The sequence below is a fragment of the Symsagittifera roscoffensis genome, chromosome 10 (assembly GCF_963678635.1).
Source record: "Symsagittifera roscoffensis chromosome 10, txSymRosc1.1, whole genome shotgun sequence".
Lineage (NCBI taxonomy): Eukaryota > Metazoa > Xenacoelomorpha > Acoela > Convolutidae > Symsagittifera > Symsagittifera roscoffensis.
Window position 1 is genome coordinate 40,545,867 of NC_087071.1, and position 67,580 is coordinate 40,613,446.

Genomic DNA, 67,580 nt, shown 5'->3' on the forward strand with positions numbered 1-67,580 from the left:
TTGCTTTTTCATCCAGCCCGGTGCCCATCAACAACGGTTCCCCGAACTTGACCACCGTGTTCCACAGTTCTTCCTTGAAGTTATCTAATGTGGTCTCACTCTTCGTCCCTTGATTAAATTCACTCAAGAACTCCCGCCAAGCCTTCTCAACCAGAATCTCTAGAAACGTGCTCTTGTTCCCTTCGAAAGTGTTCTTCTTACTCTCTTCTGTACTCAAGAGTATCTTTCCCATGTTGGAAGTTTCGCTGGTCTAGGGCAATTCCAGGTTTTTCCGAGGGGACGAGGTCAGAGGTGGCGTGGCAGTGTCCGCCCAATCATCTCCGCTCAGGTCCTGCAGTAGTTCCTGGGCGGTGAAATCCTCCTCAGCTGGTTTCGGCTCAGGCGTATTCCCCACTTCCATCTCTTCTCTTGTTTCACTGAAAGTTTCATCCATGCTTTCGCTTCTGACTCGGCTCGCCTTCTCTCAAGTATTTCTCTAAACCGGTCTTCTACGGGGCCGCTTCTTTTGTCCCCAGGGGTGCCTACTGATAGGGGTGAGGGTGTCGCCGGGTCTTGCTTCTTGTATTCTGTCAGGGCCACATATAACAAGCCTGCCGCATCCAGCTCTTTCTCTTCTTGTTTCATTTCCACTTGCTCTAATCCGTAAGGCGCCCGGTACTTTCTTGTGGCAAACTTCATCTCGTCTTTCAGTGCGATGTGCCCTTCTTCTACGATCATCCTGCCATCATCCCATGCCGGTAACATGTTCTCCAAATTCGCTTGATCGAGCGTTCTCAAGATGTCCCGAACCTCGAATTTTGGAGGCATTGAGCCTCTCATTTTTTTTTTCGCTCGAGTCTTCCACGAGTTTACCTTGATATCACAAGTATAGAAGTAGACCGCTGCTGTATACCCAATGAACAAGGGGTCCCAGCCATCGGTGAACTCCTTTGCTGCTTTTCTACCGTAGCTCATGCGAACAGGGATGGGACCACCAGGGAGCTATTCACACCCAGGGTCATTCTCCTGACTGTTGGGAACTCAGGAACGGTTGCAGGCAGGATTTCCTTCTCTAGTGTCGCCTCTAGCTCCCTCTTCACTAACTCGAAGCTCTTTTTTCACGCGGGGATTCTCAGGATCTCTTGTCCGTCCGCCGTTAGGAGATTCAGATTCCAGAACTTGGGATAAGTCTCAATGGGGCCTTCACGCTTTCCCCCCATCCTGCATTGCAGTTGCCCCCGGAAGTTAAACACTACCAACTCGGGATCTTTCACCTTCCCAAAGAGCACTGTATTACTCATTCGTGTCCTCAGCACCTCTTGTCGACACCAGATCAACGCCATCCCATCCAACACGCTTATCAAGCTCACGTGTACCACTGAATTGCGGTATGCTGACACGAGAGGATCCGGAAAGGCGTACGTAACCGCTGGTCCGTAAATACAAGTCACGACCTCCTCTAGTCCCCTGATCAATCCCACTGGGTCAGATCACATTGCCAGACATAGATCGGTCAGTAGAGGGATACCACCATTCGCCTCCATCCATTCATCTCTCGTCTTTGGATTCTTCTCCTCACCGGTCATGTGTCGGTTTTGCATCAGAAGATACTCCACCAGCAACGTCTTCAGTCCTGCAGCGCACTTGTACGAGTAGGTGTATATACTTGAGTGGGTCTTTCCCATTGACAGGGGCTCCCCATATTTCATCAACCGATGAAACCACACCAGTTCGCCATGAGTCAGGAGCACCAGTGTCAGATACCCGTCAATTCGAAGTGTCTCTACACCCCGACTGAACATGTACGCTGGACCCATATTAAACAGGTACCTTGGGTAAACCAAGTATAGGGCCAGCAAGAGGCTTATGGGCATACTCAACAGCTCTTGCACAAAGGCCCCAAAAAAGGTCATTTTCGCATAAAACACTCCAGCCATTTATTTCCTTTCCCAACAAGGACTCAAGAAATTCAGGATCTCGTGATCTTTCCTCGTCCTCAACTCACCTTTTGCATGTTCCCTCCAGAATCCTCCAATGGTGACCTCGTTCGCTGCCGTGACCAATCTACCCACCGCCATCTCCCTACTCTCGGCTATCTCCAATTGTCCCTCAAGAAATTCCCAGATCTGCTTAACGAGAAGTGGGGCACTCTCCCTCGTCTTATGCGTAGCATTCTCTAGCCTCGGTGTTAGAAACGGCCACCTGCCTATCTCTTGTGTTAGTCGATATACCATCGCTTCCAGTTGTTTTTCGGCCGCAGCCACATTCTTTTTTTCGTTACTTGGTCCCCTCGATTTGCTGGTGGAGCTCGTGATGGTCAAGTGCATACCTCGGAACCATAGGCTGGCTGTCAGGGGACTTATTATTGGGTCTTCATCCCCTATCACCGGACTGAACTTCAGTTGCCTAGCGAGATTCGAGATCTCAAGTAAGAGGACCTCATCCAATACAATGAGGGTGTCTGCCAATTCATAGAATCCCCTCAATGCGTGGGACGCGTCCGCCCACGCCGCTGCCAGTTCCGACTTCCAAAGTCTCAAGTTCGTGGGTTCCAGCTCGTGGCATCGTGGGATGCTGCCATCAGAATCCGCCAGGCATTCCCTTCGGCTATTAGGACTAAAATGGCATACACAAACTGCAGAGCAGGAGGCATGCTCGCGTATCCAGGGGATGTCGTAAATACCACTCTCGTTTTAGGTCCGAATCGAGAACTGACATTTTCCTGCACCTCGTTCATCGCGGCAAACAACGTCTGGATAGCCTCCCAGATTTTCTTTGGCATAGGCTCATCGCCCTTCAACTGCTCTAGAAGTCCAGCCGCATGCAGGTGATCGTTCATTCCTCGCGTCACTGATCGTTCATTCCATGCAGTCACTTCATCGCTACCACCAGGGTCAACATCTGGTTCAACTCTGCACCTGGCAGCGAGTATACCAGATTTTCCGATTAGAACAACTTGGAGACGTTCCCTCGAAATCCAAGCCCGCCACGATGATCAACCTTGCGGCCGCTGCATCCGCTCTATCGTATACTGCCAGTGTATTGGCCAATTGGGCGCTCCCGCAGGGTTTTCCATATCTTGGGTCGTCCGCTAATTTCGCACCCTCGTAAGCGGCGTCTGGTAGTTCCATCTCTTTCAGTTCCAGTAGCTTATCTACTACACTCAACTGCGCGGGAGTTGCCAATCTGATTCTCGCATTACTTGTTCGGTGCTTGGGTGATCCACTATGAGTCCCGAGCTCCCCAGAAGCTTGAGAGGTCTGTAATTTATCGATCCCATGACTGATTTCACGGGGATCCCAGTCAGTAACCGCTGGTCCGTAAATACAAGTCACGACCTCCTCTAGTCCCCTGATCATTCCCACTGGGTCAGATCACATTGCCAGACATAGATCGGTCAGTAGAGGGATACCACCATTCGCCTCCCTCCATTCATCTCTCGTCTTTGGATTCTTCTCCTCACCGGTCATGTGTCGGTTTTGCATCAGAAGATACTCCACCAGCAACGTCTTCAGTCCTGCAGCGCACTTGTACGAGTAGGTGTATATACTTGAGTGGGTCTTTCCCATTCACAGGGGCTCCCCATATTTCATCAACCGATGAAACCACACCAGTTCGCCATGAGTCAGGAGCACCAGTGTCAGATACCCGTCAATTCAAAGTGTCTCTACACCCCGACTGAACATGTACGCTGGACCCATATTAAACAGGTACCTTGGGTAAACCAAGTATAGGGCCAGCAAGAGGCTTATGGGCATACTCAACAGCTCTTGCACAAAGGCCCCAAAAAAGGTCTTTTTCGCATAAAACACTCCAGCCATTTATTTCCTTTCCCAACAAGGACTCAAGAATTTCAGGATCTCGTGATATTTCCTCGTCCTCAACTCATCTTTTGCATGTTCCCTCCAGAATCCTCCAATGGTGACCTCGTTCGCTGCCGTGACGAATCTACCCACCGCCATCTCCCTACTCTCGGCTATCTCCAATTGTCCCTCAAGAAATTCCCAGATCTGCTTCACGAGAAGTGGGGCACTCTCCCTCGTCTTATGCGTAGCATTCTCTAGCCTCGGTGTTAGAAACGGCCACCTGCCTATCTCTTGTGTTAGTCGATATACCATCGCTTCCAGTTGTTTTTCGGCCGCAGCCACATTCTTTTTTTCGTTACTTGGTCCCCTCGATTTGCTGGTGGAGCTCGTGATGGTCAAGTGCATACCTCGGAACCATAGGCTGGCTGTCAGGGGACTTATTATTGGGTCTTCATCCCCTATCACCGGACTGAACTTCAGTTGCCTAGCGAGATTCGAGATCTCAAGTAAGAGGACCTCATCCAATACAATGAGGGTGTCTGCCAATTCATAGAATCCCCTCAATGCGTGGGACGCGTCCGCCCACGCCGCTGCCAGTTCCGACTTCCGAAGTCTCAAGTTCGTGGGTTCCAGCTCGTGGCATCGTGGGATGCTGCCATCAGAATCCGCCAGGCATTCCCTTCGGCTATTAGGACTAAAATGGCATACACAAACTGCAGAGCAGGAGGCATGCTCGCGTATCCAGGGGATGTCGTAAATACCACTCTCGTTTTAGGTCCGAATCGAGAACTGACATTTTCCTGCACCTCGTTCATCGCGGCAAACAACGTCTGGATAGCCTCCCAGATTTTCTTTGGCATAGGCTCATCGCCCTTCAACTGCTCTAGAAGTCCAGCCGCATGCAGGTGATCGTTCATTCCTCGCGTCACTGATCGTTCATTCCATGCAGTCACTTCATCGCTACCACCAGGGTCAACATCTGGTTCAACTCTGCACCTGGCAGCGAGTATACCAGAGTTTCCGGCCAGAACAACTTGGAGACGTTCCCTCGAAACCCAAGCCCGCCACGATGATCAACCTTGCGGCCGCTGCATCCGCTCTATCGTATACTGCCAGTGTCTTGGCCAATTGGGCGCTCCCGCAGGGTTTTCCATATCTTGGGTCGTCCGCTAATTTCGCACCCTCGTAAGCGGCGTCTGGTAGTTCCATCTCTTTCAGTTCCAGTAGCTTATCTACTACACTCAACTGCGCGGGAGTTGCCAATCTGATTCTCGCATTACTTGTTCGGTGCTTGGGTGATCCACTATGAGTCCCGAGCTCCCCAGTAGCTTGAGAGGTCTGTAATTTATCGGTCTCATGACTGATTTCACGGGGATCCCAGTCAGATCAGCCGTCTCCATCGTTCTTGCTCTCGAGAAATGCGTTTCGTGGGCCTTTAACCAATCCACGCAATGGTGTCGGCTCAAGTCCTCGTGTGACACGTGCTTGAGCCCCAGGGCTTCCGCCAACTCCTGTCAACACTGCAGATCCTCCAGGTCCAACTCCTTTATCTTCTTTAGATATTGTGTTCGGCTTGTCTCCGCTGGTCTCTCCACTCTCTTGTTATCTACCACCACCACTGAGGATACCACTGAACTTTGGGGCGTCGATGACTCTGCTTCCTCGGCTTCCATCGGCGTGGAACCCGGTAATCTGGTCAGGCGGCTCCTCGAGCTTTCTCTTGAGTCGACTCTCGCTCCCAGGCGACTGGACAGGGGTCTTGTGGCAAGGAAAGGGGGATTTGGGGGTGGACCGAATGTGAATTGGGCCGTTTCAAGCAGATCTGCCTCCAGCGCACTTATGTGCCTCTAGAAAACGTCGTTCAACCACTCCACACCCCTAGGTCTGTCAAAATGGATTCCGTCTGAACACGCATCCTCCGGGAAGGACCGCTTCATCTGGTCTGCTACGTCCAACAATCTGACGGGAAGGACACTCCTCTGATGTATCTGCCTGATTATTTCGTTCAGGTTCCGCACTTTCTCAATTATTTCCAATGCATGTTGGTCGGCCTTCATGTTATCAGGGATGGTGCAACTTGTGAGTATGGCGGGATCCATCTGAATCTGCAACTCCTCCAGAATGCAGCTCGTTTTATCATGTAGTCTCATCACTTTTCTTGACTCACCTCTGGAGACGTCATTGGTCCCCATCATTAGAGTCACTGTATACATTCTTGCCATCCCCAGCATCTCGAGTGATGCCAACATCTACGGCTTTGCGGCTCCAGAGAAACTCAAGACTACAGTCCGCCAGTGCGACTGGATCCGGGTCAGCACCCGTATCAGGCTGTCCCCTACAATCAGGTGAACTGCACCCTCCGGTATTCGTGGCTGTGTACAGTATTCAGCCCAAGACGCGTCATGGAAACAATCCCTTCTCGCTCGCTGCGCCGCGTTCCAATCCATGCGGTTGTGCCTGTGATATCTGCCATCCGTGTTCTTCTTATAGCTTGCGATCACCACATTCCTGACCGGTTGCTCGCTCCAAGTCGGGGGTAACTCCACTCTAGTTGGACTTTCACGGTTTCTCAGCTGCAGCCTCTCGTGTAATTCCTTGAGACGCGACGAGCTCCCGCTCACCTGACTGATGCTCGGGGTCGAGCTCGGGGTGTATCCCAGCAGTGCCACGTTCATCAGTGGGCGTATCGGTTGCGTCTCCAAACCACGCACGGAGGACACTGACTCGGTTGGTATCGACACTTCCAGTCCCTCGTTTATGTGTTCTTGAGCCGCGCGATCTAAGTTGAATCGTCCCTTTGACCTGGGAGCCTCATCCACCTCCATACGTGACTTCGGCCTGAAGCCTGCATCTGCTCGTTCCGTAGCCCTGGTCCCCTTTTCCTTTTGCCTGTCGAATTCTCTTTGTCGCCGCTGGATCTTTTTAAGTTCTGACTTTAACTGCTCGCAGTTCGCTTCATTCTCTCGTACCCTTTGCTCTTGCTGGTACTCTGATTTTAATATATCAAGGTCCCGCCGCGCCTGGTCCCTCTCAAGGATCGCTTGGTCTCTCTCCAGATTCGCTTGATCCCTCTCGAGTTTCGCGCTATCCCGGTCAAGATTCGCTTTAATCCTCTCCCTCTGCGCCCTCTCTAGTTCCCTCTTCAGGTTACTGAGGTCAGGGTATGTCTCCTCCGTTTGCTGTGCTCGCATCAAGTTGGCATCAAAATACACTAAGTTTGTCATTACAAGGCCGAACTATACACTAGGCAGGCGCAAAGTTTGGTGCGTTTAAGTTATTGGATTTCAGAGAAAAGCCTTTCAAAAAAATGTTACAAACTGCAAATGGATTCCACACACAAAATTTTTGTAGATTCTGCGCAAAAATATCTTGTAGTGTAACCTTTGTTGGCACATTGATTTCCCCACACTGTTCTGTATTCCGCAAATTTTGCATCGGATTCCGCAAATTAGACTGCTTTTTTAGCTTTTCAGAGCAACACAGTGTTTTAGCTATTTGTTCATGAAATCGAAAGTGTCAAATAGGTCAAAAATGTTGCGGATTTTGCGACAAATTTGTTCTCATCCAGTTGCTGAATTCGCTCACAGTTCACAAAATACACAGTTTGGCCTCGTAATGGAAGAGCGCACGCATCCGTTTACTGTGCTCTCCCTCTGGCCCTCTCTAGTTCCCTCTTCAGGTTACTCTTCAGGGTATGTCTCCTCCGTTTGCTGTGCTCTTGCCGGTGGTCTGGTCGGTAAAGGGAACTCTCCCGCTCCGTACTCAGTATTGTTGCTCAAGCCAGCATTTCTTGCCAAGTCGAATCCTCTCACACCTCCATCTACATTCCAGGACAATCACCTAGTCTGTTCTTGATTGGATATTCCTTCTGTGGTGTAGCCGACCATCAAGACAGCTTCTGTCGCGGACTCCCTGCATTCACCTTGCTCTTCTAACTGCAGGATGGCGTTCAACATCACTGCCATCCTCTCATCCACTTGGGTGTAGTCCAGGTCCCTCAAGCGTCTATACAATTCATCGAGCGTAGGCCTTTTTAGCGCAGCAGGCATGGACTTCCAAAATCGATCTGCAATTTTTACGATTTCTAGATGATCTTGCGTACTGACCAACTTGAGTATTACCGTACTGACCATCTTGAGTATCACCGTACTAACCAACTTGAGTATTACCGTACCAACCAACTGGAGTACTTGAGAAATATCTCCTTTTGAATGTAAATGATTGTGAACTCTGTTCAAGATCTTCTTTTTCTTTCAAATGAGTGTGGCTAGGTCGTCAACTCGATTTAACCAATCAATCTGAAAATAAAATCCATCTTTTAGACCAATATGTTTCATTCCTAACCTAAACCCCCTCCCCCATTATTGTGGTTAAAACATCCCTCCATTTGTTTTACTAAAATAGTTCAATTGGAAGTTTTTTGAGAGCATGCAGATTCATTTAATGTTTTAGCACCGTCAACTTTTGAAGTTATAATTGTCATGCCAATTACGTTAAAACCCATCTACCTTTTTCGAGATCCCCATGTACCCTTAGTCGAGATTCCCATGTACCCAACTCAGGCGATACTCAAGTAGTATTTCTTGTGTAGATGCAACATTATTTCCGTTTCTGCGAAGACCACATGTAGGATAGCGTACAGTTCCCTTGGGCTCAACTTGCCCCTGTTCGGGTCATAGACCGGCATCGAGACCTCCATTATTCCTCTTTCGACCATGAAGTCTCGCAGCCTTGTTAGTGCCAGCATCACGTGCTCAGGGTCTATTGTGTTCCTTTAATTGACCCTCGTTACCAGAAAGCACAAGTACTTCCCCGGAACTTGTGAAACTGATGGGGGAAGCGCAGCCATTCCCCCCAACCCCGGTCTCCGTCTGAATAGAAACTCCACGTTCTGATACTCTCTCTTAAAGTCGGCCTCTAGTCTTGATTTGAAGCTCATGTCCGCGGTTATACAGATCGCGCTGGTCCTGTGTGACAGAATTAGGTCGCTGTCCGTGATCAGGATGTTTTGGAATTTCAAATTTTGTTTTGAAATTCCTCCCTATGGTAGGCTCAGCCTCCTCTTCATCCAGTTCCAGCCCGCTCGTTTCTCTCACTTCTCTGAGTTTCTTTATCATTAAATTTTCGGTGTGGCTAAGTCCTACCCCCACTCCCCGGACAAAAATATTTATCGACGTCCCCGTCGATGATGCTGGGTCTAAATTATCTGTTGGTATTTCGAGCGGCCTGTCGGTTGCCGTCCAACCGAAGAGGGGATCTTTCGTTTTCACGTGTTTTTCCGCCGATATGTCGACTTGCTGGATGCTTTGCTCCTCATCACTCTTACTCTTGACATCGCGCATCCACTCTAGTATCCTCAAGTTTGTATTTTGCCTCCTCTCTATCTCGCTCTACTCCAGATCCGTCTCTTGTTCCGGTGTGGAGTAGTCTTCCTGCGGGTAGTGTTCACTATCGTTGATGATTTGCCATTCATCGTCGGCTGCTAGTTCGCCCACACTCAGTAGCTCTTCGCATAATTCATCAGGCTGTATCCTATCAATCAAAAAGTCATCCCCGTACCTATTGTACCTCATGCCTGTCCGTTTGCGATTGCCACTCCTGGTTCCCGCTGGTATCGACAAGTCTGGTTCTGTCGATTTCGGCACCTGGTCCGGCTCCGGATCGTTCCAGTCTTCTTCCACAAAGGATTCCGTCTCTGAGTCCGCTTCTATCTTTTCATTATTATCCAAATTCAAGTCATCGTTGCCATCATTTTTCTCTCTGGTGCCCTTTTCGTTTACCTCGCAAGCTGGCTCCACCAATAGGTACTCGAGTCCTTCCATTTTCTGTGGTACGCACCAGTCTTCTGGGGATGGGACATGAGGTTTCAAGTTTTCATAATGCGCTGCACGCCCCGTACTCAAGCGGTAGAACCGTCCTTGCTGGTGTACTTCCGTTATCATGAACGGTCCTCCCCATTTCTTAAGTAGTTTCTTTGTCCCTTTGGGAGGTATAAGAGTCTGGAAGACCCAGACGTATTGGCCCACTGCATATGGTTTCGCTTGCAGTATTTTCTCATCGTATTTCTTCCGCTGTCTCATTTGTGCTTGCGCTGTGCTCCTCCTGCAGAGCTCGTTTAGTTCCTGCTGTCTCTTAACCGCTCCTTTCACATAAGCTTGAGGCGATGTCTTTTTCCCTTCGTATTTTGGGTAAAAGAATGTTAGAGGCATCGCTCTTTCCCTGCCCGTCAACATCATGAAAGGAGTGATTACTGTTGTTGAGTGTTGCGTACTGTTGTATGCCCCTACCACTTGCGGCAGATTTTTATCCCAGTCTGTCACATATCTCGAGCAGTATACCCTCAGCATGTTCAACAACGCTCTATTCTGTCTCTCCACTAACCCGTTGGTCTGTGGATGGTAGGTCGTTGAGTGCGCTTGAGCAATGTGTGACCTCTTCATCAATTCTTTCGTCAGGTCCCCCACGAAGGCTTTGCCATTGTCCGACTGAAATGTCATGGGACAACCATACCGTGATATCCAATGTGTTATCAGATGGTCACAAGTCTCCTCTGCCAAGGCTGTCTGACACAGCACCGCTTCTGCCAACTTTGTGAAATGATCTATTATGACCAGTATCTGGTTAAACCCCGATTCTGTCATACAGATCTTTTGATGGTCTATCTGCACAACCTCGTTAAATTCCGAGCTTTCAACGGACTTGAGTGGGAACTTCATCTTCCTTGGGTCATTCACTTGCAGGCATGCCAGGCATGCATTCACCCATCTCTCGCAAGCTTTCCTTAATCCTGGCCAATCAAACCTGTGAAGTATTCTTTGTTGCACCTTGTCTATCCCCTGGTGCTCCATTCGATCATGCGATCTGAATAACACTTCAGTCTGATACAACTGTGGCAGTATGATGAGGTTATGCTTGTGTAATATCTTCTCCTCATCTTTTCTCTTGCATGCTACCACCCCATCAGCTGTGTGATAGAATAAATCTTTTCTGTCTTTGTAGAACTGGCTCAAGATCTTGTAGCTGTCTTTTTCCAGGTCCCCCTTCTCTTTGGACCCCGTCCGGATCCGTTTGGAGAGGTTACTTGTCATTCTTTTGGGCCCGTATTAGATCCGACAGCCTATATCTCGCCTTGACGTGTTCTTTTAGTGCCATTATCTGACCATTCATTTCTCCAGGGTTGTGGATGTCATCCTTCAGCTTTACGCATACTGTCCTCCTCATGATCTTCCTGCCATCTTCTGGCAACAGAATTGTTCTGACATTTGAGTTGCACGATAGCTCCTTAAATGGTTTCCTCGACACTGCGATTTTCTCAAGTTCTTCACCTCCTCGCACTTCCTGCTGATCCAAGTTGTACGTTCTTGAGGAGGGATCCGTCTGTAGCTCCCTGTCGCGGTGTCTCGTCTTCTCTTCCGCCAGTATCATGCATAGACTATCTTGGTCATCGCTGCTCTTCTCCGAATCTTCATCCCACTCTTCACACTCCCCGGACAGTTTTTCTTCTCCAGCAACTTCTTCCACTGTGGGCCACTCCGCGGACTCTTGTCCTAGTCCAAGGTGTTCAGCCTCATCCTTAAATGCCACTTTCCTCTTCCCAACCCGAGTCCGCTCAAGTATGTCATCAGTGATTTTATCAACCAATGACTGCACGACTTCTTTCCCTTCAGATTTTTTTAAGGAGTCCTCGCCACCACCCGCTTCATTCCTTCTCAATATCGTGACTTCCGGTTCTTCCTCACCCTTTTCTTTGATCACAGGTTTATCGTCTGCCAGTTTCTCGAGTAATCTCCTCAAGTCTTCATCTATCACTGCCCTTCCCGTCTCCACTTGGTTCAGGTCGTAGTCTTTCGCGTTGAGTGTCTCCCTCACATTTTTCGACTTTGGTATAATCTCCATTGGCATCCCTTGGGTTCTTTTCAAGATTGTTTTCTCTGGAGGCTCCTTTGGTAATTCGGGGTGATCTTCTATCGGTTTGCCTGACTTGTCGAGCCATCTCGTGAGTGGAAGATTATCATACGTTTCCTTATCCATGAAGGAAAAACCATCTTTGATTTCGGGCCTATCTGCATCTCTTTGTTCTTGCCTCTCGTAGAAATCCGTCTTGTTACTCAAGCTATCGGCATTTTGATGTTTGTCTCTTGTCCTATGCTCAATTATCAAGTTGTATCCGTCCAGGCGAACTATCCACCTGCCAATGTAGCTCTGGTTCATTGAGTACGTTTTCAGCCAGCTGAGTGCCCTGTTATCGACTCGCAGCTTGAATGGCTCGCTGCCTAGGTATGCTCTATATTTTCGACAAAGGTAACCACCGCGAACATCTCTGCTTTTGCCGCCCCGTACTTCATTTCCGTATCACTCAAGACTTTACTTCCGTACGCTATTGGTCTTAAGACTGTCTTCCCGTTCCATTCTTGTTCCTGATGGAGAATGCCAGAAATCGCGACTACCGACGCATCCGTGTCCAGCGCGTACATTCCTTTTTCTGTTGGCATCCCTAGCACCGGTGCCTCGCACAACTACTTCTTTATTCTCTGGAATGATTCTTCCGCCGCGTTGTTCCACGTGAACTTCTTGCCTTTGCGCCTGATTAGTTGTTGCATCGGGTATACTTTGTCCGCGTAGCCTTTGATGAACTTACTGTAATAGTTCGCAAAACCCAGGAAGCTCATCAATTGATGATCTGTCTTTGGCGATTTCCAAGTCGGGACCGCTTCTACTGCATCTGGGTCTGCTCTGATGCCATGCCTATCCACCATCCTTCCCAAGTATTTGATCGATTCCTTGAGTATCTCGCACTTTGACGGTTTGCACTTTAGTCCTGACCTCATCATGCATGCAAACACCTCATCTAGTCGCTCAATGTGGTCCTCCAGTGTAGGCGTCGCAATTACCACGTCATCCACGTAGCACATTACCAGGTTGCCGTATTTCTTTGTCACACCTATCAGTGCGTGTGCCATCAACCGTTGAAATGTAGCCGTGGCATTGCAAAGACCAAACGGCATCCGTTTCCATTGAAACAGCCCCAGCTCGCAGGCGAACCCCGTTTTGTCCCTGTCCTGCTTCCTCAGTGGGACTTGCCAGAAAGCCGATCCTAAATCAAGAGTCGTAAAAATTTTTGCATCACCTAAATTCGAGAGGCTCTCATCAATTCTAGGTATGGGATAGGCATCCTTCACCGTGACGGAGTTCAGATACCGAAAGTCACAACAAAACCTCAATTGGTCGCCTTTCTTTTTTGGATGGTTCTATCATATCATACTCTAATAAGGTCTCTATTTCTTTTCTACATGCATCCGATTTGTGCCGGGTCATGCGCCTCGCCCCCCTCCCTGTGCGGTAAGGCAGACTCCCCAAGCTCTATTTCATGTTCAACGAAATTACAAAATCCAATGTCTGCTTTATGTTTCGAAAAAACGTCCTCGTTTCGCTCTAGTACGTCCATGATGGCCTCGAGCTGTTCATCTGTTACCTTACCCCTCAAGTGCTCTATTTCAGGTAAAACTGGTTTATCCATTTGCATCTCCTCTAGTGTGGGTCTTTCTGGGAAATTTGAACAGCTCGAAAGTCCATCGTCTGTCTCTGACTTAAGTGATTTTACAAGACCTGATGAACCTTTTATTTTCTTCAATCGTCTCAAGATACAAATTTTGTCCCTATGATTGGGACAATCAATAACTTCATTCTGTTTTGGATTTTCAGTCATTTCATATCGAGTTTTCACGGGTAAAGCATATCCCAGCTTCATTCCCCTTTGTATCGTGATGGGTATATCAAGAGTATTCAACAAGACACTGACCCATAGGCCGCTCTTGGTTATCGAGAAGGATCTGCCTAAAACAGCAGCACTTTGACTATTAGGATTTGGGACTATGCATACTTGCTTGTTATCACTTAGTTCTTTATGGTTTTTCATTCGCAAGCTTACAATTGCCGCTTTGTTCGCTTTCAGCCTCACCCTCCTACTCAAGAACACCGGTGCTTTATTTTCATTCGCCATTATTAAATTTACCGGTTTAATTGCGTTCGCCCCTATCCGGGTTCCGTATCCTGAACATAGCCTTGTTTAAATCTATCGTTACGTCGAAGTTCCTGATGAAGTAAGTCTCTCCCTAAAATGAATTGGTCAGACTCATCTAGGTTTTCTACCACGAGAAAGCTCATCCACAGGTTGCGTTCCCCGTGTTTAGGGCTATTATTGGTGTTCTGCCTAGCACGCGCAGCGCCCCTTTGTTTGCAGCTGACAGCCGTATTCTCGAGTCTATCAAATCATCCTTGTTGAAACCCATTCGCTCCCAAGTTTCAATTGGTATAACACTCAAGACTGCTCCCGTATCAAGTAACCCGCGTAACTGAGTCTTCCTGCCACTTATGTCAAGCACGTGTGCTGATACACCTGCCTCCGTCCCGATGTGCAATGCATCTTCTTCCAACATGGCGCAGTGTCCAATCGATCTCACTTTCAGTTCTTCTTTGCACACGTAGATCTGTCCGGCTAGGTCTTCGTCGCATGTTATCATGGTTTTCGTGCAGATGTTTATCCCGTCTATGTTTAACATCACCTCATGCGGACCATAAGTCTCCGTATATCTGTTCTCGATGCGGACTGACTTGCTGCCACTTCTTGTTAGTAGTGCCGTCAGGGCTCTAGAAGTTGTCTGCGGACTTATTGCACTTAAGTAGTCTGCGTACACATCAATGTGCATTACTGTCTGATCGCTGGGTTCGCTTAGATTCCTCGTTACTTCGTGACCGCCCACTGTGATTATTGACATTATCCTGGCTCCAATCTTCGTTATGCTGAATATGCTTTCCCGTTATGCTTTTCCGTTATTTCGTTATGCTTTCCCGTTACCATTTTCAGAGTGTTGCAATTTCCACTCTTTGTCGCTCCCACTTCGGCTTCTGGCTTTGGCACTAACCCTCTCAACGTCTCGTTCAACTTCAGCCTTTCGATCTCTTGTTTCAATCGTTGCTCGATTTCCTTCGTAGCTAGGTCTTGTTTGTCTTCTAGGTCTGCAGCTGCTCTCTCATAATTTATCTCCAGAGAATTCATTGCTTTGGCCTCCATGGCACTCTTGACTTGCGTTACAGCCTTCACCGTCTTGGTCGGTAATTCCGCACTCGGTGCCTCCGAATTTTTTGTTTCAAACTCAGTTTGTCTGTATCTCTGGTTCTGCACCGTCAACGCCAACTTGTGCTTGGGGTGACTCTGGTTCTTGACTGCTTCCCAAAACAATGGACAGTCCATCCTGAAGTGCCCCTCTTGTTTGCAGAAGAAGCATCTCGCACCTATTTTGATGATCAAGCCACTATAGAACTCGTGTTCTTCCATCTGGCTCATATCTTCCTCATCCGGTGCATATCCTAGACTCTTCATGCCCTGCTTGTACGTCGTGCAATCCGCCACGTGATGATCCGCTGACCCGCAATTTGCACATGATCTACGTTTGTCCATGTCATCTCTAGGCTTGTACCATGACAACCTTTGTGGTTGACTCCCTCCTTGTATATTCCTGTTCTCTGAGTACGAGTACTTCTTCGGCTTCATCAGCATGTACTCCCTTGAATATTGTCTGAGTCATCTTTAAATTCTTTCGGCTTCTTGAAGGTTTTCCTGGATTTGCCACCTCCTCTTTCACTCGAGTCAGTGTTCCTCGTGGAGAAGGCCTCCAGTGTCCTGTTCATCATTTCCCAGGTGCTCGCCCACGTCAAGGCATCCGGTCCCACGTTATTGTTCGTCGTGGAATCCCCTGGATCACTCGTCGTATTTGCGGTTCCACTCTTCATAATTGTCTTGCCCCCCCCCCCCCCGGTGCTGTGCTTGCTGCATCCCGGGTTAACGGTAACGGTGTTGACTCCCGTTTGTTCCGTTGTGGCTCCACGAGATCGACTCTGTTGCCTTGTGTTCGATTTGTTACCAGATTGTCTTGTGTTATAGAGTTTCTCAAGATGGCATCCAGTTTGGACTGTATGGCACACGAACTCTCCGCCTGGTCTCTGCTCATAGTGTTCATCCTCTTCTCCAGATTCCCTAGCTTACTGTTCACGGTGTCGTACCGTTGCTTCATTTCTTGCATGTATTTCTTGATGTTATTCTCTCGGTCTTTGTCAGTGGCCTCTACCTTGTCTGACATCTGCTAAAGCTTTTCCTCCGTCGCCCTTGCCAGGTTAAAATAGTTGACCAGGTACTCGTTTTTGTTGTATCTTATTTCCTTCTTTATCACTTCTCGATCCTCCTCGCTGCATTTTAGTTTTTTGTCGATCTGATCCAACTTCGCCATTAAATCGCCCAGTTCAAGAGAAGTTGTTGTTTCATGGTCAGCTGTTGCCCCATGTTTGACCTGATCGTCGTCTTGTTTGGCCTCTGCTGTTATCGTGGAAACTGTTCCAAACGTTTTGCCTTTCTGTTCTTCCTCCACTATATCTCTTGATTTCATTCCGACCATCATTGCGAACCTCTCTGTAAATGACGTTCTTTTCGTTTGAGACTCGTCCTTTATGGTTTCTGGCGTGTTGCCCGTCGTGTCCTCCACGGTGTCTATCGGCGAGACTTCCATCGACTTTTGCTTTTGTTCTTCTGCATTCGGCATCGGTGTCGACTCCGTTGTCTTCTTCTCCACTTCATCAACATTCTGATCTGGTGTCTCAAGATTAATTTCTATAGCAGGTTCCGTTCGTCCCTCATCAGCGCTTCCTCTCGTCTTGCTTTCTTTTGCGCTTCTTGTGTTGACCATGCTCACTGAAAAGTTCTTTCTTATTACTTTTTGGTCCGACGGCATCGCTTTTCGTTGCGACGAGTTATGTTTTGACTTTGACTCCAGAACTCTTTTTTCTGCTATCGGTACCCTACTTTGCCTCATGATTTTTATTTACAATTTTTTCTATCTTCAATATTGATATTTACAAATTTCTCTTCTAAGGATAAAAATTCTAAAAAAATATTCCTAATTCTCTTAAGTAAAATAAATCTTCAACTCGTGTTTTTATTATAGTAGATTTTTCTTGATTTTAATCGTTCTGACGAGTCCCTTTGCTTTTAATTGAGCGGTGAGTTATTTCGCACTGTCCCAAGAATTTTTGGTACCGTCAGACAACTTTTTTGTACCGTCCCAAGACTTCCTGGTACTGTCCCAAGACTTCTATGTACTGTCCCAAGACTCTCTCGTGCTGTCCCAAGACTTCTCTGAACTGTCCCAAGACTTCCTCGTGCTGTCCCAAGACTGTACTGTCCCAGGATTGCACTGTCCCAAGACCACTATCCCAAGACTGCACTGTCCCAAGACTACCGTCCCAAGACTGTACTGTCCCAAGACTACCGTCCCAAGACTACTGTCCCAAGACTGTACTGTCCCAAGACTACCGTCCCAAGACTGTACTGTCCCATGACTACCGTCCCAAGACTACTGTCCCAAGACTTTACTGGCCCAAGACTGCACTGTCCCAAGACCACCGTCCCAAGACTGCACTGTCCCAAGACTACTGTCCCAAGACTGTACTGTCCCAAGACTGTACTGTCCCAAGACTACTGTCCCAAGACTGTACTGTCCCAAGACCACCGTCCCAAGACTGTACTGTCCCAAGACTACTGTCCCAAGACCACTGTCCAAAGACCACTGTCCCAAGACTGTACTGTCCCAAGGCCGCACTGTCCCAAGACCGCACTGTCCCAAGACCACTGTCCCAAGACTGCACTGTCCCAAGACTACCGTCCCAAGACTGTACTGTCCCAAGACTACCGTCCCAAGACTACTGTCCCAAGACTGTACTGTCCCAAGACTACCGTCCCAAGACTGTACTGTCCCATGACTACCGTCCCAAGACTACTGTCCCAAGACTTTACTGGCCCAAGACTGCACTGTCCCAAGACCACCGTCCCAAGACTGCACTGTCCCAAGACTACTGTCCCAAGACTGTACTGTCCCAAGACTGTACTGTCCCAAGACTACTGTCCCAAGACTGTACTGTCCCAAGACCACCGTCCCAAGACTACTGTCCCAAGACTGTACTGTCCCAAGACTACTGTCCCAAGACCACTGTCCAAAGACCACTGTCCCAAGACTGTACTGTCCCAAGACCGCACTGTCCCAAGACCGCACTGTCCCAAGACCGCTGTCCCAAGACTCTTCGGTACTGTCCCAGGACTTCTCTACCAAGTGTTGGGATAGTGGGAACGCTTCTCTTTCGTTGTCGGGACTCTTGAACCACTGTACCTGGTACCACCATTTGAGCTCTAGTTAAAATTTTTCCCAAAAAACCCAATCTTACTGACCATAAGTTAGAATTACCAACCCCCCTGTATTTATCTCCCTTTTAATATTTTGATGCAAGTTGAAACCCAACTTGTTCGGGGGTGTCTTGTAATCACCTGTTTCATCAAAACCGATTAAAAATTTTTACAAAAAACGTGAAAATTTAAACAGTGAAAAAATAATAAAAACAGAAAGATAAACCCACCTAAAATTCAAAAGTGACTTGTGTCAACCTTTTATTAGAAAAAATAATTTGAAAAACTTTATTAGAAAAGTACCTGATTGCCACGCCTTTTCTTCCCCCCTGTTAGCAATCTTATGGGGTATCACAAAAACCGTCTTTTTCCGTTCCCCCCACCCGATCCGACCAGGGTACCTACCTTAATTCGATCTTAAATTTGGATATCCGCTTCTTATAATCAACGCGTGTAAGATTCTAATGTAACTAAATCGACGATGTCGATCAATTAGTTACTATAATGTGTCCCCCCTTTTTACAATTTACAACCGCCAACCTCTAACCTAACCAGCCCCCCTTCTAACCTCCCCCCTTTTTAGCCCCCCTCTTAAGACAAAAATACCTTACGCGCCGGGTGCTAGACCTCTTGAGAGAAAACCGTAGAACCTGTTCCATTTATCCAATTTTACACTTATCTCTTATAAATTAATGTGGATTTTAACGATACCCGTTTGACCAACCTGAGAACACCCCCGTCCTCTCTTGTTGTTCTGATTCCGTGCTGGTTGTCTCCTTGACGTGTCCTGCACCTGATGACCAGCACCACTTTCCCACTTGGCTGGTCACTTGTTCCAGTCAAATCTCCTAATGGTCCAGCTAAGTCCCTGTGAACCACTTTCCTACTCGACTGGTCAACTCTTCCAGTTAAGTCTCCTAGTGGTCCAGCTAAGTTGCAAGCTATCTGAAAACCCTTAACAACGCCCCACTCTCGGGCACCTTATTAAATGCTGAATTGATCGAAACGATTGGTCTTATAAAAACAGTATGGGTATACTATTTAATTAGTATAAAGGTTTGATCCAACTAATCTGGTGTCAGAGTCACTGTCATTTTTTTTGTTTTATAGTTTTTGTTCCTTTTTCTATTCTTTTTTCGTTTTTTGTTTCGCTTTTTGACTTTTGCTCGTTTTTTCGTCCCCCTAGTTACCCCCCCCCCCCTTTCTCGGTTAGCTAAGCCTCGTTCGGAGAGCGTAACAGGAAGTTTTCTCGAGTTTTCTTGAAAATCTATCACGGTACAACCGGAAGGTTTACACGTTCCCGCTGAACCGTACCACCGGTACTCTAGAATGGGCATGTAGCCCGGAGCTGTGTCAAGTGGGTTCGACTCCGTAGTCATGATGTCGTAAAAACACCCAGGAGCGCCATAAAAACACTATGTAACAGTCGCCTACTTCAGTCACATATGAGGTTAAAGAAAAAAAGGCCCTATAACCATTGACTCAAGAGTCAGGGACACTATCTCTTGTGTTTTTCTACCTCGAACGGTCGGAGCCAATTCGGTTCACTTGCGACATGAGACTAAAAACCCGTTACAGCTTAAAGGCCACTACCAAAATACCCCCCTACTCTAGACAATAAGAACGTCCCCATACTTAGGTCTCAAAGTACCCAAAACACGCGAACGCCGTTAAAAACAGGGTCGGAACAGTCCGTACAGTTACTTTTTATTAGACAGTGGAACTTTGATCCATTTCAGATGGATCAACCTAAAAATCTCCTTACCTCAACATAACAATCATAAAACACACTCAAGAAAACTAAATTGAGTACTCACATATCGGCATACTCGAGAATTTGAGGTAACTAAATTAATACGCAACTTGAGAATAAATAGGGAATTAAGTTTGATTCAATAAATTCTAATCGAACAAGTTCTAGCTTGAGAATTGAGTTTTTGGTCTGGACCATTGGGAGACTTCGATTGTCTACCTTTCCACTGAAGGCTCACTCTGGTCCAACTGAATATCGATGTTCTTTAGCTCGCGATTACTTTCTGTCTCCGGTCACGAATAAAACAGCTCTACTCTCTTCAAATTAAGTATCGGAAATTGCGAATAGCAATTTCCGGCAGCTAAATTTGACCACTTTCCCGCAATTATACTTCGGTCGTTCTGATCATGTTTTTTTTATATTTTCAGTTGTCGCGAGAAACTTGAGCATGACATGTCCAATTCGAATTTTTGAAAAATTCCATTTGAACCCAAAAATTGGGTAATCAGAAGGTCAAAAGTATCATAGTAACCGAGGTTACAGTCAGGAGTCCCTTCATCACGTACTCCAGTCAAAATCCTTGGAATTCTCTAGATATGGAAGTAATAATGATAAAAAAAGATGACAAGTGTTTAAGTCCTTTTCAATTAAAATCGATACGGGTTACGTTTCTTCAATATGAACACGCAACTCGACACGAGAAAAAATAATAGACAAGTGTTACAAATAAAAAATTTCGTCGAAAATTATTTTGTCATTTATTGTTCCGAGTACGCAAGCGGCGTTCGCAATCTGTATTGCCAGGGAGATTCTCTGTTTTAAAAAGCTGCCTGCCCTGGGTTCCTCAGTGCATATGCTTAAGTTCTTACAAAGCTTGCTCAAAAAAATTTCCGTGCTGGGGCAGGCCGCGACCGGAATTTCAAAAACTAGCGGTTGAAAAAGATATCCATCATTTACAAGATCTTTATACTTGTCAATTTTTCGCTCTTCCGCTTCAGCGGCAGCCGTACCAGGGTTACAAACAGACCTGGCATTAATCCTACAAGGAGTTAAGGAGTCGACTACCGTTACATCCCACAAGAGCTGCTTACCAACAGCCCATGGAACGAGCGTCAAACTGTCTGGTCGCTTCTGATTGGTCCTGAAGAGGTGTCGTGGTTCTAAAACAGACGGAATGTGAGTAGAAGATAAACTCTACTTTATAAGGGCATTCAGGTTTGAATGCCTAGAGAATTTCCCTGCACTTTTGTGGCAAGAAAGACCATGCCAACCATCCTCGGTAACGTCTTTTCCGCACACGCATTTATGCCGTTCGCATATTTTCGAGCCTAATCGAAGTCCTATCGCAATTCTGAGTTGTTGGTTCGACAGTTTTAACCTTAAATTTTTGCACGGGATGACGTTCAACCATTGGGAGCCAAATCTATCCTGGAACGCGTTGAATCCTTTTACTTCCGTTGGTTCGAGTCGTAAAATCAAGTCCGCAATTTCGCTGTCAAAATTGGCTCAGTCCAATTTTTTTGGATTTCATTTTCCGGAGCCATTTCAATTTTTCCAAGTTCAAACCACCTTTTAAGCGCATCATCATAAGTTCCATCCACATGCTCCAAACCAAAGATTTCATTCAAGGCATCTTTTGCTCCTACTGCTGAGGCTAAGAGAGCGGGTAAAGCGAGTAGACGAGCGGAAGAAACGCCCAAGCCACCTTTGGCTGCCGGGAGAACTGCTTGTAAAAACTGGTTATCATCCATTTTCACGTTAGTGACCTTGCATAACGAATTTCTTAGTAATTTATCGTAGCGTTCCAAAAAATCATTTTGCAAAAAACAAGGGCTTGTACGCAAAAAATATAGGAGTTTTGGCATGCTAAAGCAAATTTTCAGGAGGTAAAAACCATAATGGGCGTCTAATTTGTCAATGAAATCCGAGATTTTTTCAAGCTCCTTAATTTTTTTGTCGAGCAATTCCTTTCGCAAAGTTCGCCGATTGGAGATCCTAAAATGAGGAGTTCTTCTTTTGTTTTTATTTTTATTTTGGGGCATATTTTTCGAAATTGTGTTAAAATTGAATTATACTGTGTACTAGTAGTCGGTCCCAAAAAAACAAAGTTCGCACTTCTCAGTGTTCAAGCTTAGGCCGTAAATTTGTTCCAATTTCAGAATGTTTTTAAGGTCCCGGAGTACTACCTTATAGTCATCGGCTAAATTCCCATCATCTAAATACCAGATGTTAATTTTCGACTCCAACTGTTTGACTAGTGTATGAATTGTTTCCGCAAAAAGAGGTGGGGCTTCAGGATCACCATGCCGAGTTCCGTCTTCTGACATTATGACAGAGCTTCCGTAAAAAAGGTAATTAGGTTTACCATACGCGCAATGGGTGTAATTGTACAATTCGGGGCGATTTGAATAAACATGATCCAGCATTGTTTCTCTGTTTAGAGAGTTAAAGGCATTGTCAAAATCTAGTTTTAAAAGGACAGTGAATTTTGGATTGTCGTCGCGTTCAATTAGGTTTCGAAACGAGTGCGCAGCTATTTATGCTCCTCGTTTGCTACTGCATCCTACCTGTACGTTTCCGAAAAAAATTTATCGCTCGGAGAGGGCCTTGCTTCCAGCAAATTTAGACGCGATACGTCTCAGCGTGTTGCCTATGGAATCGGTCTCAACCCTCCGTCTATCTTTATGAGGGCGATAAGCTTTGCGCCAAAAAAGAAAGGTCTCAGTGGTTTGGGTATTTTGCCATCTCCAATGAGGTTTATCAGCTTAGTAAGCGATTTCAGAAAATTAAGTCCTGCACTGCCATTCGACTTACTAACAAGATCTTTAAAAAGTTTAGGAACTATTTTATCAGGACCTGCTGCTGATCCGTTCGGAAAGGACATTATCGCTTTGTATAGGTAGAAATCGGTTACGAAAAAACTATCCATTTTTTCTGGATTTGGAGCTGCAAATTTGGATCGCTGAGGGTGCTTAGACAACAGTTTTTGATATATATCAGTTGAAAAAGGAGCAATTTTGTCTTCCGAAGCAGCAAGCCTTATTCCTCCCTTCACATTTCCTTCATCGAGCTTACAACTTATTAACTTTTTTCTCTGCTCGAGGTCACTCAGAGGCGGGCTTGAAACTTGGGGATGGGGTTTTGGAAGTGACACGTCATTTGCTCGAATTTTTTCATTTATCAAAGAGCTCATGCTTGTGGTCTGTTTGCGTCCACTTCTTTTCGGTTGCTCCAAAAAAAACAAGGAGGATGTTAAAAAAATTAGCCATTTTGTAACATCTGCTACATTGTAGACGATGTCATTTATTTTGTCCGACAGACTTTCTGCCAAGGGAACACGCGAGTCTTTTGGTACTCTCTTGAGTACTCGGACATTTGAGATGGCTGTATTAACATAATTGTCTAGCACTAGATCATTACCTATTGTTGCTTTATTTACAGATTTTACATCAACGCATAAAGGACACTGAAACCATTGGTTTTCTTAGAGTCGCAAAGAGAAATACTTACACAACTGATATGATACCAACTAGAACAACAATCACATCTTATCCAATTTTGTCAGTCCTGAAGATTTTAAGCAATCTTTGCTTGTACACTCTTTGTTGTTTTTCCTCATCTTGACGCAGCATAAAGGTGAAAAAAAGGAGTTTGACTGGACTTTAGGGGACTGAACTAACCCATGATAAGCGGTTAGTGGGAGTTTTACAAATCAGCAATTAAAAAAAATAAAAGGCAATTAAATTAATTTAAATTTTAAAATCGAATTATAAAAATCAAAAAACAAGGATTATGTTATTCGCATTGCTCAAGGTCAAGGTCAAACTTCCAAATATGACCGACTGGCACAGACGTATCTTTATTTTCAAACGAGTTTTTATAATTTACTTCGTCACTGCAAACTGACCTCTCCCATTTCGTTAAAGTGAATGATTAACACTGATAATTTGTCGAAACTGCCAATTTTCTCACTCGGCTGCTGCTACTAAAATTTCGTTGTTGCCATGCATTTTGGCCGCCATTCCGGTCGAATATCACAATATGCGATGAAGGGACTCTTGACTGTAACCTCGGTTTCTTTAATACTTCTGACATTCTGATTATTTGCAGAAACAAAAGAAAAGAAAATTTTTTTCCTTATACCAGCTTGTGGTTTGCTTTCTTTCGCTAGATGAAGCACATCGTCCACTGAAAACTGCTCCAAATGCGAACTGTTTCTGACTATCTTTAGTCTGTTTCTAGAAAATAGATAAGAGGAGAAACATGTGTTCAAATTTGTAATTTCGAAATGAACTTGCCACTTAGACTTTCAAATGATCCACGTTATGATAAACATTTTCATCTTTCAGTGAGATGAAACTCATAACAAGTGGTTGCGGCTAGGGTAATTGATTATTTCAACCTATAATGAGCTTCAACCACGCTTTCGAGCAAAGAGGGCTGAGTGACCAGTGTCCTTGCTGCTGCAAGCTTTATGACAACTCAACAAACAGATGCGTACAGGATGCATGCGGTCACATGCGATGCTTCATGTGCGTTTTTCAAAGTGTCCGATGTGTTATGTGTCTGCACTCCAGGCAATCTACTTCAGCAATAAGTCATTCGATGGCTCAATCAAGTTAGTTAGAATTCCGCTGAAGTTATAACTGATTGTTCAAAGGCTTTTTAATATTGAATAAAGCTTTTTTTTTGTTTTAAATATCCTATCTTGATTTAGGTTTGAATCAACTGAAGAATGAACAAATTCGTGTTTTGTTCCCGGTAAAAGTGTGATAGTTGGTTCCCAAGAAATTAACTGGGCCCCTAATGTAAATACAGTGCCTCAAAGTTGTTCATTTTAGTGCTTTGATGATATCAATTAAAGTATCGAATAAGTTCCAGCGAATGAGGCTGGTTATCTACGTTTGAGTAAAGTTTTAAAACGACCGAACAGCGCATTTTGACCTAGTCAACTGCGGTATTTGTCTAAAATTATGTAATTTGGGACCCCTCTCTCACACTTGGTTGCTACCGGGGCCCCTATCACACTTGTACCCTATTCCCTTTTTGAAAAAAAAGAACGGCCATTTAAACTCACAACCAGTTCTAAAATTCCTGTAATGTCGTTTTAATGTTGGTTTTGAATGTGATTTTGACAGAGTCTTCAAAAAGAAGCAGCCACCATCAATCGCGATCAAACGACAATCCTTCAAGAGATCTTAGAAAGTCTCACTTCCTCCCAGTTCAAGCTCCAGCTTCGGTGGAAGCACACCATAGCTCTCTTAAAAAAGAACTACCGGGTCAGCCCGTTGAAACAACTGAAGATGAAGAAGACCACCATTACTTTCTCTACCAGCCATTGGATGTCAAAGAAGAAGCTTCTACATCAGTTAGCTCCAAAAAAGAGAGCCTTGCGTTGCCGGTCGGCGACCCTGCAGTTTTCGCTAATGCAAGACTAATGACTCCTATAGCTGAAGAAGAGAACCAGTTGTCTTCAGACGAAGATATCGATCTGGACTCTCAAGATGTTGTCACAACTCCAGTTCAGGACCATATTTATTGTAGTATTTCCGACGATGATCTACCGAGCAAAGTTTTCGAAGATTCCCTTGCCGAAGGATCCTTTCCAGATATCGCCAGACCTACAATTGGAATCGCTCCTCGATTACCACCTAGGAAACCTGAATTCAATACCATTAATACTCTTCCCACACCTAGCAGTAGTAATAATTCGTCTTCTAAACTAGTGTTCGACAAGTCAGGGCAATCTCAAGGCAGCTCAGAAAGTCTGAAATCGTTGTCAACTGAAAGTAGTTCTCATACTGTTAGGAATTGTGGAACGGTTATTGGTTCTATGATGGCAGGCGATGGTACTAAAAATAACATAGAAAGTAGGGGGTTCAAAAAGGGCTTCGAACGTGAAAGCATGAGGGAAACTAGTTCGAAAGTGTCTCACAACCTGCTGGCTACTCAGCCAGTGAGTATTCAAAGTGGATCCAAGATGAACAAGAGCACTAGTTTGTCGAATGTGTTCAATGCTGCTGGGGTGGAAGTCAATAGTGTCAAAGGTGCAAACCAACAGAGTACTCATCCACAGTTTCAACGTAAGTTTTTTTGAAAAATATATTTGTAGTATCCGCGTATAATGTTTGTATCATAAAATTATCTTGGTTTGACGAAAATATATGGCCGTAAGCAGTCAAGTTATGCAATGCGCATTGCAGGTCATTTTTTAGTAAAAGAACGTAGTAAATACTATTATATGGGTTTAGGTGAGTTTCGTTCCGGCCATTGAAACTTTTTTTTTCGATTTTTTTTTCACTCAGATGTTTTTTTGCTCGGGACGAAAGCGTTTAATTGAAGTAATATTGATGAACGTTTTTACCAACGTTTTTTTTCCTTGCCAAATCATGTACCACAATTGTTTATCGAAAAATATCGAGTGATATATCATACTAAAGCCCTTTCAGTCGTGATTCGAATCGAATGACTTTTAAAAAAGTTTTCTCAGTGTGGATAAACAGTTTAAAATTTTTGATTTTTCGTCCAATTTCGAGCATATAAAGTGAGCGAGCAGGAACTTTCAAATTTTTCTGAACTTCGAAAGTTAAGATTTTTCATATCACAAATCAGTATTGTTTCTGTTTATTTGAGTTCATTGAATCTTTTCTAACTATGTGTTGGCTGTGTTTATTGAGTATGCGGGCCTTTTTTGGAAAATTCGAAATTCTGTTGAAAAAAACGCGGGTTTTCCAAACATGAGCATGTTTTTGCCTAACTTTGTTTTTTGACGACCCCAATCACAGTGTTACCCGCCGATTTTTTTCTTTTGAAATTTGCTCGGGGAATTTGAGCTTTTAAAGCATCAGATTTTTCATGCGAAAAAAATAATTACGAGAAAAAAATCGTTTTTCAGTCGTTTTCTAACTTAGCAGAGTATACTTAAAAGAAATTTTTTCGAGATTCTTTATGCATAAACTCTTTTAGTTTGCCAACTTGCTTCCAATCGTTTGGAATTTCTGCAATAATGATTTTGAGGTTCTTTCTGCGGGATTATGCGGCACATATTTATGCCAAGCCTGCTTGAGCTGTCTCTTTTTTTCCAACTTCTGATCAATAAATTTATACCGGCATGATGAGAATTTGATTACCTAACACTTTTTTTTTGACGGTTTGGTGACAATTTCTTACTTCACCATGCCAAAGTTGGGTTTACACATTATCAGGTTTTCTTTGGTGCAATCTTTCAAAAATATCGTCTGTTGGGGTTGTTTTGTTTGCTCAGCTAATGAGATTGTCTACCATGTGTTTGTTGTGTCGGGGCAAAGTGGGTCAGTTATTGACGCCTTTTGTTTACCAGACGAGTTCGATTTGAATAGATTGCTGACTGAATTCATTCATTCTTTTGTCACTGTCCGCATTTGTCGAAGTTTCATAATGCCGAATGTTGTAGACATGATAGGGCAAAGGATTGCTCAATACTTTTTTTGCGATAAAATGTTAAATAATTAAGGCTGCTCGTATTGGTAGCAGCTGTAGAATTAATACTCTAATTAATGAAAAATGCTATCAAACAATTAAATTATTCAGATTAAGTTAATCTTATAGAAATAGGATATCCCGAGTGCCTCTTAGAGAAATCAAATTTCTTGTTAATTTTAACGACCTAATATCCAAAATATGTCAATTTTTCATTATTCTTGTTGCGAAAACCACAATAGGAACCTTCTGTGATATTTGAAAAGCAATCGCCGATCGTTTTTTACTGCAATAATAACCGTGGTTGGAGCATTTTGTGCTTCTTGCAAAGCAGTAAGTCAATCTTTAATATTTTCGGCTTTTTTATACTTCGTCACGGTTGAACCCTCCCATTCAATCTAATCTATCCTACTGGGTTTCCTCTATGCCTTTGAAGAGGACTTTCATTTGCAGTTCGCTTGCAGATTGTTGAGATAATAATCCACCTGGACAATGTTTTGAATATAAATGTTAATCTGAAGTATTCCACTTCTTTGTAAATCCGGTTAGAGCCAGACTAATTCTTGTTGGTACTATGCTACTATAGTTGTAAGCTATGGTTAATGAAATTAATAAGAATCCTATTCATGTATGTTCCAATGCTTTTGAGCCTGGTTTGGAAAATGCATGTCTACTGAATATTTTGGGTTGTTTGTCGATGCTCTTTAATTTTGTCTCTTACTAAACCGATTACAAAAGTTTTTTAAGCCATAATTTTCTTTTAGTGCTGATTCGAATATAATTTAATTAATTTTCTACCGTATCGATAATTTTTTGAAACTTTTAATATTCTCTTCTTATTAGAAAAATCATAAGACATGTATGTACGCAAACAACCTGATCTTTATAACTAGTTCCTCACAAATTGTAAAAGGGGAGCAATTTCGTTACAAGGTACCAAATTATTACCGTTGAATTACTTCTCAAGTATCGGTATAATTGTGTTATGTTAAGTATCGGTAAAGACTCTTTACTAGTATCATAGGGGAGGAATTAGTTACCAAGATCCGAACAACCATAGTTTATTGCAGTTTGTCTATTCTAATACTTGCATATGTAACTGCCTAGACGCTTCTCCGAAAGTTTTTAAGATGCACGGTTTGTCTTAATTCCATAGTTAATCCACTTTGAATTATTGTGACCACTTCGTCTCTGTCTAATTCTGGTTTATTAAGTCTTACAAGAAACCAGGGTTTCCGGGAAAAGTATCGCAATATTTAGCCAAACTTCAGTTTAATAGAATTCCTTATTTTTCGTTTTAGATTCCACTCACAAGCCAAGTCTGTCTTTGGTGACTCAGCCAGTCACCAGCAGTAGCCAGAGCTCTGGTCCAGTTGCACTCTCAGTAGGGACAGCCAGTAATACTAAATATATCCAGCAGTTGAGCCAGTCCCTAATCCAAACGGAACTTGCCCGAGGGGTTGCAGGGGAAGGTGGTCTGGAATCGAAGTCTGCCAACAGCTCCCTAGGAAAGACAAACAACAATAGTATGAACACCAGTGGTAGTATGAACGGAAACAGCGCCAACAACGACATTAATCCAAACCCAACTCCAAGTGAGAATATACTGATACCATGCGTTATTAAGTTATCCAAAAATAGACTTCAACGGGGTTGGTTCTCTTAGAAGAAAATCATATCAGGCGAAATTAGATACCTACACATGCAAAAGGCCAAATAGTTACTACATCAAAACGATTTTCTAAGCCGTAAAATTTGCTTATTTATTCTAAAGTATGCACAAAGGTTTTCGATATCAATGTTTTCTTGATGCTAGTATGCACTAATGTTGTTATATTAAGTGAGGTTCGCTTATAAGAAATAGCCCAGCTTGAACTTTATTAGCCTAGGAAATTTTCAATAGGACAATTGTCTTTGCATAACGGTCCGATAATTCTGTCCGTCAGATTTTATAGGTTTTGCACAGATTGGTTTTCATATGAATTAGTCGTCTTGGTTAAACTGGTATGTTGCCATATTATGTTGACTTTTGTGAACCATGTTCAAATCATAAACAGTTATCAGTTAATCAAATTAAACAATGAGCAGAGGACAATATATAATTGTCGTGCTTTTTGATGCTCGCAATATTACTCGGAAGAAAAATGTAGTCATTGATTATTTTTGTACATTTGTCAATTATCACAAGATCAACAATTATCACCTTTTTATGTGAATTGCAAAAGAAAAATTCGTTACAGGATTCACTAATCCAGATACATGTATGCATAGCAGTTAGATTAGTTCTTTATAAGGGCAGAGGTTTTTTGTTACTAAATACTGGGAAGAAGGGGGGGGGGGTGTTTTGAAATTGCAAACAAATTGTACTGATTTGATTGTTAAATGGATATTTGTCACAGAGTATGGTCTTAATGTCATCTGAAACAATATAAAAAAGCTAAGTATAATACAAGTGAAACGTGACATTTTTTGTCACACATGGTGCAATAGATAGATAAATACGTGATTAGCTTGTAATCGGCTGCAAAAAGACTTCAGCAGCACAATAAATTAGGTAGGAAAAGGAAAGTATTGCAGCACTGAAATGTCCTAAAAGAATAGAAAGTCAGTCATCATTAAAGAATGGTACAATGTCTTGTGATTTGCTCGCAATTTCCTTTTACTCTATCTAAATACTGCTGTTATTCTGACCGCGCAGGAACAACCTTTAAGTTATCAACCTTTAAGTTAATACATGCTGGGAAATATTTGAAACATGCGTGGTGATTATAATTTCTCAAAAAAACTACCTAATTTCCAGGACTAAATGAACCATGTTTATGTGACAGTTTTTTTAGTTCATAGAATCTATCTTAGGGGAGTTTCCATAGAATCCATGTCTCGGGTTTTATTGTACTCTGTTTTTTTGTTAGCTAATGGGCTGTTTTTGTTGTCAGGTTTGCCGGCTGGCTTCTGGAGCAATTGTTCTGTAGTTCGTTTCGACCTGCCAGAGTATTCTCTGGATGCGTCCATCTGTGGAAGGGGCTGGCTACTATCCTCAATCGAAGACGTTCTCCTGCAGGCAAGTCTATATTACAATTTTGCTCTCAAAATTGATCTCATTGATATCAAAATTGTTCCGACCAAGCCCAGGATAGGGGAAGCAAATTAGGCGTAGGGTGTTTTTGTTTAACGCAAAAATGAGGTGCGAAAAATAAATATCGCAGGGGTTTGACTGAACTATCTTGATTAATTCCTTTCAGTCGTTAGTAGGATTCGAAAACGTTCAATAAGCTCTGTTATGCATGAGACTTCATCAACGAGCAATTTGAAGCGGAGGGAAATAAAGCAATGGCTTAATATTTATTAAATAGGTTTTTTTTGCCATTTTTGGGCTACCTTTAGCTAGTTAGTATCTGATTTCAATCACATTATTCTTGCAAATTAAACGGCAAAAAATAGGAAAAAAAGTCGTTATTGTTGTTTTTGCCTTATGGTTCGATTTGTCGGAATGTTCGGCGTTTGGGTTATCGGAAAGTTTGGGTTATCATACGAGAAGGGGAACGATCTAGGATCTTTGACTTGTACAGGTCTTGATGTTTTGATGTCAGGAAATATATTTTTTGCGCTGTTCGACTAATGATTTCTTAAGCTCTTTTCATTAGAAGGAACACTCCACTGCAAAAGTGAAAAGGTCACAAAAAACGTGATCGACCTCTAATTTCGAAAATAGAAATTAAATATCAGGTTTCCAAGTGAAATAGAAGTTTTTACCGATTGATCCAGTTTTCTCAGGGTTATGAAAAAAAGTCATAAATTGTTCTCCAAATTCAAAGACCTTTGAGGCCATCTTTTTTTTCTTCGAAATTCAAAATTTCAGTGTTTTTTTTTAGTTTCCTTGCGTTCATTACTCTTTTCTATCTGTTAGTTGGCTATCTTTTTGAATTATCGCTTGTTGTTCCGACCATTTGAAAAATGTGGAGGAAATTTGTATTCGGGTGTGTTTTATATTTTGTTTTTCACGAAAAATCAGGTACCACATAGTCATCAAAATGGGTCGATTGATAGACCAAATTGAAGTACTTTCACTCGTGATTCAAACGACCGTAGAAATTTTCAAAGTGTTCCCAGTATCGAGAACAATTATGCTTAGCTTAAGCCCTGAAAACGTTTTAAGCTACTTAATTTTAGTTATTAGATTTTATATTTTTTGTTTTTCTAGTCATTTTTCGAAGCATTTTTTGTCCAATTTGCCCATATACTATGACTGTCGCATATGCTCTAGTTATAGATTTACGTCAGATCTTTTTATCCCACCGCGCAGAATAAACTACACTTTTTTGAAGACCATGGTCGGAACATTCTGTGATACTTGCACAGTAACCAGCTATCCTTTTACGAATTGTCGCCTGTTACGAATCGTCGCGTCTGTTAAAAAGTGTCGCTTGTTACGAATTGTCGCCTGTTACGAATCGTCGCGTCTGTTACGAAGTGTCGCTTTTTACGAATTGTCGCCTGTTACGAATGGTTGCGCCTGTTACGAAGTGTCGCTTGTTACGAATTGTCGCCTGTTACGAATCGTCGCGCCTGTTACGAAGTGTCGCTTGTTACGAATCGTCGCGCCTGTTACGAAGTGTCGCTTGTTACGAATTGTCGCCTGTTACGAATCGTCGCGCCTGTTACGAAGTGTCGCTTTATATGAATAGTCGCCTGTTACGAATCGTCGCGCCTGTTACGAAGTGTCGCTTGTTCCGAAGTGTCGCTTGTTACGAATTTTCGCCTGTTACGAAGTGTCGCCCTATCATTGCCAGCGGACGAAAAAAATTCGCTTCTGATTACGAGATTGCTTCTTCCTCCTTAGCTTGGCTAATTGTGTGCACAACGTTTGTGCTCAATATCATCAGCGAGCGATTTAATAGCATTTGCTAAGTGCCTGTTTTTTACTATAAGCTATGATGTATAAATTTTATAGAATATGACTCATTCACGAACTCTGTATTAATCTTCGATTTTTTTTCGGGATGTTCGGCTATGCTACATTCGCACCTACTACTAGATATCTAAATCAATTTTACTGTGCAACCGTTGATTTTACGAAGATTTAAACGAGGGCCAAATGATTTTGCAATGGGTTAATCATGAGAATTATAAAAGATAAAACAAAGTTGAAATTATAAAACTTAAAAAATGCAGATTTTTTTGCGAAGGAGTGTGGTAAAAAAGAGCCTCTCCCTGTTGTCAATTTTTGCTGGTTTGCGAAGTTCATCTTCGCTTTTTATTAAAATTTCAAGTTGTCTGAACCGTGGCGTTTGGCAGAACCAATTAAATTCATACTTTTTTTCTATCAGCGAAGTAATTAAACGATGTATATATGTTTATTATTTCCCCTTGTGTTCCAGTCGTCGTTCGAGGGAGACGTGTCAACTAAGGGTGCAGTGATAGTGGGTTCATCAGGAACGGGCAAGACCAAATTGATCACACATTTGGCACTACACAGCACCATAGCACAACAGTTGTTCGTGGAGATCGCCGACTTAAGAAAGGGTAATTGTTGTGAATTTGCTTTAGCTCTTAATTTGAAACGATGATAAAAGCATCAAAAAAAGATGATTCAAAAGTATTTGGAAAAAATCATTATATACGATACCATACACTGATTTGAAACTTTTTTAACGAACTAGTATATACAAATATTTTCACCTTGAAGGTGTTTAAGAAAATAAATTAGGTATTCATTATTCGACTGTAATGAAAGATTGTGTTCATGAGGCTGATTTTGAGTACATGGCTCAGCAATCTTTTTTTTTCTTGTATCGCATTGAGTTTTTTGTTTTTCTATTATCACTACCTGTAAAGTTTTCTGTATTTTTGTGAGCGGTCGTTAATTAGACAACTTTCTAATTAATTATTAGTCTTGCGTACTCTTGTTTTTTTTTATCTCGATTCTGATTGGTTAGATTAAGATTGCGTACGTTTGGTTTCATCATCTCGATTCTGACTGGTTAATTTTGTTATGTGTTTGTAGTGTCCTCTCGTTCGCGTGAGTCTCTGGATGAGAGCAGCAGAAGTGCAGACTCGCTTCAGCTGGACTCGAACCACTCATCTCTGAAGAGCAACGGAAGCACATCTGCATCCATCTCACTCATCAACCCCCAAACACAACTCACACAAACACAATTGTTAGGTAATGTGAATGTGATGCAAGTGGAAGAATATGTTCAAAATACCAAGGGAATCAGGGGCGGATCAAGGATTTTCTCGAGCAGGGGCGGTTTTTCAACAAGAAATCGAAATTTTGTCGACTTTTTTTAGGTCGACCAAATTTATTTTCCGAGCTCTCCGAAAGCACTAAAAGACCCTGTTTTGGTCAAATTTTCTGCGCTGCAGGCATTTCTTGTTTTGAAAAAAAAACAGGCCAAAAAGGCATTTTTGGAAAATTTTGATCAAAAGCGCTTTTTCGGCGTTCTCCCCCCTCAAAGTTAGTATATTTTGGCGCCCAAAAATTTTTAGGGTCAATCACCAAATATTGTTTTCTCAAAATAGTACAAAGAGAGACCTTTTGGGTGGGGAAGGGATCGAATCCTTAAGAGGGGAAGTGGTTCGTTAAGAGGGGAAGTGAAAAGCTAGTTTCGATCACAAGAAAGTTTTTATTACCTAAAATTAAAAATCGAAAAATATTCTCAATTCTTGAATTATCTTGTTCTCCAATTTAAAATCGATAAATCCACTTTATTCTCGGGCCAAAATTAATTTCCAAATACCCTGGGAAAATGTTTGAGTTCTTCTATCCAAAAAATTTTGCGCCTCAGGTAAGATGAAGAAGGTTTGATCCGCAAAAAAGGTTTGATCCCCCTCATTTATTTGAGATTTTATATCTTTGAAGGCCAATGAGTTCAAAGCTGACGTCACGAAGTAGAATCAAATCAACTGATACGTTCTCCCACTCAATTGAGTCAATCGGCTTTTCAAAATTATCTTTTGTTTTTTTTTAGGCACAGCAGGACTTGGTCAACCACAACATAATGACACAATGTGTTCGAACCACTCAACGCAGTCTGGATGTAGTAGTACCCACACCCCTGCTAGATGCACCCACAGTTACGAACTGAACACTTCCAACCCCCACTCTCAATCACACAGCAACAATTCAACCTACGACTCAAAACAGGTTGGTGTGAAGGGTGTATAATTGAATCGAAATTGATGACAAGATGGATGACTTGGAGCATATTTGTAGGTCAGAAAACAGAGTTTTTTTAGCTGAATTAGATTTTGTGATTGTTTCTACGAGTCGTAATGAGTGAAAATTGATGTGCAACGTCCACTTATGATTTATCGTCTAAACGAAGGCCTATGGAGCTGTTTTTTTTTGTGAGAAAATGTCAAGTGGTTCTCAAAAAATTGTTTTTATTCAAGGGTAAATAAACGGATATTTAGCTGTTCATATCTAAAGGAAAAGGGAGTTTTTTATTTTAAACGCTTACTCGATTAGTTGTTGGCCGCTTCAGTGATTTTACCGTGTAAAAAATGTGTTTTTTTTTTGCTATGAGGTCAAGTGTAATGGTTTTATTAAGAGTCGAACGTAGTTCAGACTCTTATATAAGTCACGATGATTTTTGTTTTCGTTTTTTTTTGTCAGAAAAAGTAATAAAACTTGATCAGGCTCAAAATTACTTTTCACAGTTTAACTTTTCCTTCTGTCGATGCTTTCAATTTTTGTTCATGTGTATAGGACAAAGACAGTCCAGCCAGTACAGTCGATTCCGGCATCAAAACGTCCCCCGGTAACACACTCGGATGCGACAACACTTCAGACACGGAAAACTCCAGAATCCCTCCTTACCAACTCCTGACATCAGTAGGCAATCACCAGGAGTCGCCTGGATCCTTCAACGTCCGCAACTATTTCTCAACATCGTCGTCGGCAGGGACGTCACAATTTGCAACTTCCAATTATGGATTCTTTTTGAGCCAACGAGTGCTAGCTGCTTTTTTCTGCCAAAATTGTAACCAAAAAACTCTGAATCCTGCCAACGTGGTACATACTCTAATGTACCATGCGCAAATAAGAGTGGCTTCTTACAGGAGGGTTTTGGAAGAAGATGAAAGTGTGAGAAAGTGGGCAAGTGCCAAAGAGTGCTGGAAAGATCCATTAGTAGCGATCCATAAAGGATTGATTTCGCCAATGAATAGTTTACTTGCAGACGGCCAAGTTGGGGGCAATTACTTTATAATTATGATAGACTCTTTAGTTAGTACAGATAGTGGTTTGATTGAATTTGTGATTCGGCTAGCCGACATTATGCCAAGTTGGGCGAAGTTGTTATGTACGTGTAGCAAAGATACGTACTCACTCTTTGGAACCCTTAAACAAAACTTAGAGGTATTTAATCTGGAAGATCCCTCGAAAGATTGCGACATAACGAAAGACTTGGACGCTTTTATATCTCAACAAGTTAATAATTGTACTTCATCTGCGCGTGATATAATAACTGCGTCACGTGAGAGTTCGGCTAAGTTCCGCAATCTGCTTATGAGCAATAGTCAAAGAAGCTTTCTTTACATTCGCAGTTGCTTCGACATTATCAATTCAGGTCTGTGATTTTTTTTCAGTTCTTTCGACAAAATTAAAAAAGACATATACAACAATTTAGCATTGACAGTAATTGATGGTTTTTGTTTATTTTTTGTACAAGCAGTCTTAATTGTTTTTAATTTCCAATAGCTTCTAGCTAGCTACACAGGCGTTATCTTTTATGCCTAGAATTTATTTTATTGTGAAATTGGCAATGTTTCAAATTTTATCGACTTTTTTTGTAAAATCATCTGACTGTTTCAGGTGCAATAACACTAACCAAAACCCTCAACAAAAACTCCCTCCCCTCCACGCTTCACGGAATATTCGAACTTCTCTGCAACCAAATATGTCACTCCAGCTTAGCCATATACTCAAAATTGAGAGTGATCTTAGACGTGATTGGCTGTTCCTTCTATCCAATGACAGTCGAGGAAATATGGACCGTAGTTAGCTTCAGTAAATGCGGGAAAGAGGAGTTTGATCGAAACTTTGAACTTGTGCATGGACACTTTCTGATCATGAGGACTAACAGGACGTTTGAGTTCTCGTCGGACTTTTTGAGAACGTGGTTTTTGGATCCGAGCCTCGCCAAGAAATTTTCATGTGACTTAAGGTATTTTTATTCTTTGAGAAATAACCAACGAATCCAAGTTGGTCGTAAAAACAGCGCAGCATAATGACTCAGAGATCAAGCGAGCATTTTCATTGTTCTTGTCTCCACTGGGTTTGGCCATGTTTTATGAACAAATTAATCGAGAAAATTTTGCAATTAATTCAGTGTTTAAGAGTAATGAACGTAGTGAAGACTCTTATATAGGTCTTGCTGATTTTTTTGTTCGTTTTTTTTTTCAGGAAAAGTTCTTAAAATTTGTTCACGCTCAATTTTGATTTTTCGCGGTTTGGCTTGTGATTTCTTTTTAAGTTCAGTGCATTTCCATTGTTAGAAGGAAAGCAAACTCCACTATCTAACAGCAAAAGTGTAAAGGTCACGAAAAACTTGATCGATCTCTAATTTCGAAAATAGAAATTAATTATCAAGATTCCAGCGAAATAGAAGTTTTACCAATTGATCCAGTTTTCTCAAATAGGATTTATTTTTAACAATAAATTCTCCATCAGAAATTGTTCTCCATATTCAAAGAGCTTTGAGGCCTTTTTTTCTCCGAAATTCAAATGCTGAAGATTTTTGAAAAAACAAGTCAGTTTTTGTTTTAGTTTCATTGCGTTCATTACTCTTTTCCAACTGTTAGTTGGCTATTTTTTAATTTTCCATGCTCATAATAATGACTCATCCTTAACTAATTATTACGAAGATAAAATTTGGTTATAGTTGACCTGAATTCAAATGCCTCATAGGTTGTCACTGGGACTATTTGTGTGGACTTGGTCTTATTTATCAAATCAGACCGATTTTTATTTAAACTAATAGGCCTAATTTTTGAATTGACATGTGTCAAATACAATAGCATATTTAACTTGAATTCGTTCTTCCAAATTATATCAAATGATTGTATGAAGTTACTCGGTATTTTGGCGTGAATGAATCAAATTGCATTTCTAAAGGTTTTGAATGAACTTGAACTTGAAATGAGTGCAGTTATAAAACAAAACAGTTATGATAGAATGTTGACGTTGTTAAAATACTGGCGGAGCTAACATTATGTCGATAAAAGAACTTAAAATTAAGGTTCGTTTTGACATTTTAGCAGTCCTTTAAGAAAGTCCTGTAAGAATTACTGAAAGGACATCTTAGCAGTCCTTTAAGTAATGTTTTTGCATCGTTTGCTTATTTAACTACATGGAAAGTTTTCCTGAATATAGGTAATAATTAGACAAATGAATTGTTGTTTGGTTGTTTAGGAATGGCCATGCATTACATGCAATTAGTGCAATGTCATCTTTAACATCTTCTCCGAAGAAACAAAATAACATTAACACAAACAACAACTTGACCGCGAGTAATAAACTAGATATGGTGCGTCATCTGGTACTCTCTGGTGCAGATGTTCTCGGCAACTCCAATGGCGCAAATGCGATGTATGACTCACCTATGATGGTGGGTGCTAATAATGCAATTGACTTCATGTTCCGAGACCAGAAGGTACAGTGGGTTAACTGGCTGTGTAAGCAGAGTGAGCTGAATTCAATTCTGGCGTCCAGGCATTTCCTCAACAGTCCAGATTTGAAGGTAGGTTCATTGACTACAATTTGTTCAAGCTCATTTTGAATTATGAAGTCTGAGGGTAATGTTTGAGCGATGGGCTAAAGTTATCGAACAGCCAAGGCCACGAAAAAAGTGATTGACTTCTAGTTCGAAAGTCGAATTTACCTTTCAGTTTTCCCAGCAAAATGAAATTTTACCTATTGATCCAGTTTTGTCAAAAAGGGTTAATTTTATCAAAAAACATGCCGATCATAAATTGTTCTGGATATTCAAAAAGCTTGAAGTTCATCTTTTTTTCTTTGAAATTCGAAATACTGACTTGTTTAAAAAACAAGTCAGTGTTTTTTGTTTACTTGCGTTCATTGACTCTTTTCCAACTGTCCGTTGCCTATGTGTTTTTTTTTTTTCAGGAAAAGCCTTGAAATTTGTTGAGGCTCAAATTTACTTCTTTGGGTTCTGATTTTTGATTTCGTATTAAGTTGTTTATTTCCTTTGCTAAAAGGAAGGCAGACTCCATTATCGAACAGCCAAAAGGGTAAAGATCACGAAAAACGTGATCAACTTCTAGTTTAGAAAGTGGAATTTAATTTTGAGATTTCCCTGCTAAATAAAAGTTCTACTAATTGATCCAGTTTTCTTAAGTTGGTTTAGTTTTATCAAATAAGCGGCAATCTTAAATTGTTCTAGAAATTCGAAGAGCTTAAAGGGCATGTGGTTTTTTCTTTGAAGTTCGAAGGTTGAAGCTTTTGCAACAAATTCATTGTTTTTTCTGTTTACTTGCTTTTATTACTCTTTTCCAACTGTCAGTTAGCTATGTTTTTAGTTTAGCCTCATTTTCTGTCGACTGGTTTGTCCTGCTTTTTTGGATTGTATCGCACGTAAACTTCCTTAAAAAGAGCCAATAGCTTACCGATTTGCTCTTGTTTGATAAGTTCAGTCAGTAACCGGAGCTCAAGATCAGTTTACTTGCAAAAATTTTGTAATATCTGTGTTAACTGTTATATAAAAAGAAGGTTTTGAAAGATTGATTCAATGACCTTGTTTTACAATCTATATGTCTATTATGTTTAACAGAGTGCAAGCGTATTCAATGAAATCCGGTTTTGTTTATGTATCAATAAAACATTTGCAATTTTTTAGGTTGCAGAATTTCTGCTGCGAAGCGGAGCCGATGCCAACACTCGGTGTTCAGAGTTAGACCAGACGACCCTCCTCTCAGCGTTCTGTTACTTGGGCCACTTTGAAATAGTCTCACTACTGTTATCCTATGGCTCCGATGTGAACCTAGCCGATGGACCATCAGGACGAAGTCCATTGATCAGTGCGTGCATGAAAGGTTAGTTTGATAATCAGGCATATTTTTTCATGTTTGTATTTTTATGGATTTGAATTTAAAGATTTTTAAAATGAGTGATCGCATTTTTTTTATAAAAAATCGACAAATTTAGTTTTTTTGAGCTCACTTCAGATCCATAGCTTATTTTCATTGCTCATAGATGATGCAAAAGTTAAATTCATACAAATACTGATTGATCCAGTTTCCTCATGTCGGAACTTTTTCCCCCAATTCCACTGAAAGATCAGTAGTTTTTTACGTTTTCTCGTTCCATAAACTTTTTGCAACGTACAGCTGACCAACCATGCTTTATAAAGGAAATAGTTGTGTTTTTAAATGTAGAATTCATTTTTTCTGTTTTTTTTATTTTTGAAGTTTGATTTTTACAGGTCACGTGGACATCTGTGATCTCCTCCTACAATCAGGAGCAGATGTGAAGAATAGTCCAGACGTGTGTGGCATGTCTCCCGTGGAACACGCTGCTGCCAGTGGATTCGTGGAGTGTGTCCGGATGCTGATCAACATGTCAAGTGTAGAGAGTGTAGAAAGAGCACTGGTGCTGACTGCATATAATGGACACAAACATGTAAGTTTGTTAGAAATTGTGCGTGGTCCGCTTCTACCAAATGGTGCGTGGTCCGCTTCTCCTAAATGAATATTATTAATTAGAAAGTGTAGTTTATCAGTGTTTTTAAATTTCAATGAACGAAATGAAGTCATTGTTTATGCCATGTTTGTTGCTTCTTATTCAGGAAAAAAGTTTTGATCGAGCTCAAATTTGATTTTCTAGGTTTTGAATCTTGATTTCTTGAAGTTTACTTCAAATTCATTTGCTAAAAGTAAGGCAAATCATTCTCTCCAATTTTGGAAGTGCAAATGGCGCAAAGCATTGTAGCTGATTTTATTTCCGAAAGTGGATTTCAATTTTATGATATCCCAGCGGAGTGAAAATTACGTTTTGACCCATTTTTTCTTTAATTGTGTTAGTTTAATCAATAATAGCTTTTTTTCTCAACTCTAATTCTTAAACAATCAGTCACTTTTAAATATCTGTTGAAAATGATGCAGTTGAAGAATAAAGAGAATTTTGGTACAAGCAAACACTAGTGTCATGTTAACCAAAGTCCCACTTTTTGTGCTTAATTCATATTTAAAAAAATAATTGCAGTTTATATGTATATACTGCAGCACAAAAAAGAAATCGATGCTGAGGATCATTACGCTAGCGAGCAGCTAGTGTTTCAGATTGAACTTTCTTTTTTTCTAACCAACTAGAAAATTCTAACTCGCTAATAAAAGTGTTCACATGTGTGCCTTTTTGCTAAAATGACGATCTGTAGCGTTGGAAGTTTCATAGCATCTGTTCTTGGCTTTATTTGTGGCTAGTGTTTGTAATGTGATGGATAAAGCGTCCGTGGCTGAGTGGTTAGTGCGTGAGGCTACCAGTTTCTAGGTCGTAGATTCCAGTCCGGGACGTCGCCGATTTTTTTTTTACTAATTCGAGGCTCATTTTTACTTGTTCTTTTTACACTTTTTAGAAATCGAGAGCTGCTTTTTGTAGTGTTATCGCTAGTGTTTGCGAAACGCAGCTTCGCCTCTGGGTAATTTTTGTTATCGTAATTGTTATGCGCGCCGGACTTTCATGGATAAAAATCGATTATAATGGAAAATGCTGTCTAATTTATTGTCATTATAATCCATTATTTCAGCAAAGTTAGACCATGTAATCGATTATATTGTCCTTATAATCGATTATTTCCTTAAAAACACAGTTCATTAAAATCAATCATAATGGATTTTAATATATTATATCTTTAAATGCGGGCTTCACTATATCGCCATGTTTAAGCTTTTTCAACGTATAATTTTTGCATTTTAACAAAAGAATTTATTCACGTTTAAGCTATATGGTATGCTGCAATGGATACAATTTTTTTTTCAATTTTCTAGTTCGAATTCAGTGTTTATTGCACCAAGTTTGAAATTAGCAACCCAAAATTGGCATGTAGTCAGGCTTCCTCAGCTGTCGCGATTTTGGCCTCCATAAATGAATAACCAAATCCTTATAGTTTACCATATATGGCAATTTTCGAGATTTTTCAAAAATTTCTAGAAAATTTAAATATTTGACAAATATTGAAATTCTCAACCCTGTAGTTGGGTGCTGTCAGGGTACTTTCAGGGGTTGCGAATCTTGCCTCTGAACATGACTGCTCAAATTCTTATAGTTTTCGAGATATGACGTTTTTTAAGGATTTTCTCTAAGAACTTAGATATAGAAAATTTCACAGTTGTCGTAAGTTTGAAGCACCGGAGGTGCGTTACACGCTAGTCCATTTTAAATCCATTATAATATATTATAATGGATTATAGTCTCTATTCATTTTGCAAAGTTTTCAGTAACTTCTGCTATACTCACAGTCTACTCGAAGTCTAAACCTAATCAATTTTATTTTAAAAAGCAAGCGTTTAACCCTACTCCCCCATCCGTAATTGAGTGTAAACGAGGAGTTGTAAGCGCGGGGGTGTGCGAACGGGAGTGAGGTAGGAATGGGGGTGTAAATAAGAAAGTGTGAGCGGCAGGGAGTGACGCGAATTGGATCAGGGTGAATAAATGAAGATCTGCAAAAAATGAAACAAAGAAATTTCAGAGAATCTCGTTTTTATCTGATGTAACGCGTTTTCAGCCAAAAGCAACTGTGAAGTTTAAATGTATGAGATTCTCGTTTTTATATATTGTAAATCGTTTTCAGCCGAAAGCAACTGCTTAGTTTTGAATAGACTGCATTGTGTTTGAATTTTTCAGAAAAATTTGTAAGCAAATTGATTATAATCGATTAAAATAGATTTTCTTGATTTGACAAAATTCAATTTTTTATCCGTTTTTAATCGATATGACAGTCGATGGTTTGATTTTTATAGAGACTGACAATGAAAATCCAATATAATCGATTATTATCCATGAAACTGGAATGCCGTTAGGTCTCTTGTTTTCAATTAGTTGTCTTTCTAACTAGGAGTATTCTAAGCAAAAAAATATATAATCATCTGCGATTTTTGGTCAAGTGCAGAATTGACGATTTGGATATATTGAGGATAATTTATGCGCCCGGTAATTTAAGTCTATTAACGCGTAAGCGGCTAATGTATCTCAGAAAGTATTCCAAATACAATTGAATCAACCTTATAAATGAGTTGCTTGACGAGAAACATAGCTTTTTACTACAAATGGCAAACGAGAAATAAGTCTCCAAAAATTTCTTTTTTTTTCACTTTCAAAGATTTTTCAGTTTAGTTTGGTTAAGTTCGAGTGTTTGAGAAATTTAGTTTTCACTTCCGTTATCGGTGATATTTTTGCTTGCATTTGCCAAGTGAAGTTGTGCCTTTCTGTCACTTACTGTGCCACATGCATTGTTTCGAGTGAGTAGCAAATTACGCTCTTCGATAACGAAAGTGGAAATGGTGCTAATAATATCCCGTTCATTTTAAATTTTAGCGGAGTAAAAGTGACCACGTGTTTGGTGTTTCCATATTTGGTTTCCTGAAAAACTAAAATCGAAAAAAATCTGGATTCAAACATTGTTTATTGAAATTCTAAAATTGAACAAAATTGTTTTTGGGTTAACGAATGCTTTACCATTGTGTATGTTGGGTAATTGGGTGTGTTTCCATATTTATTCATCTCGAATTTTTCGCAATTCAAAAATATACAATTTGCATGTTTAAAACAAACACGAATTATGTAATTGGAAAATCGGAATCTTTGTAATTCGATACTTGTCGATGATAATTCGATAGTTCAAAAAAAATTTTCCGTTAAAAAAGCAAGCTAGATGGAAAGGTTAATGAAAGAAGTGAACTCTTATTAGGTGTCGGAAAAAGTGTTTTTCACTTTTATAGATTTTGATGATTTTTTTAGGGAAAAGTCTTAAAATGATCTCGTAACTACAGAAAGTGCTTTTGAGTTTACTGTAGATCCATCTGCTAAAATTTAAGCAAATTGCGCTTTCCTATTACGAAATCACAAATGGTGCGAAAAAAAATTGTGAACTATTGTTGTTTTGAAAGTAGGTTATAGATTTTCCAGCGGAATAAAAAAATTTAAAAATTAGCAAGCGTTATTAAACCGGAATATAGATCTTTTTGGGTTGGTTCATTTTACTCACCTGCCTATAAAAACAAAGGTCAATGATTGGAATCTGGACAGGACCTTGGTTAGCGGATTTGTCCGCGCGTCAACAAAATTTTGACGGGCTTCTAATTGTATGATTTTTTTCGGCTTAGATGCCGCAGCACCAATCTATCTAAAATTGGGACATTTTACATAAATTAAAAAAACGTTTCAGTGTATTCCGGTTTTGGGCAAGTAATTGAGTTCCCGGAAGTTTGCCCATTTTTCTTCATAAATTAGTTTCAGCGTATTCCGGTTTTGGGCAACTAATCGAGTTCCAAGAAGTTTTGCGTATTTTTCTTGGAGTGCTCTGTGCAATTAGTTGAGCGGTTAACATCCATGCTTGAGGCGACGAATCCCATAAGTTCGATTCCAGTCGGTGCCTGTTCGTTTTTGGAAACTGAAAATGTTCGAAGATTTGACTTTCGGGTCTGCTAATTTTTGCCGACTTAGGCCTCGAAGAAAGGTTCGGTTTCTTTTAGCAGTTTGAATGTTCATTGTAAAGTTTTTAACATTGCAGGTAACTTTGTTCCAGAAATTTTTTCCCTTTGCAATTTTTTTCTGAAGTTTTTTTTTCAATTTTTGACTTGTCTTCTCTCTTGCTGGCAATCAGAGTCATTCATGGTATGAAGCTCCGCTTTGCAGCTTGTGGAAAATGTGTCAATTATAAAAATTTTTCTTGAGTTCGAAGAGCGTAAAGGGCATTGATTTTTTCTTTCAAGTTGGAATAATACTGACTTGTTTATGGAAAAAACTTCAGCTTCCAGTTTCCTGGCATTTGTTGACATTTTCAACTGTCGGTTGGTTATGTTTCTATTTTCCAATTGTTCAAATAAAAATTGTCGCTTGTTCATTTCCATGCGTCTTAGTTAGTGGAGCTCAACCAATTTAATCAATACGATTTCAAGAAGATACATGTAATAACCCTACTTAACTGCAATTTTGTTACCACCTTCTCAAGATGTGCTTGAACTAGGAAACAGTGAATTAATGCATCCATGCCATGGAAAAAATCCACATCGTGCTTTTTGCATTATTGTTAATCGATTCGAACTGGATTTCATTTACAAAGCGCTACATTTAGGGTCTGAATATTCATTTTTTATTCCGCACTAAATTGGATTCGCCCTAGTTGACCCTTACTTTTAACTTATCCAACGTCCTTTGCCCATGCTTTTTGCTCAGTAGTGTCCTGATTTTCGAAGTTGAAACAAGAATTGGGGTGAATGATTTTCCTATCTGAAAATTTAAACCATCTTTTTGAAAATTAAAACCCACGAGTAACCGGTGTTCGCTTGTAAAGATTTGATGTTTTTGTTCATCTTGAGTCTAAATGATATGCTCAAATTACGTAAGAGGAGGTTTTAAAGGGGTGGGGCAAAAAGGAGTAGAAATTTGTGTAGAGGGCGTTCGGAAACCGGAGACAATGAAGCGCCTCATAGTCTTAAGAGAGAGCGAACATAGAAAGAGAGATAGAGGACAAGGGAAAAAAGGAGGAGGAGGAGAATATGGGGATCAAATGGATTGACATTCAATTACATAGGGTGGTAGGAGTAGTAAAATAGTGAATGATTTTTTGGTCTTGTTTTTTGGGAGCTAATCTTATGGCAGATTGATCAGATGGCAGAAAATTTCCAATCATTCAAGCAGTTCAAACTGTCCGAAACTCTGGACTGAATTGTCATGTTTTGCTTTAGATTTTGGAATACTCAATTCTGATTGGCTGAAATCTTTTTCTGTTGTTTGGTCTTTCTGCCACGAGGGATCCCTGCTTATTTCCTTTGTCTCCCCTTTCTGTTTCTGCTTACAATTTGCCACCAAGTGGGATAGGAGGGAAAAGAAAGAGGAAATAAGACAAGGGGCGGTTGATGAAGAGAGAGGTTAAACATACTTTCACAGCTTGACCGATTAAAGATCGACTGAAATAAAATTGAAAAAGGAAAATAAAACACAAAAAAAAACAATGAAAAAGAAAATGGGTTTTAAAAAATACTGAACGAAAAAGATGAATGGGAAAAATGTTCATGCAGATGAACAAAAAAATGTGAGAACTTTGAGTGTACGAAATGAAATAAAGTGAATACTAGAAAATTCATGCGCCAAAATTAAATTATTTGAAAGAAAAGCAAACATGCGTTTTGTAGTTTGAAAACAATGGATTTTAGGGCACAAAGTCGACCAATGAATGAATGAAAGTGGTTGTTGGTTTGGTGTCAAGATGAGTTTGGTTTGATTTCGTAAATCGGCAAGATACATTATCGTAGTTAGAAGAGCAACAATCTTGCTCTTAATGGTTCTTGAGCTGTTCAGGTTTTAATGTAACATGCATGGATTAAACATGTTCAACATAACGATATGAATTTTTTTTCAAGTTATATGGAGAAAATAGATTTTTTGAAATTCCTATTTTATTATTTCAACTGTTGATACAACTAGGATTCGATTTCAAAATACAAACCAAATTTGAACAATGACGCTTTTAAAGATTCTTCACTTTTTTGGCAAATCCCAACATGGAGGTTTGATTAAAATTTTTGGATGTTTTGAATTAAGGGACGGTTTTGTTAGGTGTACTAAGCTATTTCCGTAAAAAAAATTTTCTAACAGAATGGCGAAACTGAGAATTGCCAAGTTAACTGAGGTGCGCTTGAGGATGCTGGATAGGTTGCGCATGTATGCCATCTTGGACGTCTACGTTAAGCGTTCTAAACCTCTGATTTTTTATCAAGGCTGATTGGGAGTCAGCTTTAATTATGCAATCGTTTTCACCTGCGATGTTTTTTATTAGCTTGGGGTCATAGTATTTGAAGTTTCAGGAAATAACCCACAGACCCCTTTTTCACAGGCAAGTACAAGTGACTTGTAATTTGGAACTAGTTTTTTCCCGTAAACAGTTTTTGTTACGACTCTGTGCAAAGTAGAAACTGCTTTATTAAGAATTCTTATCAACAGCGAGGTGGTGAATAGGGTACTTTCAGATCATATGGTCTGGAGTTCGAGACCCCGCTGCGCCCTGTTTTCGCCGGGAAACTTAAATGGTCGGAGTAGTGTTTTTCTGTCTATTTTCGCCGGCTAGTTTGGAAAGGAAAAGTGAAAATTTTACCAAACTTTTAAAAAAAGTCCAATTTTTTTCATATATATACATTTTTTTCGTTTGACTTTCTTTTAAGGTATGTTCATTTCTTTTGCAAAAAGAAATTTAACCCCACTATTGAACAGGAAAAAGTGTGAAGGTCGCGAAAAGCGTGATCGACTTTTAGTATCGAAAGTGGATTTTCTATTTCAGATTTCCCTGCGAAATAAAACTTTTTTCTTAGTTATTCAGTTTTCTCCAATAGGGTTAATTTTATCAAAAAAGTCGTAGAAATAGATGGAGTCCCTTATGACGGAGAGTCCGAATGTTGAGTAACTTATCATAGTCAGATTTTCATAGGATTTATTAAGGATTTTCATAGGAGAGCTTAAGACTTTCATAGGAATTGCGAAACTCTCGAAGTAAGCTAACAAGTTCAGGCCATTAAAATGAAAATTGATTGATTGAAAAATTAGCTGATATTTTGATTTTGAAATTTTGCCAGATCAAAAACGCATTGGAAATACATTGTGGAAATACGAAAAAGCATTCGAAAACGTATTGGCGAAAAAACCAGTTAGCGAATTCCATCATTCCGTCCCTCTGTCATGAGAATAATCGCCGATGAAATACATTGCACGATATCCAAAAAATATTTAAGAGCTAAGCATGCATTGTAAAACATAACTATTGCTTGTTTAGAAAAGAATTGGTGCGCGTTGGTGATAAATAATACCACCAACTTCTTGCAAACGTTTTTCTTCCCAAGTTTGTCAACCATGTTTCATTTAGCTCGCTTTCATTGATGTTCAGCAGTAAAAATTGTACCTCTAGTTATTGATTTTTTAATACCGGACACAAAATATTGGATGAAATGCAAAATGTTTACCCAGAAGCTATTGTTTTCATAGATGCTATAGAGTATACGACTCTCGCTTGTTCTTCGAAGAAGATAGCGGCTTCGTAGACAAAGCTAGAGCCAGGTGCTATATAGCAATCTATAAAACATTTGTTTCTGGTTAAGAGTCAATGTTCGTAGTTCAGACTCTTATATAGGTCGCGATGTTTTTTCATTTTTTTTCATGAAATGGAAATTTGATTTTTCGCGGTTTGACTTTGATTTTTTTTCAAGTTCAATTCATTTCCTTACTTATAAGGAAGGCAAACTCCGCTATCGAACAGCAAAAGTGTGAAGGTCACGAAAAGCGTGATAGAGTTCTAATTTCAAAGTGGATTTTTTTTTTCAGATTTCCCAGCGAAATAAAAAAATTTCCTATTGATCCAGTTTTGGGTAATTTTGGTAAATTTTAGTATATAGAACGCGATACTTTTTTTAAAGTTTTTCCCCGAAAAGTCTTGAAATGCTCTCATAACTACTGGAATGCATCAAACATTTAAATGCATTTGTGAATATGCACATTATATATACGCATTTTGAGTTCAATTTAAATTCATCTGCTAAAAGGCAGTCAAATTGCGCTATCCGAATACGAAGGTCATTTCGCCGGGGAATAAAAAACTTACCTATTGATACAGTTTTCCCAAATTGGGTTATTGATATCAAAAATTGCCAATCATGAATTTTGCTTGAAATTCAAAGAATTTTAAGGACGTAGTTTTTCTTTGTAATGCAAAAAGATTTTTTCTGTTTCCTTGCATTAATTGTTTCTTTTCTAACGGCATGTTGCTTTTTTTGTCGTTCAGCTGTGCTTTAATCTATCTATTTTTAGATTGCAAATTGGCTGTCGTTATTAATATTCAGATTTTTGCAACACGGTGTTTTTGTCAGCGTGAGAAGTTCGGAATTTGGGTTAGCTAATCTGAACCTATCCAGTCGTTGGTAGGCCAACAAGCCAAAAGTAAATATTGTTAAGCAACATAACAACAGATTCTCCTTGTTATGCAACTGTTACGTAAGTATGGTGTAATTTCGGCTTCAAGATATGGCAGTTTGTAGAACATCCGCTATCCAATCTTGGGAGTGCGATCTGTATTTAGACAACGGTGGGTTCATACTCGTCAGTAAGCAGACAAATACAATATTAACCAATCAGAATCGAGATGAGAAAACAAATTTACAAAATAAATAATTATTAATTATTCATTCTTCCTTGTCTCGATTCTGATTGGTTTATACAATATTTGTCTGCTTAATGTCGAGTCTGAATACGCGGTTGTCTAAATATTGCTATAACCCCAATCTTATCAATTCGATTGGTTTGAGGTTGTGGAGTTTCTACTGAAGGGCGGCTACATCAGCAATGACGCATTAGATGCACCATTCCCAGTGCCAATCAGAGACTCAATTGCATCCTCTACTCAGTCATCGTCAGTGTCATTTACAGGCAAGTTCATTTCAGATTTTAAGTTGATTAAGTTGGCGTCGCAATGAACTCATGAATTATCATTTTTTAAACTTAACGAATGATCATTCAATCAGTTGATAACAATTTATAATTAAATTCCAGCCTGACAGAACGTCAATAGACCATAGGGCCTGTTTTTCAAACGCTTCTGAGTCGAAATTTGTTCATCAGCTTGTTAAAAACTACAAAATGGTCGGTTTTTTATATTCAAAAGTTTAAGAAGCTTCAATTCGAACTGGACCATTTTTCTAGCCCCTAAGGGTATCCAAGATTATTAAAATAAAGTCTTGATAAATGGTTGGGGTGTGTCGTGTGAGAGTATTTATTTAGGGGGAGTTATACATATTCAATTAGTTGGAATTATTTTGAATTGAATTATTTATATCAATGGCTGATCAAGAATGACGTTGACCATAAGCATAGCAGTTTTTGGCAAGTAATTAGTTTTTGGTGTAGAAGAGACAGCGATGACAGCAGCTGCCTCTCGTGGCTTCAACGAAACCTGTTGTGTGTTGGCGGGACATGGGGCTTCACTGACTGCGAAGAACGGACAGGGACTCACTCCTCTTCTGGCTGCTGTGGACTGTAATCAGGAGGACATGATATTCGACCTCATCAGTCTGAAGGTGGGATAGCAAGTGTTTTGTACACGTTACAGTGATATACAATTTATACGAAAATCAGGTTTATTTGATAAATTATACGGTGAAACCGATAATTGTCGACTCTTTTTTTGTGAGGCAAGGATTTTTTTGTTTAATTTGGTAAGATTCGTTAATATTAGGATCAATACACTGATGATAACTTTAAGTTGTCCCTTTGGCTATATCCACTTGTTGATCCGTTTTTGCGTTCTGATTGCTTTATTACCTGCAACCAACTGTTTTTACGGTAAATTCAGAATTGTGTTCTACAGCTGAAAGGGTATACCTGGTATAGTTTTTGAGGTTGAATAAAAATATTGTTATATTTGATTTAGTTCCCAACAGAAGTTTTTACGAGTTTAAGGGTTCCAGTTGAAATAGTACCATGTGAAAATTCTAGACGCACAAAAACCATGCTTCAGTCGCGAAAAAATTGAGCTTCGCACAACAGAAATAAATTTGACTGGATTGTGTTTAAATAATCGAGAAGCTGGAGAGCCTTCGCTGGAATCTCTGCGAATATCAAAAGCCATTATTATTAAGAAAAATGAACGTAGTGAATACTCTTAAATAGTCTTATATAGGTCTTGGTGATTTTTTAATTTTTTTTTAAAATGCTCTTAAAACTACAGATGGGCATTCAGACATATTAATGCATGTATGAATGCACATAGGTATATATGCACTGTTTGAGTTCAATTTAAATTCATCTGCTGAAAGTTACGTAAATAACACTCTCCAAATACGAACGTGGAAATGACGGGAAAAAACGTAGACGGTTTCTAAGTTCGAAACGGTAATTTTGTTTTTAGATTTCCAACCGAATATAATTTTACCTTTTGATCCAGTTTTTACACTTGCAAACTACGACTCTTCTTTTTTTTCCAACCTAAATCGCAAATATTGGTGCGACTTTTGGGGCACCTTTACGGATTTTTGATAGCATGTTCTTTGACATTTCAATAGTAATAAGCTAACACAGTTGATACATTTTAAATTCATCAAATGAACCGAAAAAAAATCTATTTGTTTCAAACAGCTTAACTATAAAAACTCAATTTCAGAAATTTTCTACCACAATATAACTCGCATTTTTTTTAAAATGCGTGAGCTATCCTTAATATGGTTTTATGCTTTCCAGTTTATTACATGCAAAATTAGTGTGGATGCATTCAGTTTTTTATTATCCAAAATATTACTTGCAAAGTTGTGTCTATTTGTGTTTGATACCATTTTTGCTGCTTAGCATTGCCAATTTGTTAGCATATGTAGCTGCTTTATTTATGACTAGTGTGTGCTAAGCGTTCGTGGCCGAGAGGGCAGGCTGTGAGTCTCCATTTTTCGAGGTCACCATATGTAGCAAAGTTTTATTAATTCGAAGCTTATTTCACCTAATAAAGCTGCTTTTTTGTCGTGATCTTCGCCTCTGTGTCTCAAGCTAGGTTAATGTTTACAAAAAAGCGCCATTCATGCATTGTTCTAAAAATTCAAACAGCTCTAAGGACATCAATTTTTTTCTTTGAAATTCGAAAGTTGAGATTTTTTCAACAAAGTCAGTGTTTTTTTTTCGGTTTTCTTGCGCTCATTACTCGTTTCCTTTGTTTATATTATGTATGAACTAGCCAAATTATAAACCAGCTACCATTGTCGTTTATTCTTCGACTGGTTTAATCACTCTGATTTAATCGATGTGATACAATTGTTAGTCATAAATGGCTATTTGTAATGTAACAAAAAGCGTAGGTTAAAATAAATCGTAATTGCATTTTCATGCATAATTTTCACAATCGAATCACCATATAGATTGATTCATGGTATGAATTGTTTCACGGAAATACTAAGCAATGAGTCCTGGGTAAATAGGTTTGGCAATTTTTTTCAGTTTTTCAATTATCATTTATAAGATATGCCACTACCGAAGTCTCAAGAAAATGAAAATCTTTTTCTGCGTCGTGTCGTTGTAAATTTTTCTACAAACTGTCTGGGAATTCATGTTAAGATTTGTTTTCAGTTTTTTTGTGCTATAATGTCTTCTTATTATCCGCTCAAGATAAATTTGTTTATTAACCTGATGTTTTTGAACTATCAGATTATTTTTAATGAAATCTTCAACTTGGTTTGGATTTCTTTGACAATTCCCCCACCCCCCTTGTTTAGTTACTTGGTAAAATTTCTGGAAATATTTAAAGAGTTCTTTATTGTGAATCTCAGGACGCGCAGGCCAAGACAGATCCCCTCACAGTTGACCAGGAGGTGGAGAGAGATGAGACGGGAAGGACTGCTCTTTTGATCGGTGCTGCCAAAGGGAGCCAAGTGATAGTGGAGTACTTACTACAGTGCGGTGAGTCCCCTCCCCGAATTAATTAGTTTTTTTTCTAAAAAAAACATGTGATGCAGTTTTTTTGATGGATGCACAAATAATCTTTGCATTGACTATTTCACATCAATAAAGGTCAGAAAGACAGTTTACACTTTAAGTTATAAGTTTTTTTCAGAGGAAAATGCCGATGTAACCTTGTGTAATCATGACAAATGCCGAAATGCTCATATGTTGTGTTAGTACCTTGAAAAACTGATATAATGTTCATACAAAAATCATAAAGTTATGTAGAGAACAAATAAAATATAACAAGGGTAACTTATTGCGCAAAAAGCGCAGGAGCTTCAAGACTACAGCAAATAAGCAAAGTTTTTAAACATTTATTCATTTTTTGTAATTTTTGTTTGTTTTGTCGGTGTTGAGGTAGCAAAGAAAACTATCATTGGCCTCATTAATATGCCATCAATTCTAAGCATCTTTTGCCAGCAAAAGATGAATATGCAGATTGACTATTTTTGTAAATTAGTGAGAAAAGCGAAAATTTTTTACAGTTTTTTTCGACAGAAAAAATTTTGGTAATTAACCAGTTTGAGTCGATAAATTTTGTTAGACTCAACTTGATGCGTTGAGTATATATAGAAAGAACTTGTCTTTCAATGATCGAAATGAAGACAATTTTTAAGCCGTCTAGTTTTGTCTCGAAAACTCCTTAATTTTGATCCCACTCAGTTCAAGTTCATTTTCATTAGCTAAAAGAGAGAAATTACCCTCTTCAATTGCACATGTGCAAATGGCGCAAAAAAGTTGGTGATTTTAATTCCGAAAGTGAGCTGAAGTTTTCAAGTGTCAATGAACTTAGTGAAGACCTTAATGTAGGTCAAGTTTTTTCAGTTTCTTAGAAAGTTTGCTCACTCCAAATTTGAACTTTACGGTTTTTGGCTCTTTTTCCTTCCCCCCCCACCTGCAAATTTTTCAATTTGAAATTACTGTTCACTTTTTTGTCCGATTGTCATGAAAATTGACATGCAGACTGATTAGGCCATAACAAACATATTTGGTCTTCATAATTAACCTTGTATAACCACTCGTTAGACTATAAAATTCATGTTTGTGTGAGGTGGGGGGAAAAGGAAAAAGAGCCCGGTTTTTCTGTTGAATTCATTTTTTATGTTCAGTTGACATCATATAATGAAAGTAACGTAATTCACGCTCTCATATTACGAAAATAATACTAGCGGGATAAAAACGTGGGTGAATTCTTATTCCGGAAGTTATTAATATTAAGATTACCCGGCGGAATATAAAAATATTTACCCATTGATCAAGTTTTCCCTTTGTATAATTTTTTTAAATTAAAGCTCCCTCATGCCGTTTTGTACTAGTCAGATTTTCATAGGATTTATTAAGGATTTTCATAGGATTTATTAAGGATTTTCATAGGAATTGCGAAAATCTCAAAGTAAGCTAATAAATTTAGGCCATTAAAATCAGAATTGACTGATTGCAAAATTTAGCTGATAAAATTTCAAATTTTGCCAGATCGAAAACTCATTGGAAATACGAAAAAGCTTTGGCGAAAAAACCATTGAGCGTTTATGAACGTCTGAAGATTTTGATTGGTCATTTCGTCGCTCTGTCATGAGAATACTCGCCGATGAATTACATGGCATGATATTCCATAATTTTTTTAGGAGTTAAGTACACTGTAAAACATAACTATTGCTTGTGTAGAAAAGAATTTGTATGAATTGATAAATAATACCACCAACTTCTTGCAAACGTTTTTCTTCCAAAGTTTGTCTACCATGTTATTGAGTTTTTAATACCAGACACAAAAAATTTGATGAAATGCAAATTTTTACCCAGAAGCTATTGTTTTTATAGATTTTTACCCAGAAGCTATTGTTTTTATAGATGCTATAAAGTATATGACTCTCGCTTTCTCTTCGAAGAAGATAGTTGCTTCGAAGAGAAAGCAAGAGTCATGTGCTATGTAGCAATCTATAAAACATTCATTTCTTTTATTAAAAGGAATGTTAACTCCGCTATCGAATAGCAAAGTGTAAATTCACGAAAAAATTGATCGACTTCTAGTTTCAAAAGTGGAATTTATCTTTCCGTTTTCCCAGCGTAATAAAAACTTTACCTATTTATCAAAAAAGTGTCAATTATAAATTATTCTAGATTTTCGAAGAGCTTTAAGGTCATTTTTTTTCTGTGAAGTTCGATAGTCAGTATTTTTTCTGTTTTTTCAGTGCATTGACTCTTTTCCAACTGTCTGTTGGCTGTTTAAAAATTTGAAATTCATGTTTTAAAAAAAAATCTCAGTAACTAAGGATGCAATCTCGCCCTATGCTATCTATGTTATTGCCTTAAACGGCTAATTATATGATTTCGCGGATGTGCTTCTAGGCAGTTCAGTGCGTGAGACTGACAATGAGAACATGTCTGCCCTGTGTTGGGCTGTGCGACAGGGCCACTCGACCATTGCGGAGATGTTGCTGGACGATGACTCAGATGTCAACCACAGAGACAGCAGAGGAAGGTCACCTCTGGACTTCGCCGCCAGTTTAGGTACATAAAACTTGGTGTGATCTTCTATCCTCGCCCAGTACCCATGTGATTGTTTTTTGAGAGCAAAAACTTCAGTCCACGTCATATCTTCGAAACTGTTATGGTTTTCATTTCCGGGCTAAAAACAACAAACAAGAACAACAACATGGTTTTTATTTTCAACCTTTTATAACTGCAGGCTGCACAATTTAACTTGGTGGGATGGACTTGGGTCCAAAAAAGTTTGATATAGAAACTTAAACCACGTATCTAGTGCAACAATTTTGATAGTCCGGGCATTAATATTTAATTAAGTTAACCAGTTTTAAATCATTTGCTGAAAATGTAAAAATTTAGTTAATGTTTTTTCGTATTTCCTGTCGATTGTCTTTCCGAAAGCTACAAAATTTGTTAGACTTAAACAAAATTACGGGTTCATATAATCCTATTTTTTCCTAGGTGACGAATCATTACTCCAACTTCTCTTAAACTACGGTGCGGATTTCGACAAAACATGCAATGCAGGTCTTCGTCCTCTAGACTACGCAGTACAAGCAGACAAGCTGAACTGTGTGGCGCTGTTGATGAGGAAAGGGGCTAGAATAGGACAGGCGGCGTGGAAGACTGCGATCAGCAATCCACAGATTATGCTCTTGTTTCTGAACAAATTGACGGAGGATGGAAGTATATTTTACAGGGTTAGTTTCAGTTTACTTTTAGAGGAACGATTTTTTTTGCACTCTGATTCTAAATTCAAATTTATATGTATCCGAAGTGTATTAGTTTACTATCAAGTTTGATTCCAGAAAAAAACGGTAAGTTTTGCAAACGTTTTCGCTTTTGAACCTAGATGACAAGTTAACTTCAAATTCTCTTTCAAAAGTCTCTTTGGAAGGACTAGATAAAATTTATTCTTCTTCGTTCATTTTAAATGCGTCTACATCTCAAACAGTTATGAAGGTTGGTTTTTCGGACCCACATTTTGGCTCAAAGTTTGCATTGCTAGTGGCAGAAGTAGGATCTCTTCAACTATTCCTAATCCTGGTGGTACCTAGTAACGAATATTGAACCCTATAATGGCTGATTTCACAAATTAAGCAAGCAGTGTTATCTATTCAATACCTCCCCCCTCCTTCTGTAATACGGGAATAGTTCAAGAGATTCTAGAAATAATGCAATTATGTTGTTTATCATCTATGATTTTTGTTATTATGTAACAGCAAAAGAAGTATCCGGATGCTATGAAGAGGTTCACCCTGGCACTGAGGAAGTTCCCGAGACAGAAGCACGAGTTCGGAGCACACACAACATCATTCAGAGACCTCAAAGTCACCCTCTATCTAAACATCTCCAGATGCAACCGCAAGATTAATGTAAGTCTTCGTAGCTTTTTTCGACCACCTGTAAGTTTTTACGTGTAAAGCTTTGGCTCGCAATGTTCGATGGTTATAAAATTTGCAATCGGACTCATTAGGCTATTCCAAACATATTTGATGTTTCATGGCTTATTTTCTGAAATGATGCGTTAAACTTAAAGATTTTTGAGTAGAATTGGGGGTCGAATTTTTTCAATTTTTTTCCAATGTGTTCATTTTTTCGCACAGTTTTTTTGGAAGTTTTGCTGTCTTTTTTTTGTATGTATATGCGATTTGCAACATCGCATCTGACAAAGTATCTTTCTCTGCGTTTTTCGTATCGGTTAATTTCAAGGTATGAGGCTCCATTTGCTCCGAACAAGACATGATCCGAACAATTACTATTCGTTTAGAAACTAGACAATGCTATTCACTACGCCAACCGGGCACTCAACCTCAAGCCAGGCTGCTATGAGGGATACTACGCCAGGGCCAGAGCCAGACGCGCATCCAGGGACTTCAAAGGAGCCACCGACGACCTAAAAGAGGCATGTAATATCGCACCCGACAATTCCGAGATTGTATGTCTATTACAGCGGGTTAAGTTAGAAGCGGCTTTGCATTGCGGAGAAATTGGATCGATTAATTCAAATGGAGGAAAAGGAGTTCTGAATCAGTTTAAAAACTATTCCTTAAATGAGTGCGGACCAATCGGTGATATGAGTACAGCTATTAGTATGGCAAGTGGGGGGATTATTGATGAAGAAAGAGGTGAAATCGATTATCGGGGGGATATTTTTGACGATGATGAGGGAAGTAACGGGTGTACTAGTGAAGATACCCTAGAAACTAACACGTATGGTGGCGGGGGATCGATGCATAGTTTGTTCGCGGCAACTTCTGGAGGGGGAGTTGGATCGCATCCCTATAATGCGCATTCGGCTCACTCGAGAAATGTGGTCGCAAATCAGTGTTTTGCAGTGAAAGATACGGCTCTTTGAATTGCGGAAATGTTGATGGAAGCTCGTCGAAACTGAGCTTTTTGGGCGAATAATTTAAACTTAAAAACTTGACGCGTTTCAGAACTCAAGAAATAGAATTCGTTGTTTGTAAATTGATAAAAACTTGATAGAAGTCTCAAATGTGCTAAAGAGGTGATCACAATTACATAACATAAACCAAACTTTGTTGCTAATTACATAACCTTGTTTAGTATGTTTACCTCCAAAAAGTGGCCATAAAAGTTCTTTTGAACTGTGAAATAATTACAATACAAACTGTGAGTGGGTATTCTGTTCACGATGTAATCTGCTTTACCCTCGTCTGTTTTTCTTGGATCTCTCCCGCTAAAAAAGCGCAGTTTTTCAAATCTATCCTTTCCTTCTTTCACTTTCTTGTACTATTTATAACCAACGATGTGCTATGTAAAAAGATAGTTAGTCTAATCTAATCTAGTCTATAAATGATCTCTACAAATTTCAACCAAAAAAAAAAACAAACAAAAAATTGAAGTTTATTTCTTTTTTTTTGTAACTTGACTTCAATTCGCTTCGTCTTTCATTTGCAGTTGTATTCATGGTTTAGTTTTGCAGTTCGTAGAAGAAATTATTTTATTTCTTTGGTTCTTTTTCGCAGTTTGTAAATTTTGTCATCTGAATAATTTCTCACAATAGATGGTATTATTAATGTTAATTTTCCGTTGTCATGCATAATTGTTATTTTGATCTAGTTTTGCTGGGCAGATAAATTGTGAAACAGAAAGATGGAATTTCTATGGATTGTTTAATATAAGTTAGATTCACTTTACTAGCCATCAAACTTCAAATAAAAACGAAAAATGCTATCATAGTTCAGGACAAACAGCGTTAAGACTTTTTGGCACAAAATGTCTAAATTGCAATAAAATTTTCAGTTTTTTTTGGTAAAACAATTTATTATAGTTTTTAATTTTTCGTCGTCATTGCAAGTGAAGTGAAATAAAACTACCGCAGCCTGTCTTCTTGTAATATTATCCTTAACTGATCTCATTAATGAATATATGAACAATTAGTGCGCAGTGATTTTGTTAAATCTATTTTCGCACTGAAGAGTAAATTGCAGCACCTAATAAATACACACACTAGTGTATTAATTCTTCACTCGGAGTGTAATCAGCTCCATATTTTAAGCTCCTCCTTTTTAAGGGAAATATAGGAAAATTTAACTGTCTGTTCAAACATGACAGAGGATATTTAATCCATGAGGGAATATAATGACAGGCATATAGCGCATAAATTACTCCGGCAAATATCACGTATGAAAACAAAATGGAACAAAAATGTCCGATACCAATGAATGAATTTAGCCAAAACGAATTTGAACTGAAACAGAAAAAAAAACGATGTAAAAAGAGAAAATATGAAGAAAAAAGTATAATTTGAGAAAAAATTGGTATACCCAAAGATGGAAGATTTGATTAAATTTTTACAATCCAACAAAAATTTCATCCGCGTTATTATTTAATTCTACCTAGTATGCTGTACAATATAGTTATTCTTATCACAGAAAAGGGGAAAATAAATACTAATAGATAAAATCGAGTGGAGATTTAATTCTGATCTGAATTGCAGTAGCAGTTGCACCTTATTTGTATTTATCTATCTATTCATCCCGGGCGCTATTCTCAAGGCAGAACGCCCGATTAGAAGAAAATATCAAAAAAAAATATTTAGATAGTGTAATTGGCTTCTCGAAGTAACCTGCCTTTCTTTCTTCAGGTTATTGAAAACTGAATTCTGATTGGGTAATATAATTTCTGCTGATCGATCCTTCTGCCATATGAGTTTACGCCCTGTTCATCCATCTGTAGTATTGACTGACAGTGATGTTAAGCTAGCTCTAGCTATTGTAGTACAATGATGTCGTTGTTGAATAATTTATTGCATAAATTAAACTTATTTTTGTAGCCGATTTGTTTTTGTTTCATATTCTTTTTATTCCCTACTTTACAGCAGGGATGGAGTGGCCGATCAAAATGTCAAAATCACACTTTTCATGCTCTGAAGAGTAAGTATGTCCAATCAGATAAAAATGATAAATCAGACGTATAAATAGGAACAAGTTGATGATGGAACAAGAGAAAAAGTTACTGAGTTGATTAGTTTTAACGTAACTGGAATTAGGGTATGACGTCAATAAGTAGCCAGCGACGATTCATCGCAAACAAATGTTATCGGAGTTGTGTTTAGTAGTTCAGGGTAAGACCCCATATCGAGTTCCTCACCGCTGAGGCCTGCTTCTGAAATAATTTTGTATTGAGTGTAAAAGAACAGCGATTTTTCATTTACAAAGTTCTTGATAGTTTTACTGTTCACTAAGAGTCGATGAACGTAGTTAAGACTCTTATGTAGGTCGTGGATTTTCGTTTTTTTTAGGAAAGTTAAGTTGTTCTTGCTCAAAGTTTCTTTTTCGTGGTTTGAATTGATTTCTTTTAAGTTCAGTTCTTTTCCTTTGTTGTAAAGAAGACAAAATTTTACCGAAATAGTTCCGGTGATAATTTCTCTTGAAATTTGAAGAGCTTCAAGGCCATTTTTGTTCCTCTGAAATTACGAAGTTTTAGTGTTTTCAAAAGCTAAGTCCGGTATTTATTTTTGGTAACTACTGGCTCTCTATCATCTGCCTGTTGAATATATATATATTTTTTGAAATTTTTAGGTAAGTTTGTTCACGCTCAAATTTGACTTTTCGCGTCTTAATTCACAATTTGTTTTAAATTTTTTTTATTAATTGAAAGTAAATTCCACAATCGTACTGCAAAAACGAAGAGGTTGCGAAAAACGTTAATGACTTAACACTAGTTTCAAAACTGCGCGTTTTTTTTCTGATTTCGAGCGGAATATAATTTCTACTTATTGATCCAGTTTTTCCAAAAAGGGGTAACATGATCCAATTTCAGGGATTCAAAATTTTGTTCACCCATAGGTCCTCGATTTTATAAATTAAATTTGGTCGACCTTATAGAAGACTCGAACAAATTTTCCATTTGCTTAAAGGAATTTAGCTCCCTCAACAAAAACTGACTGCAAATATTCCTCCCACATGACTTCTAATTCGAAATAGGAATTTAAATATCAGATTACCCAGCAAATTAACTTTTACCAATTGAGCCAAGCTTCTCGAATTGGGAAAACTTTACCGAAAAGTGCCGATCATAGATTTTGCTTAAAATTTAAGAGAGACTCAAGGCCATCTTTTATTCTCTGAAATTCGGAAATTTGAATTTCTTCCTAAAATAAAGTCCAGCATTTATTTCTGTTTATTGAATCTTTCTCAACTGCAAGTTGAATAAGTTTTTTTTTTCAGGAAAAATTTTCAGAAAATTTGTTGACGCTGCAATTTGATTATTCGCAGTTCGATTCTTGATTTCATTTTAAGTTCACTTTCTTTTTTTTTATTTAAGTGAAACCAAATTCCACTATCGTGCAGCAAAAACAAAAAGGGCACAGAAAGCATGAATTACTTAAAACTAGTTTCAAACGTGAGCTTTTTTTCTAATTTTCAAGCGGAATATAAACCCTATTTTTGATTCAGTTTTTCTAACTAAAAGACAATCAATCTCCAAAGATTACACATTTGTTCATTCAAAGATCCCGATTTTATGAAACAAATTTTGTCGGCTTTAAAAACGACTCGGTCAAATTTTCATTTTGTTTGAAGAAATTTTACTCCCTCAACAAAAACTGACTGAAAACATTCTTTCTAACTGACTAAAAATATCAACACTAAAAAAAGACCTTTCGCTTATTAAGATTGTACACTTTCAGGTGTAATGAGCGCAGGGAAATCACTTATATATGTCGTGATGACTTTTTTTACACTCAAATTTAATTTTCGGGGGTTTGACTTTTCTTTTTTTTTACTCCGAGGAAACTTGTTTGCTGAAAAAGTCAAATTGCGATATTCAATTAAGAACGCGGAAAAAGCGCAATTTTTTTGAATTAATTTCAACTTCGAAGTGGATGTAAAATTTATTTTTTTTCTCGCGGAAAAGAAATTTTTTCACAATTGTCTAGTTTTCTCTAATTGGGAACGTTTTGTGAAAAAAACTGTTGATTATAAAACGTTCCTAAAACAAAGAGAGATAGAGAGAAAGAGAAAGAGCGAGAGAGAGAGAGAGAGAGTGCGAGCTAATAAGTCTGCCAGTTTTAAACTGATATGTTATTTCGAAACTCGAGAGTTTCAAAAAAAAAACTTTACTTAAGGTTTACTTAACTTTGTCGACATTATTCACTGTCTGTTGCCAGAATTTCAGATGAAAAACTTGAATGCATGAATGCATACCATTTGTTGTCAAAATGAAAGGAAATTTACTTTTTTGCATGAAATAAAAGCAAGTAGAGCTAACTATTTATCGTTTCAAAAAATATATATTTTTTGGGTTTTCTAGCCAAATATAACATCCAACGAACAAGTCTCATCAAATTGATAAAATTTCAGCAGAAAGTCTTTTTTTCAGCCTTAAAGTTTTTTGAAATCAACAATACAATCTTCTTGCTTCCAAGCTCCCCCCAAAATGTCCTATTCCGTTTTAGAATTTTAAGCCTTACTAGGTTTTATTTCTGATAAACAATTCGACGTAATTGATAAATTAAGAGCAATTCCACACATAATACTGCCTAAGAAATTTTGATACAAAAAACTTTGAAATCCTGAGAGAAAATTCTATTTCTAAACGACTTTAACCAATATCCAGCTTTTTTCAGACAGTCGAAAAGGATTTGCACCATCAATAACTCTAGAACAGCTGGTTGAGCAGCTGACGCTCCAATAGACAGAGGTTAAAGTACGGCACTAGTCTGTAGCTTCTAAAAAAGCAAGCTGGTGCCAAGAATAAATAATGTTTTAAACTATTGTTTTTTGTTGATTTGTCATCAGCATAGTTACCGCCAGGGGTACAAGACATCGGACCCCCCCCCCCCCCCCCCTCAGGGATTCGACCCCCTGCCGACCCAAAGGGTCCCCCCCTTTGTACTGATTTGAAATATCATTTTTTTGTTGACTGGCCCTAAAAATTTCTAAAGGCGCTTCCGGCGCCAATATATCATACCTTTGAGGTGGAGCGCGCGCAAAAAAAAACAGGCCAGTTTTTTTCAAAACTTGCCTGCGGCGCAGAAAGTTTGGTCAAACAGGAACTTTTTAACGCTTTGGAATAGCTCGAAAAATGAACTTGGTCGAAAAAATCCTAGATCTGCCCCTGGTTACCGCAGCACGGAATTTTGGGTAGCTTTTTTACTGTTTTAGAACAATAGCTGATAATACAGCTAATTGAGACTCGGTATTTTGCGGAATTTTTCACAGATCCAGTTGCAGCAAATTAAACTACTTCAAAATACTAAAAAGCTTTTCTATAGGGAAAACTTTTTTTTGGTCGTGTTATCTAAATTTTGCCTCAGATTTCTGAAGTCAATCTTTTAGTGTAATGTTTGCGCCTGTCTTCATTTTACATGAAAACTCTGTTTTTGACACCTTTTTCTAAGTTCTGGTATATTGTTAGATAGCTCTATCTAGTAGGAGTAAAACTCAAAAACATTCATTTTTCAAAAACTTAAATAAAAAATGCTCTAACTTGATAAACATTGAGAGTTTGTTGTTGCCCCAGTTTTACCCTTTACCGTAAAACACTTAAAAATACAGCTTAATTGAGTTTGACAAGCTTTAACAACTCAAAAGAGTTTTAGAATTTTTTAAAAATTCAAGGGTTTTTATTCTGAGTAACTGCGCGCGGATCTGCTGTTTTTGTTTTACCTGCTCGATGTTTTCTTGTGGAAGCTCAAATCAGTTGAATTGAGTGCCTCTTGGGTCAAAATTCTCTTTAAATTTTTGTACGAGAAGTTTTCAATTTAATCTAAGCTTTATATAAATTTTCAATCGACTGCTGCTTACGCTTTGTCCACTATTGTTTTTGGCAGTTTTCTATGTTACACTTACGGTATCGCTCAGCAAGCTTCCTTTGAATCGTTTTTTCTCATGAAAGTGATCATATATCACTGTTTCTTTTTCACACTTGAGAGAGCAGGTGTTGTGTAATCGGAAACTAGACTTTTTCCCCAATAACACCTTTTCTTACAAATTTTCAACTTTGCTTTTTAACCTTCACAACTTCTAGAATCCTTCTCTTTTAGATTTGAGGTACCACCGTCGCTTTTGAATCCTACCGACTGGAGTTTGATTCTCTGCCGGATATTGAATTTTTTTCATATGTGTGCAATTGAAAAACTTTTTAAATTTTTTGATAAAAATGGAATAGTGGATTTTTTTGTCTGATCAATTTGTCAGCTTTTTTTCACACCTCGCATCTTGCTTTTGCTGCGAGCAACTTTCATTGAGGTGGCAAGTGCAAGTGTTGTTCTTTGTAGTTTCAGGGAGGGGGACTTGACATTTTTAAAACTTTAATATTTTTTCCGGCTCAACAGGTGTCTGGTCAAAGATCATCGGCTTAGCTGCTTTGTCCTAAATTTTTCTTGTGTTGTCGGCAGCTTTTATTGTAGAGTTCTGTAAGTGCAAGAGTTCTTTATTGTACTTTAAAGTGGGACTTTAAAAATTTATTTTAAAAGAATAATATATTTTTTCGGCTCAATGTGTGTCTGCTCGAAGATTGTCGGCCTTGTTTATTGTTAGCAAGTTCTGTCCAGCTGCTGACTGAGAATTCAAATGTCTGGCAAGTTTGTCTCCTTTCAACTTCTATCAACACCCGAAAAACTAGACTGTAATTGGGAATTTTTAAACTTCCTTGAAAGATAAAACTTCATTTTTTAAAAAACCTTTCATATGTTTTCAGAAAAACGATAGCTCGAGAAGCGCTCGTGAAAAGCGAAGTGCTTTTAACGTAAGACAAAACAATTCCTGAGACAAGTATTTGCGGAGTTGTATTTACATTTGAGAACAGTCGTCTTGTCACCTGTGAGCAGATTTTTCTCATGTGAAGTTTGTTTTCTACATTTCTTTTTAAGTGAGCCTAACACACTTTCAAAACTGTGTGGAAGAAATGCATCAATAATTTCAAGCAGTAATCCTAACTCATTTGACTCTAAGATCAAAATTTAAAATAAACATTCACAAATTATTGATTTACGTATAAATAAGTGTATTCGTTTTTTGTGGGAAAAAGTCTCGAAATTTGCTTTTGCTCAATTTTACGCCTAGATACTTTGCATGTTGATTTCCTGTAAATTTTATCCAATTTCATTAGCTTAAATGAAAAAAACGTTCCATAAAGAAAAGTACAGATGGCGCTCAAAAAGTAAACGACTCCCAATTTCCAAAGTTGATTATGTTTGTGGAGTTCCAAGTGGAGTCAGAAGTTTCCATTTGGTGTTTTTTTTTCTAATGTTTCATTGCCAAGAAAAAGTGCCAATCATAAGAGATTCTTGAAATGTAAACAGCCTTAAATTGGTGTAAACAATTTTTCACTTTCTTCAAAACTAAACAATTATAAACCGTTCCAAATCGTTGACTCTTTTGTTTGTAGGCTATTTTTCTAAAACTAATAGCTCGTTTCGCCCACCTTATCAATGACACAATTTGTGTTCAATCCGCTGAACTTTTCTCAGCTTATTCTCGTGAAGTTTTGTCTCATTTACCTCATTGAAGAGCAAACGAATTTGATCATAACGAAAGTTAAGATAACTTTTGTTTTTAAGTTGGAATTTTCCCTTTGTTTATTTTATACTGAAATATATCAGTTTTTTTTCCTCTACTTAACTATTGGCTCAAATTAATTTTACTAAGTATGAATTTCAAAAAAAAGACTGAGAAGATTATTAACGCAACAGCACTTCTTGGTCACTTTTGCGGTTTATTTTGGTTTAATTCTGCTTAGTAGAATTCAGTTTTTTGTTATATCGTCTCAGTTGTCATGTATTATATTCTGATCTGCAATTTTTTTGTGCTTATATGTGCTTTGTAGTTGATTTTAAAAAATTCTCGAATCGTTGCATCTTTCACGGCCTTTCAAAGTTTTTCTAGACACGAAATACTTTAAAAAATAGGCATGCTTGAATAACTCATTTAACACAAAGTTATTTTCAGCGGATTAAGAAAAATAATAGCTCGTTTTTCCCTCCTAATCAATAACACAATTTGTGTTCTTAGCTTAATCCGCTGAACTTTTTTCAGCTTATTCTCTTGGAGTTTTGCCTCATTTACCTCATTACCTCATTGAAGAGCAAACGAATTTGATCATAACGAAAGTTTAGATAAGTTTTTCTTTTAAGTTGGATCTTTCCCTTTGTTTATTTTTTACTGAAATATATCAGTTTTTTTTCCTCTACTTAACTATTGGCTCAAATTAATTTTACTAATTATGAATTTCAAAAAAGACTGAGAAGATTATTAACGCAACAGCACTTCTTGGTCAATTTTGCGGTTTATTTTGGTTGAATTCTGCTTGGTCGAATTCAGTTTTTTGTTATATCGTCTCAGTTGCCATGTATTATATTCTGATGTGCAATTTTTTTGTGATTATATGTGCTTTGTAGTTGAGTTTTAAAAATTCTCCAATCGTTGCATCTTTCACGGCCTTTCAAATTTTTTCTAGACACAAAATACTTTGAAAAACAGGCATGCTTGATAACTCCTTTAACACAAAGTTATTTTCAAATCGTTAGATGTTTGGTAGTTAATTTATTGGCGTCAAATGAACGTTTCCAATTCAATTTGATAATGCAGGTCAACTGGCTCAAGTATGTAAGTTCAAAACTATAAAAAAAATTATTAATAAAGTTATCAAAAATCAGTCTTTTTTGTGGTTTTCATTTATTTTTGTTGGTCTGCTAAGTTTTTCAAATAACGTCATCTGTATGTGTAGCATGCAGCAGACTGAAAAGTTGATGTAATAGTCGTTGCTAGATTAATGTTTGACTATGTTTGCATATGTTTGTGGAAATTCCAGTGGAACCAGAAGTTTTCGTTTGGTGTTTTTTTTTTTCTTCAAATGTTTGATTGCCATGAAAAATTGCCAATCATAAGAGATTCTTGAACTGTAAACAGCCTTAAATTGGTGTAAGCAATTTTTCACTTTCCTCAATTTTAAACAATTATAAACCGTTCCAAATCGTTGACTCTTTTGTTTGTAGGCTATTTTTCTAAAACTAATAGCTCGTTTTTCCCACCTAATCAATGACACAATTTGTGTTCATAGCTTAATCCGCTGAACTTTTTTCAGCTTATTCTCGTGAAGTTTCGCCTCATTTACGTCATTGAAGAGCACACGAATTTGATCATAACGAAAGTTAAGATAACTTTTTTTTTAAGTTGGAATTTTCCCTTTGTTTATTTTATACTGAAATATATCAGTTTTTTTTCCTCTACTTAACTATTGGCTCAAATTAATTTTACTAATTATGAATTTCAAAAAAGACTGAGAAGATTATTAACGCAACAGCACTTCTTGGTCAATTTTGCGGTTTATTTTGGTTGAATTCTGCTTGGTCGAATTCAGTTTTTTGTTATATCGTCTCAGTTGTCATGTATTATATTCTGATGTGCAATTTTTTTGTGATTATATGTGCTTTGTAGTTGAGTTTAAAAAATTCTCGAATCGTTGCATCTTTCACGACCTCTCAAATTTTTTCTAGAAACAAAATACTTTGAAAAACAGGCATGCTTGAATAACTCCTTTAACACAAAGTTATTTTCAAATCGGTAGATGTTTGCTAGGTAATTTATTGGCGTCAAATAAACGTGTCCAATTCAAGTTGATAATGCAGGTCAACTAGTTCAAGTATGTAAATTTAAAACTATAAAAAAATTATCAATAAAGTTATCAAAAATCAGTCTTTTTTGTCTTTTTAGTTGGTCTCTCAGGTCTTTTTAGATTAAACTTTATCTGTGTATGTAGCAAGCAGTAGATAGAAAAGTTAAAGTAATAGTCGTTGATAGATTCTTGTCTGACAGTGTCATACAGTTCTCAACCTCTCGTGAAGGAATGGTTGTTCACTTCTTTCATAGAGCACCGTCGATCTCTATTAATCTCCAAAGCCTTGTTCAGCAGATCTCGTAGAATTGCAGACACATTCTGTAGGTTTTCCGGGCGCCAGGACTGTTTCTGACAAGGATTTGAAACAGGACTTGCTTTCCATCCCATTGCACATTCGCAGATAACCACACCGAAAGCCCATACATCGACTTTGCTGTTATAACTGGAAACATTATGATCAAAGTACTCTGGAGCCATGTAGGCCGGTGTTCCAATGACATCTTCGTCGTCAAAATTTTTGCCTAGCAGAGCGATACAAAGTCGGCTACTTTGAATTGGGATCCCTTCGTTAGAATGTTGGGGCCTTGATGTCTCGGTGAATCACACCCTTATCATGCAAAAAGCAAAGACCACCTGAAACTTGTCTGATCATACCAGCTAACTGCGCTTCATTCATTTTGCCCATCGATGGTCGCAGATACTTGTCTAGATCCCCGTCACAGAGCTCCATCACCAAGTACAACTTGTTGCCAACCTAAAATTTATAACTTTCAACCCCAATAGACGCTCAACCGTTTTGGTATGCGACAAATAAAAGCTGCTTAAAAACTTCTAGTTGAGCGATAAAACTAAAATACTCACTCCTTTTTGTTTTAGAAATTTTTTGGCCAGTTGATGCTTAAATTTTTGTCTTTTACTGAAAACATTTTCTAAAGCTAAGTAATGTCAATAACCTACCGAGGTGTTCAAAATCGTAAGTCGCACTATTAAACTGATTTTTGAATAATGTTTTAAGCAAAAATTATACCAGCAGAAACTTGAAAACGTTTTGAAATTGACAGTCAAACTTTGAAAATTTAGTCT

The 67,580-nt window shown here is 39.0% G+C and overlaps 1 protein-coding gene across 1 annotated transcript; it reads left to right on the plus strand.

Moving 5' to 3' along the window:
• Positions 1-24,118: 24,118 nt before the first annotated feature.
• Positions 24,119-58,140, plus strand: LOC134855097 (uncharacterized). The gene is made up of 19 exons (XM_063871482.1): positions 24,119-24,383; positions 24,904-25,848; positions 28,525-28,818; positions 30,160-30,284; positions 32,602-32,746; positions 33,228-33,386; positions 34,195-34,370; positions 34,935-35,796; positions 36,042-36,393; positions 37,641-37,968; positions 39,085-39,280; positions 39,670-39,866; positions 48,749-48,869; positions 49,347-49,516; positions 51,746-51,875; positions 54,267-54,428; positions 54,867-55,105; positions 55,628-55,780; positions 56,176-58,140. The coding sequence occupies exons 1-19, from the start codon at positions 24,173-24,175 to the stop codon at positions 56,761-56,763; spliced, it is 5,553 nt and encodes a 1,850-aa protein (XP_063727552.1). The 5' UTR covers positions 24,119-24,172; the 3' UTR covers positions 56,764-58,140.
• Positions 58,141-67,580: the final 9,440 nt, after the last annotated feature.

Coding starts and splice junctions, on each gene's coding strand:
- LOC134855097 (XM_063871482.1), top strand. CDS start 24,173: ATGAGCTTCAACCACGCTTTCGAGCAAAGAGGGCTGAGTGACCAGTGT. Junction 32,747..33,227: donor GATCGCCGACTTAAGAAAGG/GTAATTGTTGTG, acceptor ATGTGTTTGTAG/TGTCCTCTCGTTCGCGTGAG. Junction 55,106..55,627: donor ATGGAAGTATATTTTACAGG/GTTAGTTTCAGT, acceptor ATTATGTAACAG/CAAAAGAAGTATCCGGATGC.